Source organism: Rana temporaria, chromosome 8 (assembly GCF_905171775.1).
Source record: "Rana temporaria chromosome 8, aRanTem1.1, whole genome shotgun sequence".
NCBI classification, from domain to species: Eukaryota; Metazoa; Chordata; class Amphibia; order Anura; family Ranidae; genus Rana; species Rana temporaria.
Window position 1 is genome coordinate 127,636,615 of NC_053496.1, and position 72,089 is coordinate 127,708,703.

At 44.7% G+C, this 72,089-nt stretch overlaps 1 protein-coding gene across 2 annotated transcripts; it reads left to right on the forward strand.

Moving 5' to 3' along the window:
- The first annotated feature begins 8,348 nt into the window (after positions 1–8,348).
- LOC120909061 (pulmonary surfactant-associated protein D-like) lies at positions 8,349–45,247 on the forward strand. 2 transcript variants are annotated; one of them, XM_040320686.1, is made up of 7 exons: positions 8,349–8,460; positions 8,557–8,670; positions 10,129–10,167; positions 13,934–14,041; positions 24,014–24,100; positions 37,584–37,664; positions 44,731–45,247. In XM_040320686.1, the coding sequence occupies exons 2-7, from the start codon at positions 8,565–8,567 to the stop codon at positions 45,114–45,116; spliced, it is 807 nt and encodes a 268-aa protein (XP_040176620.1). In that variant the 5' UTR covers positions 8,349–8,460; positions 8,557–8,564; the 3' UTR covers positions 45,117–45,247. The 2 variants fall into 2 exon arrangements, with proteins under 2 accessions (XP_040176620.1, XP_040176619.1); XM_040320685.1 differs by lacking the exon at positions 10,129–10,167 and having other exon boundaries at positions 8,557–8,709.
- The last annotated feature ends 26,842 nt before the right edge of the window (positions 45,248–72,089 follow it).

A 72,089-nucleotide genomic window follows, 5' to 3' on the forward strand; every position in this document is an offset into this window, starting at 1 on the left:
AACCCAGTGCAGAGAAGGTATCAGGTGGGCCTAATTATCACCTCAATCAGCCACAGAAACCTGTACAAACAATACATGCTTGTCTCTAAATGGAAGAGACGGCAAACCCATGGACAGTGAATCTTTATATCCAGTGAAATCTACAGCGAGTGATATCGGACAAAGACCGACCGCGACTCAGAGGATGCGGGACAGGTAGCATAACAAATTGCAAGATCGCACATGATGCGAAAGATTCGGAAAGTACCTGCGACAGTGAGCGGGAACCGCCGACGAAGAGCACAAACGAAGAAGCCGAAATGCAACTGCGATCAAAATGCCAGGACTCAAAAACGTGAGGTGAGCTGGGAAGAGTCAGCCCAGTGATGTGTGGTATCGCTCACAGGAAACCAACAATGACCACAGGTGAGTGGGCTGGTTAAATACCCCCGGGCTCCTCCCATAAATTCAGGCCAGCATACTGGCCTTATTACATATATATAATCTAGTATATACACTGAGAAAAATTATAACGCAACACTTTTGTCTTTGCCCATATTTATCATGAGCTGAACTTAAAGATCTACAACTTTTTCTATGTACACAAAGGGGGCTATTTAAGAAAGGCAAATCCACTTTGCACTACAAGTGCAAACTACAAGTGCAAAGTGCACTTGAAATTGCACTGAAAGTGCACTTGGAAGTGCAGTCGCTGTAGATCCGAGGGGGATATGAAACGAAAATAAAAAACAGCATTTTAGCTTGCACATGATTGGTTGACATAAACAGCAGAGCTTCCCCTCATTTCAGATCCACCCCTCAGATTTACACCAACTGCACTTCCAGGTGCACTTTGCACTTGTAGTCAGGGCCGCTTATAGAAATCACGGGGCCCCGTACAGCCTACCTGACGGGGCCCCCGTGCACAAATTTCCAAACAAAAATCCCCCTCCTAGCACAACCCCTTCTAAATTACCCCTCTGCCCCCCCCAGTCTCTCCTCCCAGCACATATCCCCCCATTCTTCCTCCTCACCCATATCGCCCTCCCAAATCACCATTACATTTGCCAACACAGCCATGAAGAGGTGTGCTGTGTTTTGTTCTCCCATCCTGTCAGAAGAGTGCTGGTCTTTATAGTACATGAGACCGGATCACTCTTACTGTAGATTGCATTGCACTGTACACACACACACACACACACAGCACCCCTATCTCCTCCAAAGGCTGCTCAGTGCTCACCTCCCAGCAGCAACTAATGTTTATAGGGGGCGGTGTGTGTACCAGGGACAGATCCAGAGTCTAGTTTCGGTAGGGGCACTCCCGGAAAATAAGGTGTTGCTTAAAGAACTGTATTTAACATATTTAACGTATCATACAGTCTCCTAACCTTGTTTACAACAGTGACACTGTTTTAAAGTGTTACATGCATCTGATCACAATGCCGGCATCCCATTTATTTCTACTGAGACACACAACCACTTTATCCCAATATGACATGCTGGTGCAGGTCCCTGAATGCACCCTGCATGCATTCTGGGACCCGCACGCATGACATATTGGGATATAGTGGCTGTGTGTCTCAGTAGAAATAAATGGGATGCCGGCATTGGGATGCATGTAACACTTTAAACATCCCCAAGCCTGTAAAAGACAGCTCTGCGTGCTAGACGCATGTCTGCAGCATGCCCTGTGTGAATAAAGCCTAAAGATGAATTTCTCTGTCATTCTACATAATCATTATTATCATGATAATCACACAATACAGGTGCTGTGGCTCAATGCACCTGTACTGTGTGATGATCATAATGATAATGATTGGTAATTGTAATATGGCACATGGAGGGGGTTAATGTACTCTCTAACCAGTGATAAATAATTAACCCCTTTGTGCTGCATTAGTGCCAATGTTTATAAACCCCTTCATGCTGTAGCATAAAAGGGGTTAATTAACACTGATGGTGCCAATGACTGTCATTATTGCAGCACACAAATGGGTTAATTGCCACAGGTCAATAATACCTAGGTGAGTACATTAACCCCCTCCAGGCTCCATGTGCTATATTACAATTTGCATTGTAAATTATTTAACCCCCCCTCCCCCAAAGCATTAACCAGTCCACTTCACATATCTAAGACGGAGGTGTTAAAAACGGCATTGTTATGCAAATGAGCTACGAGATTACTCACTTGCAGACACTGAGACACTGAGCTCTGGCTACAGGTCCTGACTTTTGCCAGCATCTTTTCTTCAATCCCGCGCTCCCCAGCCTCTGAATGATGACGTCAGACCAGCCGGGACTAGGAAGCTCCTGTCGGGTGGAGATCACTCCGCCTGACAGGGAAGTGAAGCATCACTCGCACCGTTCTGCTGCTACTCTGCAGGTGTGCAGCAGCGGTCTTGGTGTCACCGCAATCCCCACCCCTATAGTGACACTACTGGGCCCCTCTAAATAAACTGATGGGGCCCAGGGAATATATCTTAGGCCACCTGGGAGCCGGGGGAAGCAGAAAAATAGTCCCTTCAGATGATGCCTCGTAACGCTGTCATTCTCTGCTCCACCGATCCTCCTGCTGTCCGGGCCCCCTGTGTGCCCGGGCCCCCTACGGGAGGGCTGGTGGTCCCCCCCTATCAGCGGCCCTGCTTGTAGTGCAAAGTGGATTTGCCTTTAGTAAATAACCCCCAAAAGGCCTATTTCTCTAATTTCTCTGAGCTCTGTAGCACTGACTTTCCCTGAAGCGGCACACGGCAACTAAAAGAGGGATTGAGGGCACAAAAAGATACTGGAATATCTGAAGTAATAGTGTATCACAATGGGGAAAAGGAAAGACCATGGAGGACCCAGGAAATTGGGGTCATTTAAGAATCACTATAGTGATTCTGTGAGGAAAAATGGCACAGCTTTACCTCAGAACTCTGGCGCTGGACAGCAGCCATCAAGCCTCAGTGACAGAGACAGTGAGATTGGTAACACTAAAAAACAGCAGATATGTGACTGACATGGGGGAGGAAATTATTGGACCTCAGAAACAAAGAAGGATTTCCTCCTCAGGTGAACATGCCAGTAGTTCACTGCCTGATTATGACCAGCCACCTGGTAATAATCCCTGTGCTGATAAACTGCTTGCCTTCCCCACATCTGGACAGCCTATACGTGATACAGATATCAAAGAAATGCTTTTGTCCCTGAGAGGAGTGAATCATCAAGATGTGCAATCATATATGCACACAACTAATGTGGCAATAGAAGGTCTAGGAGTAAGAATTGATGACATGGAAAATAGAATGGAGGATGTCGCTGACGCACATAATGAATTGATAGACTCCCATTTTGAGGTAATAGAAGAATTAAAGCAACTTAAGCTGGAAGTAGGGTTGCCACCTCATCCCTTTAAAACAGAACACATATGAATTACACAGGTTCTGTGGCTAATTAAGGTGGTAATTAGACTCATTTGGTGCCTTACCTGCATTAAATTAACCTCAGAACCTGTGTAATTCATATGTGTTCCTTTTTAAAGGGATGAGGTGGCAACTCTAGCTGGAAGTGTCAGTTATAGAGGACAGATCCAGACGCAATAATATCAAATCCAGAGGAATCCCAGAAACTGTCAAAAATACTGAATTGCACTCATTTTTGAAAAAAAATATGTCTGATCTACTCCTCAAAATCCGGCATCAGGAGCTGACAATTTACAGGGCTCATTGATTGCCAAAACCTTTGCATATACCAGAAAAACTCCAGAGAGATGTTATTGTGAGGATTCATTTCTATCATATTAAAGATCTCCTGATGCAAAGTGCACAACAACATGTCCCACTACCTGATCCATATGCAGGTATTTTTCTCTACTTATACCTTTCACAAGCAACTTTATTGGCACAGAAAAACCTGAATTCCATTACTAAGATACTCCGTAATCATAATCTCAAGTATAGATGGGGTTTCCCCATCAAATTGATTGTCGATCGTAATAATGTTTCTTACAATATCCATACACTGGATGACGGCCTGAAGTTGTTGGGGAAATAGGGGTTGCTCCCTATGGAAGAAGATAACTCACAGAGCAAATAATCTGCAATATAAATCGCACAAGAAAAGCAACGTGGTCATGCCTCAACTCACTGGATTACTACGGTTCACTGCTTATATTGCTAAACCCTCAAACCTATCTGTTCTCAGGGAAACGTTTACCCCGGAAGGAAATGCTGATCTATAAGTGCACATTGGTGCACCTTACAGTTGCATGGCGACTCAAAGTTTTTCTTCAATGTTCTGAATTTTTATGATTGTTTCTATTTTTGGCTTATCTACAATAGGATGTCACTGCTACTTATCACCAACACCTTAAAAAATGTTGCAACCTAAAAAAAAATCTCTGAACACCAACGGGCTTAAAGAAAAGCTCTCTGGACTGATGCTATCAAACTTCAGAGTGACATCATATGTGTACAAGAGTCGCATTTTGCAAAGGATAAAGCACCTAAATTTTCACATAGTCTTTTCCCACATATCTTCTGCTCTAACAACCTCAAAAAGAAGAAAGGTGTTAAAACTGCAATCAAAGGGGCAGTCTCACCTTTTAGACTCAGTAATAGACGACCATGGTCAGCATATAATTCTAGTTGCTAATATAGACAATTAGCCAGATTCAGATAGACTGGCTTAATTTTGAGGCGGCGTAGCGTATCGCATATACGCTACGCCGTCGTAAGTCAGAGAGGCAAGTGCTGTATTCACAAAGCACTTGCCTCCTAAGATACGGTGGCGTAGCGTAAATGGGCTGGCGTAAGCGCGCCTAATTCAAATGATGAACAGGGGGGCGTGTTTTATGTTAACTAGTGACCCGACGTGATTGACGTTTTTAACGAACGGTGCATGCGCCGTTCGTGGACATATCCCAGTGTGCATTGCTCCAAAGTACGCCACAAGGACGTATTGGTTTCGACGTGAACGTAAATTACGTCCAGCCCCATTTACGGACGACTTACGCAAACAACGTAAAAATTTTAAAATTCAACGCGGAAACGACGTCCATACTTAACATTGGCTAGGCCAGCTTTTTGTTCGACTAACTTTACACCGGAAAAAGCCTTATGTAAACGACGTAAAAAAATGCGCTGGGCGCACATACGTTTCTGAATCGGCGCATCTAGCTCATTTACATATTATACGCCAAAATCAACGGAAGCGCCACCTAGCGGCCAGCGTAAATATGCACCCTAAGAAACGACGGCGTAGGAGACTTACGCCGCTCGTATCTTAGCCTAATTTAAGCGTATCTGGTTTCCAGAATACGCTTAAATTTACGACGGCGTAGATTCAGAGTTACGACGGCATATCTACTGATACGCCGGCGTAAACGTCTCTGAATCTAGCTAAATGTTACTTACACACTTGCCAACATTTACGCTCCTAACAAGCATCAACAAAAAATCATCCATAAGCTGTTGAGAAAGGTACAGAACATACAGAAAGGGCATATTATCATCTGCGGAGACTTTAATGCCCCGATGGATCCTAATTTAGATACTACTAAAAGAGACCGCACAAATAGATTGAGTCTTGGTAATATTTTCGCTGAGGAAGATTTATACGATCCATGGAGGTGTTTGCACACTACTGAAAAAGACTACACGTTTTTCTCTAATGTACATAAAACATATTCCAGAATTGATTTCTTCATTTCAGAAAAAATGCTCTTACAAAAAATTTCAAATCACCAATCACTTTATCTATTACAACAGGCCAACAAGGCCTTATGTCAACTCTTTGGAAGTTTTAAATACATTTCTATTCTCTCAAGAGAGATATGTGTCTTTAATGAAGAACAACTTGACAGAATTCTTTGATTTTAATGAAAATAGCTCTACATCCACTACAAATCTGTGATGTACTCACAAAGCCTTTATTAGGGGTATCCTTATCCAGATGGCATCTAGGGATAAAAGAGAAAGGCTTAAGCCCTGTACACTCGATCAGTTTGTCCAATGAAAACAGACCGATGGACTGTTTTCATCGGACAAACCGATCATGCCTGGGCCCCATCGGTTTGTTTTCCAACGGTGAAAAAAAAATAGAACATTTTTAAAATTTTTCCTATGTGTAGCGCCTGTGTACTTTTCAGTACAGGTGCTATGTCAAATTTAGTTGGGGGATGAGAGAGTTACCTTGCTCTCATCCGTGTTGATCTGTTAAATTGGGTTTCTGTCAGTCCTGGGCTGCGTTGTGTTGTCAGTGTGTTCCAAGGAGACCTTACCATCTTTGGATAGCAGGTGGCGCCAGAGGGGTCCAAGCGGACCGCCTTTCTCCAGCAGCCAATGAGAGGAGTGTTTCCCTCACGGGGCATGCTGGGGGAGGGTATTTCTGTGATGCCATTGCACGGGGTTCTTCACCCGTTCCTGGTTCCAGGTGCGGCACCCACCTTTAGGGTGTGTGCACATCGATATGGCCTACCAGGCCGGGGGGGAAGGTGCCACGTGGAGTTCCTGACTCTGGGCCCTCATGGCCAGGAGCGACTAATGCTGTCAAGGTGCCTCAGTGACTTACTGGGTCCCCCACCTCTTATTAAGAAGATCCCAAGCGAGTTGTGCTGTCCGGTGGGGAGTCGGTCTGAGGTGAACCTGGAGGCAGGTGATCCAATAGGGCTCAGACGATCCATCAGGGATCTGGGTGACCGGATACTGACAGGTTGTATGTTGCAAACTGTCAGTCGGTGACCCCAAGCTAACAAGTCTACCTGAGGAGGATTCAGGCGAAATTGTGTTTACTGGGAGGATTCGCTCTATCGTCCATGTTCATGAGTATTGGGCCTGTGGCAGAGGTCTCACTGCAAACCTAAATCTTATTAGAGCCAAGTCGTGGCAGAGACTTGTTCCTTCCCAGAAGTTCTAGGTGATGCCCTGGTTGCCAGGCCTGTGAGAGGGACATGTCCAGGGGCACTACATCCACTCCGGCTGGAGTGGCGACGAAGCAAAAGCTATTATCCTGAAGCAGGACTGCTTCGCTTATCTAAAGGCCTGAATCTGTGAGTTCTCTCCTTTCACCAATCTATCCTATCTACCTTGAGTTGACTGTTGGTCATGTTGGACCAGTAATAAAGCACAGAAAACGTCATCCTGCTGTCTGGACATTCCGTCATTTACTCTCTTCACCATCCTCTCCTTCATCATCATCCCTAGACACATCACAGAGGTAACATAATCACGCCTACATATGGATAAAAAAAAAGATAGAAAAATGTGATTGTCTGTGTGGACGCATGCTCGGAAGCATTGAACTTCATTTTTCTCAGCACGTCGTACTGTTTTACGTCACTGCGTTTTGGCACGGTCGGATTTTTGACTGATGGTGTGTAGGCAAGACTGATGAAAGTCAGCTTCATCAGATATCCGACGAAAAATCCATCGGATTAGATTCCATCAGATATCCCATCGTGTGTACGAGGCTTAACACATTTCTTAATACCCTTTTAAAGATATATCTAGTCTTGAAAAAGAACATAAACAATCTCCAAATAATTCTAACTTATTACAAAAACTCAACAACAAGAGGAATGAGTTTAGGTGAACTTTAACTAACCATGACAAATACCTCAAACGACTGAAATTGAATTATTACTCCCAAAATAATAGGGCAGGCAAATTGATAGCCTCTGTACACAAACGCTTTCTCTGCTCCTAGGTCTGGATGCAGAGAAGGCATTTGATAGAGTGCATTGGAACTATACAGTAGAAGACTCTGCCAGAAACTTTTCATGCCACAGTTGCATTAGTACACGAAAGTCTGGATCCCAGAGCCCAGATCTCCGCAGAGAGACATTACAGGCAAACCTAATTTCTTCTTTACACGAAGCCCAGGTACCACCCATCTTAGGCTTTTGATATCAACCCGAAGTATGGATCCGGTTATAGCTCCTAGGCCTCCGCAGACAGACCATCAAAAGAGCACTTTCTTCTTAGCACATGTTTAACGTGACCAATCGCCCTAGACACTGGTGAAAAAACTGAGGCACTCTCCATTTGGGAGGGGTTATATAGGGGAGGAACTCAATTCTAATTGGGTTAACCAGTGTCCAATCACCTGTGGTGACTACATAACCCATTAAGTAATTAAGGCTTTGTGTCCCGTGATATATGAGCAAGAAAGGGGGTATTACACAATGACACTTCTAATGCTGTTATAGATGGAGTCTATATGATCAGCAGCACCCTATTTTTTTTCTTTATATTATTTTATCTGCAGTAGTAGTAAACTTTTTGATTTTTACTAAAAGGAGAATGCATGAAACACACGCATGTTCCAAAGATATAGACATTGACCTTGTTTACCAGGTACAAAGTTCCAAACAATCCAAAATAATCAATATTCTCGCAAATAAAATGACCAGAAGTCAAAAAGCTGGTTTGTTGAGATATCAGTTTGGTTGGAAGCAGATTCAGACACTAAACCGAAAAACCGAACGATTACAACAACAATTAGGTAAGTATTATTTTATCACGTTAACTTAGACATCAATTTCATTAGTATAGCATTGAACAATAAATATATGTAACTAATGCCTTTATTTTGTCACAGGCTGAACAATGAATCCTCTTACAAACTGTCTATGCATCCTAGTTGTTGTGGCTGTGGTTTTTAGCCTGAGTTATTCAGAAACACCAGCCATGTGTCCAGGTTTAAATGGTAGAGATGGAAGAGATGGGGCTAATGGCCCAAAGGGTGACCCAGGTAAATTTTATTATTTTTTACTTTAACTTTATTGTCAACATTTGTTTGAAATACCCATAATTTTTTAACATTTAGTTATCCTCACGCAGTGGTGTTACATTATTATTTATCAGGCTGGCATGAAATTAAATGCTTAATACAAATTTCTCAACGCTTATTGGTACAGTGTATAGAAAGAGACCAGAGAAATGTTGCCACTTTTTAAAATATATGAACATGTTTTACCAAGATGATACATAGTTTCCAGCTGACTTAGGACAAGCAATGCCTTCATGGATCTTACAGTAATAATAATGCTCCTTGCTGTGCATTTCAACATTGCTTTTACCCCAATGAATCACTTCAGAGCTGGCTCTAGGCATTTTGAGGCCTTAGGCAAAACTAAGACATGAGGCTCCACTCACGCCCATAGTAGGAAAAATAATAAAAGCGATCAATATAAATGAACTATATTAGTATAGGGGGAGGGTAGGTTTAAAGTACACAGGTCAGTAGGGTACAGTACAGGAGGGTAAGTGGACACAGTACAGTGGGCAGGAGAATACAGTACGGGAAGGGCGGGGGGCAGGAGGGCACAGTACAGGGGATAGGAAGCTGCTCTCACAGATCCCACCTATTCTGGAAGGCTGTCACTGGGCTAAATCTACACTGGAATGATAACTCCCCTCTGCCTTCCCCTCCAGAGTTTTTTGCTCTCTTGCGGCACTTTGCTTGTATGGTTGGGATGTGTACTGCACCATTCACATGGTATGAATAGGAGGGTCAGCAGGGATTGGTGCAGAACACATCTCACCCACGCAGCAATAGTAAGAGGCTCTTCCTCTGGGTTCTTTCTTAGCCCCTGAAAAAATGGCAGTGGGAGATGGGGCTGGGAGCTATGGGGTAAGGGAGTAGGAGGAGGGTTGAAAAAGGAGTGGGTAGGAAATGGGGAGAGGAGAACTGGAGTGGCAAGGGGAGAAAGAAAGAGGAGGATCAAGAGAAAGAAAGAAAAAAGACGAAGGGACAAAAAGGGAAAGAAAGAAAGAAAGAAAGAAAGAAAGAAAGAAAGAAAGAAAGAAAGAAAGAAAGAAAGAAAGAAAGAAAGATAAAGGGACAAAGAGAGGAAGAAAAATGAAGGGACAAAGAGAGGAAGAAAGATGAAGGGACAAAGAGAGGAAGAAAGATGAAGGGATAAAGTAAGAACTAAGGATTAAGGGAGAAAGAAAGAAAGAAAGGATGAAGAGAGAAAGAGAGAGAGAAGGGAAGGAAGGGCACCCCTACATCAGTGTACAGTGTACTCAACCGGTGGCAGGAGGGACTGAATGGATGGACTCCATCCTTCCTTTCCGTTTGCTGGGGTTTAGCTTGAATCTTCCCACCCACATCCCCTTCTCTTAAGTAGCAGAACAGTGTCTGTCAGGGAGAGCGGGTGGGGCAGAGATGGAAGAGATGGGGCTAATGGCCCAAAGGGTGACCCAGGTGAATTTTATTATTTTTTACTTTAACTTTATTGTCAACATTTGTTTGAAATACCCATAATTTTTTAACATTTAGTTCTCTGACATCGGGAGAATCGCTGGGAAAACATTTTCTGACCCCGCCCGCCGCACAAAATTTGAGGCCTGAACTAGGCGGCCACGAGGCCCCTCTGATCATGAGGCCTAAGGCGACCGCCTAATTTGCCTTATTAGAGAGTCGCCTCTGGAATCAAGAGTCTTGTATGTGTTCCTGATTGTATGATATTTCTGACAATATATACTCCTAGCTGAGCATGATGTGGACAAGCTTGTGCTTCAATGCTCGAGCATCCTGGACTGGTGTCCAGCCTGCTTTTATTTGGCACTTACTGTGTGGCATTTGGTGCCACTGCAGACAGTCTGCATTCTTTAGACTGGCTTCTAATAGTTAAATGGTCATTTTAATTTTGTACATACTTTTAAACATTTTTCTATACTGTCCATCCCTTTTCTTTTGTTATGTGCGTCCTTTAATAATGTCACACTCGAGGGCCCCTTAATCAAAAAAGTTGACCACACTCCTGGGCAGAGACCTTACATCAGTGGCATTTACTTAAAGGGTCACTAAAGGATTTTTTTTTTAGCTAAATAGCTTCCTTTACCTTACTGCAGTCCTGTTTTCATGTCCTCATTGTTCGTTTTTGCTATGATGTTGCTGTAATCCTTCTCTGTTCTGAACAGTCTGTTTCCTGATAAAAAAAAGTCATGGGAGCTTTCTTTCTGTGGCACTAATCAAGGAGGTGTGATTACTGGGTGTCTTAAACCCCTCACTTTAGTTTTACAAACCATCACTGCCCTCTATTGGCTCTGTGTCTCTGTACTTCTCAGAAGCATGAAAAAGCATGCATAAACGAAACTGAAACTACAGGTACATTATATGATTGTTTTTTATCTATTTTTAATCATTTTTAAAAAGGAATCAGTTAACTATTATGTCTCTATACCCTGTAAACAGTCATTTCAGCAAAAATGTTTCCTTTACAACTCCTTTAACCACTTCCATAATTTTCTCCCCCTTCCTGCCCAGGCCAATTTTCAGCTTTCAGCGCTGTCACACTTTGAATGGGAATTGTGCGGTCATGCAACGTACCCAAATTAATTTTGATATTTTTTTTTCCACAAATAGAGCTTTCTTTTGGTGGTATTTTATCACCTCTGTGGTTTTTATGTTTTGTGCTATAAACAAAAAAAGAGCAACAATAAAAAACAAAATATATATATATATATTTATCAATTTTTGCTATAATAAATATACCAAGTAAAAAAAAATCCTCAGTTTAGGCCGATATCTATTCTTCTACATATTTTTGGTAAAAAAAAAAAAAAAAACGCAGTAAGCGTATATTGATTGGATTGCGCAAAAGTTATACGCCTGAAAATAGGCTTCATCCGACCGACGTAACTTTCCTACGCCGGCGTAGAGTGGGCGCATATTTACGCTGGATGTATTTGGCGCACCCGTTGATTTTCTATTCACATATGCAAATGAGGGAGATACGCTGATTCACGAACGTACGTCCGTCCGACGCAGTGCGCGTAAAAAGTCCTACGTCCGGCGTAAAGTTATGCCCCATAAAGGAGGTGTAAGTCAGCAGCATCCATGCAAATGGCTGCACCAGGGAACACAAGCCGACGTATTTTACGTAGTTTACGTAGGACGTGAATATGACTAGGCATAGGTTACGTTCACGCCGTAGGCAGTGATCCGGCGTATCTTAGGGAGTAGTTCCCACTTCCAATTACGACGACTTACGCCACAGAATCCCAGCGCAGATTTGGCAGCACTGGCTTTGTGAATCCAGTGCTTGCCTCTCTGCGCTACGTCGGCGTAGCGTAAAGGAGATACGCTACGGCGGCATAAATATGCGCCGATGTATGTGAATCCGGGCCATAGTGGGGCAGATCCTCAAAGAAATTACGCCGGCGTATCTGTTGATACGCCGCATAATTTCAAATTTTGCGCGTCGTATCTTTGTTTTGGTATCCACCAAACAAGATACGACGGCATCTGTGTTAGATCCGACAGGCGTACGCCTTAGTACGCCGTCGGATCTAAGATGCAATTTTCCGGCGGCCGCTGGGTGGCGTTCTCGTCGTAATCCGCGTCGAGTATGCAAATTTGCTTTTTCCGACGATCCACAAACGTACGAGCGGCCGTCACATTCTTTTACGTCGTTTCCGTTCGGCTTTTTCCATCGTATAGTTAAAGCTGCTATCTGGTGGTGTACTCAATGTTAAGTATGCCCGTCGTTCCCGCGTATAATTTTGGAAATTTTACGTTGTTTGCGTAAGTCGTCCGTAAATGGGACTGGACGCCATTTACGTTCATGACGAAAACAATGACGTCCTTGCGACGTCATTTGGAGCAATGCACCCTGGGAGTTTTGACGGACGGGGCATGCGCAGTTCGTTCAGAGCGGGGAACGTGCTTCATTTAAATTAAACACGCCCCCTACTCGCCGCATTTGAATTCCGCGCCCTTACATTGCGAGAGATACACTACGCCGCCGTAAGTTACGGCGCAAATTCTTTCAGGATTCAAAGATTTGCAAAGTAAGTTACAGCGGCGTAGCGTATCTCACATACGCTGCGCCCACGCAAATGTTCTATTACTTTTCTGGGGACAACCCAAAATTTGGGCTTTTCTTTTAGTTTCATTTTCAATGATAATGGTAAAGAGTAGGGTTGTCCCGATACCACTTTTTTAGGACTGAGTACAAGTACCGATACTTTTTTTCAAGTACTCGCCGATACCGAATACCGATACTTTTTTTTAAATGTGTCCCCAAATGCAGCCATGTACCCCCACAAATGCAGCCATGTCCCCCCATATATGCAGCCATGTCCCCCCACATATGCAGCCATGTCCCCCCACATATGCAGCCATGTCCCCCCCATATATGCAGCCATGTCCCCCCCATATCCAGCCATGTCCCCCCCATATCCAGCCATGTCCCCTCCATATCCAGCCATGTCCCCTCCATATCCAGCCATTTCCCCCCCATATCCAGCCATGTCCCCCCCCATATGCAGCCATGTCCCCCCATATCCAGCCATGTCCCCCCCATATCCAGCCATGTCCCCCCCATATCCAGCCATGTCCCCCCCATATGCAGCCATGTCCCCCCCATATATGCAGCCATGTCCCCCTTACCGTACATGCTGCCGCGCCGCCGCTTGGTTAATACGGGCGGGGAACATTACAGCTTTCATTTGAATAGCTGTAGTCTTTTGCGCCGCGCTGCGTATAGACACTCCCCCTTGCGAGGGATTGGACAGTTCACCCGAGCAAGGGGGAGTGTCTATACGCGGCGCGGCGGGAAACACTACAGCTATTCAAATGAAAGCTGTAATGTTCCCCGCTCGTATTAACCAAGCAGGGATGCAGCGGGATGCGGCGTAGCGGCGGGATGCGACGGCGTCAGCGGCGGCGGGGGGAAGTATTCTATTTCGGTATCGGGGGTATTTGCGGGAGTACGAGTACTCCCGCAAATACTCGGAATCGGTCCCGATACCGATACTATCGGTATCGGGACAACCCTAGTAAAGAGCACAAAAAAGGTGAACCCCAATAACGGGCATAGACAACAATAAAAACTGACAGGTATTCTAAATTGTTTCCACTCTATCCAAAGCCTTTAGTTATACTTTAAACAATATATATTGTATCCATTTCTAGAGCATACAGATTGCAGACTACCAATAATATTGTTACATGTTCTCTTGAGGTGTGCATGGAGAGCCTGGAATTCCAGGTGAAAGAGGAAACACAGGTCCTCCAGGGAAAGTAGGACCAAAAGGCAATCCAGGGGAAAAAGGAAATACTGGAGATACAGGTAAGATTATTTGTCTGAATATATCACTGAATTAATCTTCATTTCTGTGTGAGACAGAGCAAGGACGAGTATAATAAGCACCAGGATTTGCTATGGCATCGCCTGTACCTTTACCCAATTTTTTTTTATATGCCTGAAGAACACTGAATATATGCATTCTTCATAGAAATTAGAGGATTTATATTTGCTGCATTTAGATGGCTACAGCCCACCCTATTTTCTTGCTGGCGTTCATCTAGCATCATCTAGCTCTTTCGGACTCACCAGCATCTTTCCCACCCTTCTCATTCATTGTCTTTTAGTCTTTTCTATCATGGAGATATAGCACCACGTGTGAACATTATCCATGGCAGTCTGAATGTAAATACAGCCTGGCTAGGAGTGTCCAAACCTCCAGACTGACTTCTACCCATTAAAGCGGTGGTTCACCTGATTTTTTTTTTAAAGCCAGCAGCTCCAAATACAGCAGCTGCTGACTTTTAAAAAATGGACACTTACCTGTCCAGGTCACCCGCGACATCGGCAGCTGAAGCCGAGCGGTAGCTCGGCTCTCGGCTTCCCCCGCCGCCATCCTCAGTAAGGGAATCGGGAAGTGAAACGCTGCTGCTTCACTGCCCGGTTCCCTACTGCACAAGCGCAAGTCGCACTGTGCAGTTCCCACTGGTCCCCGCTGTGTTCTGGGAGACAAGTGTTTCCCAGAACACAACGGGGGGACGGGGACGCGGAGGGGCCAGACTCCCGCGGGAGTCTATACCCGGAAGTGGTGCAAATACCTGTTTTATACAGGTATCTGCACCCCCTCCCCCCTGAAAGGTGTCAAATGTGTTGGAGATTCAACAAACTATAGCTTAGAATATATCAAATGCAGTTTAGATAAAGGACACAAGATGTCGCTAATGCTCAATGATATGCTATGCTGTGTTCTTTATGATATGTTGTATTTTCTGTCCCACAGTGATGTACTTGTTGTTTTCTTCTTCCTGCTTGTAGTCTGTATGTTCTTCTTACCATGATGCAGAGAGACATCTTTGTCTGTGTGATGATGTTCCAATAAAGAAGCCAGTTCCTGATTACTACACATTGTCTGATCTGAATTAGACTCCGCTGCACCTATCAATCATACTCTGCAACAGGTTATGGGCCCAGAGTCCGGATAAAGTCTTATGACCAGGTGCGGCCTAAGCAGAACAAAGCCTTAAAAGGAAGACAGCGTGGCTGATGCGGAGATCGACATAAAGAAGCTTTCCAGTGACATCTCCTATAGACAAGTAAGACTGTTTATATATAAAGGAGGGATAAAATGGCCGGAAACTCAGAGCTTAAACTCTGTGTCAAAGCTGAATAATGACAATTACCAGCTATGGAAGTTTAAAGTGGAAATGCTGTTATCCAGAGATGACTTGTGGGAGGTTACCACTACAGACAGACCACAGGATAATAATCAGGACTGGGACAAGAAAAACAGACAAGCACGTGCCACAATAAGTTTACTAGTAGAAGATGATCAGCTCATTCATATACGCAATGAGGACACAGCGAAAGGCATGTGGGATGTACTGAAAAGACTGCATGAAAGATCCAGTTTAAACAACAAGCTGTTTATGCTGCGGAAACTTTACAAAATGAGACTTGGCAGAGAACAGGACATGCAGGAGCATATAAACGCAATGCTGGAAGTGATTGCGCAACTCAGATCAATCGGGGAGAATATAACAGACCGTCATTTTGCAGCCATGTTATTATGCAGTCTACCTGAGGCCCCATACACACGGGAGTATTTATCCGCGGATACGGTCCAGCGGACCGTTTCCGCGGATAAATCCTCTCGAGGATTTCAGCAGATTTTAATGCGATGGAGTGTACTCATCATCGCATTGAAATCCGCGCCGAAATCCTCTGGCGATGACGTGTCGGGCCGTCGCCGCGATTATGACGCGGCGACGTGCGCGACGCTGTCATATAAGGAATTCCACGCATGCGTTGAATCATTGCGACGCATGCGGGGGATCCCTTCGGACGGATGGATTCGGTGAGTCTGTACAGACCAGCGGATCCATCCGTTGGGATGGATTCCAGCAGATGGATATGTTCTGCATGTCAGCAAATATCCGATCTGCTGGAATCCATCCCAGGGGAGATATATCCGCGGAAACAGATCCGCTGGCGTGTACACACTATAGGATCTATCCGCTGAAACCCATTTGCTGGGATTTATCTGCGGATGGATTCTATCGTGTGTACGGGACCTGATACATACACTGCATTAATCAATGCACTGGAGACACGAGCCGAAACAGATCTGACGGTAGCATTTGTAAAAATCAGGCTCATAGATGAGTATCAGAGAAGAAAGGAATTAGTGCATGACTCCACAGAAACCAGCACCGCTCTCAAAGCTACAGACGCAAGATTACATAGGAAAGAAACCAGAGTGTGTTTCAGATGCCACAAACAGGGACACATAAAGAAAGACTGTACTATATGGAGAGCAGAGCAAATGAGACAATGTCCCTCTTATGCTAAACAAAAGGTCAAAACAACAATCCATGACCCAAGGGAAGGCAACTGGAATGCCACATTTAAAGCCACAGGCAACAATAAATGCCAAGACTGGTGCATCGATTCAGGGGCAACCAGTCACATGACGAGTGATAGAAGTTTCTTCACAGAACTTGATCCGAACAACAAAGAAACTATTTACCTTGCAGATGGAAGCAAAATACATGCAGAAGGATGTGGGCACGGAACCCTTGTATGCCCTGATGATGCGGGACACAATTTAACCATACCAGTGAAAGATGTGCTTTATGGGCCAGATTCACAAAAGAGATACGACGGCGTATCTACTGATACGCTGTCGTATCTCTGTTTCTAACTATGCGGCTGATTCATAGAATCAGTTACGCATAGCTAGCCCTAAGATCCGACAGGTGTAATGGACTTACACTGTCGGATCTTAGGATGCAGTACCGCGGCCGCCGCTTTGGGGAGTTCTCGTCGTAAACCAGCGTCGGGTATGCAAATTAGCACTTACGGAGATCCACAAAGCTTTTTCCCTTCGTTAAGTCGCCATAATGCCCTGTACACATGATCACTTTTTGTGATGACATTTTTTTTTATTTTTTTATCATGAAAAAAAATGAAATTTTTCCAACTTCATCATTAAAAATGATGTTGCCCACACACCATCGTTTTTGAAAAATGATGAACAAAGTGACGGCACTCTAAAGGGGAAGTTCTATTTGCCTTGAGGCTGCTTTTAGCTGGTTACTTGTTAGTAAAAGACGATTTGCGCTTTTTTGTCTGTTACAGCGTGATGAATGTGCTTACTCCATTATGAATGGTAGTTTTACCTCCCGTCTCAAAACTTGCTTCTGGGCATGTGCGGGTTTAAAACATCATTTTTGCCCACACACGATCATTTTTTATGACACAAAAAATGACATTTTAAAAAATGACATAAAAAATTCAAGCATGTTCGATTTTTTTTTTTGTCATTTTTCAGAAGACATAAAATGACATTTTGCCCACACACGATCATTTTAAATGACATTTTTAAAAATGTCATTTTATTTCATCACAAAAAGTGATCATGTGTACAGGGCATAAGTGTTAGTTTGTAAAAGGTACCCTATCTTTGCGACGGCAAAGTGTAAAGTTAGTACACCATGTAAAAGTGTACCCGTCTTTCCCGCGTCGCTGTCAAATTTTTTTTTTTTTTTTTTCCCGGCGCAACTCTTTTTTTCCCGACGCAACTTTTTTTTACCCGTCGCGATTCACAAAACCTCGGCGCATCGTAACTTCGCGCAAAGCACGTCGGGAAATTTGCATCGGGAGCATGCGCAGTACGCCTAATTTAAATGGGACTCGCCCCATTTGAATTGGCCCGCCTTGCGCCGGCCGGATTTAGGATACACCGCCGCAAATTTCCAGGTAAATGCTTTGTGGATCGGGCACTAACTTGGAAAAATTGCGGGGGTGTAACTTAAATCGGAAAAGTTACGTTGCGCCCGGGCTACGTGAATCTGGCCCTATGTTCCTAATCTAGAAGGAGGACTCTTATCTGTGAAGCCTCTAACAGCCAGAGGACTCACCGTGAAATTCCAAGGTGACAAGTGTTCCATTCTAAACAGCAAACAGACAGTAGCAAGTGCCAAGCTGGATGATCATCTATATCACCTCGACACAGTGAAGGAAAAGGTGAGACTATGTACACACAAGCACAATGACTGTATACATATATGGCACAGACGTCTAGGTCACAGACACCCAGAATGCATACAGGAACTACAGAGGAGGAATCTGACAAGGGATCTCATAATATCCCCTTGTCCAGTCACTGTCAAATGTGAGTGTTGCATCAAATCCAAAGCTACAAGAGCAACACTTCCCAAAGTCAGTCAAAAGAGAGCTTCAAGACCACTTGACTTAGTTCACAGTGACGTATGTGGTCCCCTGAACCAACCAACCAACACCTGGAGGCAACAGGTACATAGTGACTTTCATAGACGACTATTCAAGATATACAGTCACCTACCTAATGCAACACAAGAGTGAAGTTTTCGACAAATTACAAGACTATATAACAAAGACAAGTAACAAGTTTCAGAGGAAGCCTCTCATACTCCGGAGCGATAATGGAGGTGAATTCACAGGAGGTAAGATACAAGAGTACTTAAAAAGGCATGGAATAGAACATCAAAAGACAGTTCCGTGTACACCAGAACAAAATGGAGTAGCTGAAAGAAAGAATAGAACTCTGACCGAAATGATCAGATGTATGCTGACAGATTCTGGACTACCACAAAAATACTGGGGTGAGGCAGCAATGACAGCTACATATTTGCAGAACAGACTTCTTTCTAGAACAGTGGAGAAAACCCCATATGAACTATGGCACAATGAGAAACCAAGTGTAAAACATCTAAGGCCCCATACACACCATAGAATCCATCCGCAGATAAATCCCAGCAAATGGGTTTCAGCGGATAGATCCTATGGTGTGTACACGCCAGCGGATCTTTATCCGCGGATATTTATCCCCTGGGATGGATTCCAGCAGATCGGATATTCGCTGACATGCAGAACAAATCCATCTGCTGGAATCCATCCCAACGGATGGATCCGCTGGTCTGTACAGACTCACCGGATCCATCCGTCCTAAGGGATCCCCCGCATGCGTCGTAATGATTTGACGCATGCGTGGAATTCCTTATATGACAGCGTCGCGCACGTCGCCGCGTCATAATCGCGGCGACGGCGCGACACGTCATCGCCAGAGGATTTCGGCGCCGATTTCAATGCGATGGTGTGTACACGCCATCGCATAGAAATCTGCTGAAATCCTCGAGAGGATTTATCCGCGGAAGCGGTCCGCTGGACCGTATTCGCGGATAAATTCTCCCGTGTGTATGGGGCCTTAGAGTTTTTGGATGCAAAGCATTTGTCTACATACAGTACCTGAAGAAAATCGCACCAAGCTCCAAAACAGAGCATTTGAAGGTATCTTCGTTGGATACAGTGACAATGTCAAGGGTTACAGAATCCTAAATCCCAAAACAGCCAAGGTTACCATTAGCAACAGCGTAACTTTTGTTGAAGATTTAAGAGACAATGTAATGACAACAGTAGAAGCAAGAATACAAGAGAAAACTGACATTGACCAGCCCATCTCTGTAACTTCTGAACAAACAGTTGAAGTGAGTGTAGACTCAACCAGTACTGAATAGCAGACACAAGAAGGCTCAGACACAAAAATGAGACGGTCAACAAGAGAAAACAAAGGTAAACCACCTATACGTCTCTCATACAAAGCAAGTACTGCCAGTATCAACGAACCTGTAAACTGGGAAGACATATCTCAACTTTCAGAACAAGAAGCAACTAAATGGATAAAGGTTCTGAGGAAGAGATAAAATCCATGCATGACACTAAAACATGGACACTTACAGAACTACCACCCGGAAGGAAAGCCATAGGCTGTAAATGGACTTTTAAAGTGAAATACAATGCAGATGGCACAATTGAACGGTACTAAGCAAGACTAGTAGCCAAAGGCTATTCTCAAAAATATGGAGAGGACTACGATGAGACGTTTGCACCAGTAGTCAAGCACACTACAATATGGACTTTACTGACAGTAGCCGTCTCAAGGAAAATGCAAGTAAAACATTTTGATGTGAAAACCGCGTTTCTACATGGCGATTTAACAGAAGAAATCTACATGGAACAGCCGCCAGGATTCAAAGATGAACAAAGGTCAGACCTAGTATGCAAACTTCGCAGGAGTATATATGGCCTAAAGCAAGCAGCCAGAGCGTGGAATATAAAAATAAATGAAGTGCTTACAGATCAAAACTTTCAAAGGAGCAAAGCAGACCCCTGCTTATACACAAAGAGATTGGCAAACAGATGGGTCTATATGCTTATTTATGTGGATGATATCCTGATTTGTTTTGAGCAAGAAGGGGATGAAGCAGAAATACTTGAAAAACTAAATCAGCACTTTGACACCAAAGACCTCGGCAACATAAAGAATTACCTCGGCATCCAGATCGAGAGAGAGGAAGATGGTAGCTTCCTTCTGAATCAAAGACACAAAATACAAGAAATAATTGAAACTTTTGGAATGGAAGATGCCAAACCAGTGAAATCTCCCATGGAAACCAACTACCTGAAGGAGATGAATTGTCAAGATAACCCATTACCTACTAATACTCAATACAGGAAAGCAATAGGGAAATTGCACACAGCTACAAGGACTAACATTTACAGCAACAGTTGGAATCCTATGCAGAAAGGTTTCAATGCCAAATCAAAAGGACTGGAATGCTGTAAAGCGAATCATTCGCTATCTTAAAGGGACTTTGCACTACAAGCTCAAGTTACCAGCAAGTGATGAAAGCACCTTAACAGGATATGTGGATGCTGACTGGGCAGGAGACACCAATGACAGAAAATCTACCAGTGGCTACTTATTTTTCCTGTCAGGAGGCGCCATCAGTTGGACTAGTAAAAAGCAACACAGGCCCCGTACACACGACAGAGTTTCTCGGCAGAATTCACCGAGAAACTCGGTCAAAACCCGGATTCTGCCGAGAAACTCTGTCGTCTGTACAGTTTTGGTTAGATGGAGCCGCCGAGGAGCTCGACGAGAAAATAGAGAACATGTTCTCTATTTTCTCGTTGTTCTATGGGAGAAGGCGTCCCGCCGAGCTCCTCGGCGGCTTCATCCCAGAACTCGACGAGGAACTCGACGTGCCAAGCACGTCGAGTTCCTAGGCCGTGTGTACGGGGCCTCACTGTTTCGCTGTCGTCTACTGAAGCAAAATACATTGCTGCAGCAGAGGCAAGCAAAGAAGTTATATGGCTGAGACAGCTATTAACAGATTTAGGTCAACCACAGTTGGGACCAACAGAAATCTATGAGGACAATCAAGGATGCATTGGACTTGCACATACGGAAGGAGTTAATTCAAGAACCAAGCACATTGATGTGAAGTTTCACTTTCTTATGGATCTTCAAGAGCAAGGTCTTCTTGAGTTACTTTATTGCCCAACCGAGGATATGACAGCAGACATCCTTATAAAGCCTCTGACCGACGAAAGACATTCAAAGCTCACAAAGGAGATAGGTTTAACGGACTAAGCCTTAGTTGCTGAGAAGGGGTGTTGGAGATTCAACAAACTATAGCTTAGAATATATCAAATGCAGTTTAGATAAAGGACACAGGATGTCGCTAATGCTCAATGATATGCTATGCTGTGTTCTTTATGATATGTTGTATTTTCTGTCCCACAGTGATGTACTTGTTGTTTTCTTCTTCCTGCTTGTAGTCTGTATGTTCTTCTTACCATGATGCAGAGAGACATCTTTGTCTGTGTGATGATGTTCCAATAAAGAAGCCAGTTCCTGATTACTACACATTGTCTGATCTGAATTAGACTCCGCTGCACCTATCAATCATACTCTGCAACAAAATGGGACACCGGAGGGGGGAGGATTCCGAAAAGCGGAGGTTCACATGCCATTGGCATGTAACCAATCAATGGCCACCGGTGGCATAGACAATACATGGCAAGGCTCTGCCTAAAAGTGCCAGCTCGTGTGTTGCTTATCTTTCAAACAACATGTCAGTGTTCCTGACTCCAGGGCCATCTTTAATGTTGATTTGACCCTGGGCAACAAAAATTCTTGGGGCCCCCCCATGCAATTTTGCTCTCCACTTGCGCTGAGACATACAATAAATATCAGCTAGACTTAAAATCAGTTTACTGTGTCAGATCAGGCAATCATTGCGATTGGTTGTCAGAGGTTGCAGCATATCATTACCACTTACTCACTGGTTGCTAGAGGTTACAGCACACATTACGGCTCATTGATTAGTTGCTAGAGGTTACAGCACATGGTTTCTTTGATTGGTTGCTAGAGGTTACTGTACAGTAATACTGCTCACTGATCGGTTGTTAGAGGTTACAGCACATCACCTCTTCACTGCAGAGGGGCATGATATACATATGAATGCCACCTTTATTTACATATAAATGCTGCCGGACTCAGCTATTTACATATGAATGATCCTGTTATTTACATATGAATGACGTTATTTACATGTTAACACAGGGTCTGCAGGTGAGTCATCTGTACACAACAATAGGGCAGAGCTGGGCAGCATTAGTAGCAGCACTTTACACTGAGGCCCCGTACACATGACCGAGAATCTCGTTGTAAAAGAAACATTGTTTTCCTCGACGAGTTTCTTGTCAGGCTTGTCAAGAATCTTGTCAAGCTTTCTTTGCGTACACACTGGCAAGACAAAATCCCGTCATTCTCAAACGCGGTGACCTACAACACGTACGATGGCACTATATAGGGGAAGTTCTATTCCACTGGCGCCACCCTTGGGGCTGCTTTTGCTAATCTCATGTTGCCGCGTGTTAGTAAAAGTTTTGGTAAGAGACGATTTGCGCTTTTCAGTCGGTTACAGCGTGACGAATGTGCTATCTCCATTACAAACGCTACTTTTACCGAGGGTGCGCTCCCAACTCATACTTTATTCTGAGCATGCGCGGGTTTCTAAGCATACACACGAACGTGTTTCTCGTCGTAAACCAGCCCGACGAGAAACACAACAAGGAAATTGAGACTCTTCCATGCCTGGCACATGTTCACAATTTGGAGGTGCAGTGTTTCCTAAATAGGTACCCATGGTTGGAAGATCTACTAAAGCAGGCCAGAAGAGTCTGTACTTATTTTAGGCGATCATACACAGCCAGTGCTGGGTTGGCTGAAATTCAACCAGAAATCCACCTGCCCGTAAACTGCCTGATTTGTGACATGCCCACCAGCTGGACTCAACTTTGGCAATGCTACAGCGGCTGCACATGCAGCAGAAGGCCCTTGACGTACCTGTGTGAGTATGGCTGCTCATAAAGGATGCATGCATTGTACTGTCACCATTTGAGGAGGCCACAAGGATGGTGAGCTGTGCATGCAATGCATGCATCAGTGACACAATGGAGGTTATTTACAAAAGGCAAATCCACTTTGCACTACAAGTGCAAAGTGCACTTGGAAGTGCAGTCCCTGTAGATCCGAGGGGGACATGCAAGGAAAATAAAAAACAACATTTTAGCTTGCACATTATTGGATGATAAAATCAGCAGAGCTTCCCCTCATTTCCGATCTACCCCTCAGATTTACAGCAACTACACTTTCAAGTGCACTTTCAGTGCAATTTCAAGTGCACTTTGCACTTGTAGTGCAAAGTGGATTTGCCTTTCGTAAATAACCCCCAATGTACATAAAAAGGCCCAGACAGCTGAGCTGTGGGAAGTGGGCCAAGAGATAACACGTGTTATCTCCTCTTGTTTCACGTGTTTATGTTATAGAAATAATAGTTTAACAATGTAATTATTATTGCTATTTGTTTACCATGACATCTCTAATCTTTTTTATATTTCTTTCCTTAGGCCTGGCTGGAAATAAAGGGGCGAAAGGGGAAATAGGAGTTGGTTTGCCAGGAGGACAAGGCCAAAAAGGAGAGAAAGGAAGCCCAGGTAATTCATGAAAACCAGTAGCAGTAATTAATATAAAGTAGACTTGTAGTGACCGGCTTACGACTGTAAAACAAGCCAAAGATTAAAATAAGGTGCTGTGCTAGACCAACAGTGTTGTGCTTATATACAAACAAAAAACTTTTGTGACTATGTTATACTATTAAAGTGGATGTAAACCTTCCATACACCCAGTGAAGTGAACAGCCTCAGATGATACACAGAGATTAACCAAATCTCCCTACATTCGTTTTATATGTATATCTGCTGTCTTCACATTTATATACTGTTTAGAAAGCTGAGATCGTGTTAGGAGATTTTCTCTTCCTGGTTAACACAGAGTGTGATGTCTGGGCATACAGCCAAGATAGTTAACATTGCTGATTGGAGGAAAGGCACAAACCCCCTCTCATCATAGACAGAGACTCTCAGAGCTGTTTTGTAATAGGAGCTGCTCTCTGCTACTATGTTAGCAACCTCCGTTGACAAAAGATTCAGGCTGCTTTTGTCTAAAAAGTCAAAAAATATGTCATGCTGATAACAGAGGAACCGTTCAGAAGAAAGCTATAAGACTTAGCTTATTGAAAAAAAGATAACAAAATACTGCAGATATATTTGCCCAGCTCAAATTTCATGAATCCGGTTTACATCCACTTTAAAAAAAAAAAAAAAAAAACATGTTTATTTTTATTTTTTTAACATTTGTTTTTTATTGTGAGAGGTTCACCAAAAGAACAAAAGAAAGATATAGTGTAAAACAGGCCATAAGATATCCAATCAAAATAAACTTGTATACAATGGTTAAGTATTAAGTACAATCACAGAATATACAGTAATTAAACAGTTTAACTCCCTTCACGCCTAAGTGTAAAACAAATCTAAATTCCTAAGCACAGTTTTGCAACTTTGACATGTATTAGTAAAACTGTACATATTGTCACAGCTACTTAATGTATCTAGGTGAATTATTCTTTTTTTTTTTTCTAGGACAAATTGGGCTTTCTTTTGGTGGTAAATAGATATCTCGGATATAACGGATAACTGGCCCAAAATACTGTAGTAAAAAAAAAAAAAAATTAAATATTTTTTAATTTGGCTGTATACTTCTTGCTATTTTAATAATTTACCACCATAGAACAGCCCCCCAAAAATTCTCCTGATTCTAACGATTGTAGCGATAACACATATGTGTATGTTAGTTGTTGTTTGTACCCGTAGTACAGCCCAGAAACAATGGTGCACATTTTTATTTTTTTATTCTGCCTAAAATGCACTGACACTGGCACAAACTGACACTGCTGCCAATTAAAACATTTTGTTTTAAATTCTACAGAAAATATCCTGACCGTAGTTTTTGACCCCGACCTTGGCCTTAACACTAACCCTGGCAAACCTTGACCTTGTTATTTTTTTCTTTATTATGTTGTAATAATTTTTTATTATTTATTTTAATTTATTTATTTTTTACACACTTTGGTTTGTTTATATTTCCTCTCCTGCAAGAAGAGGGAGATACTATGGGGCTGATTTATTAAAGGCAAAGAGACTGCAGTTTCCCTCTGCAAGAGCAGTTGCTTTAGAGCAGTGGTTCTCAACCTTCTAGTGCCGTGACCCCTTGATAAAATTTCCCAAGTTGTGGGGACCCACAACAGTAAAATTATTTTCATAGCGTGGGTTCAAAGCACCCAAGGCAAGACGAGTAATTTGCGCCCCCTAACCCACAGACATTTAGCGCTCCCTGAGTCCCTTCCACTCGTAAAATATTAAAACCCCTTATAGTACATTTTAGGGTGTACCACTCTTTCTCTTGGTTCTCCTTTCTTTCCCTTTTCATCTCTCTCTATCCTAATTCCTTGTTTTTTTCCCCCCCATCCCTCTCTCTAACTGTCTTTCTTGCTCTCTTTTTTTCCTTTCTCTCCCTTTTTCTTTGTTCATTTTATCATCTCCCTTCCTGGGAGAACAGTGTGGGCTTCAGGAACAGTCCAGGATTTGGTGACCCCTGGCAATATTATAATTTGACCCCCGAGGGGGTCCCGACCCCCAGGTTGAGAACCACTGCTTTAGAGCTTAGTAAATGAGTAGAAGCTCTGGTGACTTCTGTCATCCACTCATGTGCAAGCAAAAATGCTGTTTTTTATTTTATTTCCCTTGCATGTGATTGGGTATTCTTTTCAAAGTGAATCTTTACCTCATTTACTAAGCTCTGGAGCAACTGCACTTGCAGAGTGCAACTGCACTTTGCAAAGTGCACAGTTTATTTGCATTTAGTAAATCAAACCCTGTGTATCTTTCTCTTCATTCAGAAGAGGAATTAAACACAGGGGCGGACTCACAGTGACTGATCACTGTGATAGCCAATCAGGGTCTATCACAGTGATCAGGTTACCTGGAATTTACATTCTGGGGTCCCTATCATTAGCACGAGACCCAGGGCTCTCAGTGAAAGCCCAGTCTCTGTGTTGGGAGCGCGCTGTGCATTTTACTTAGATAAAGTGCAAAAGTGAACATTCCACAGTCCAACACACAAGTGAAAGGTATTTATTTTCCTTTTTTTTTAAGTTGTATTTATATTGAAGGTATTCAGGAAATTTGCATAGGAGAAAAAAAAAGGGAAACAATACAACGGGGGGGGATATCATTGAACAAAACGAGTTAAAGAACAAGACAGAGAATTTGTTTAAATGTAATAAGTAGATCATAAACATATACAGTATGAGGTGAAGGAAAAAATTGTTTACATGGAATAAGGTAACAGACCATATGTAACAAGGCCAGTATGCTGGCCTGAATTTATGGGAGGAGCCCGGGGGTATTTAACCAGCCCACTCACCTGTGGTCATTGTTTGTTTCCTGTGAGCGATACCACACATCACTGGGCTGACTCTTCCCAGCTCACCTCACGTTTTTGAGTCCTGGCATTTTGATCGCAGTTGCATTTCGGCTTCTTCGTTTGTGCTCTTCGTCGGCGGTTCCCGCTCACTGTCGCAGGTACTTTGCGAATCTTTCACATCATGTGCGATCTTGCAATTTGTTATGCTACCTGTCCGGCATCCTTTCGTAAAGAGAAAAAAAAAAAGCCTGCTTCTGAGTTGTGGTCTGCCAAACATACGTTTAATTTATAATTCCAAACCTCTGAGTCACGGTCGGTCTTTGTCCGATATCACTCGCTGTGGATTTCACTGGATATAAAGATTCACTGTCCATGGGTTTGCTGTCTCTTCCATTTAGAGACAAGCATGTATTGTTTGCACAGGTTTCTGTGGCTGATTGAGGTGATAATTAGGCCCACCTGATACCTTCTCTGCACTGGGTTAGCCTGGGGGGAGGGGTGGTTGGTTGCTGTTCAGTTTCAGAGTCAGGCTGGGTTCACACTACTACACTACTTTCATCCTACTTTGCTCTGCTACATTGGTCCTACATTTATCCTACATTGGTCCTACATCCATCCTACTTTCATGAACAGGATACTACTTTGGTCCGACTTCAATGATATTCAACGGGCCTGAAGTAGGATCAATGTAGGACCAAAAGTAGTACAGGGAGCATTTTCAAAGTCGGACCGACTTGTGTAGGACGCTACAAGACGCTCTCATAGGGAAACATTGAACACAGAGCAAAGTAGGATGAAAGTAGTGTAGTAGTGTGAACCCAGCCTAAGGCTGGGTTCACACAACTACACTACTTTCATCCTACTTTGCTCTGCTACATTGGTCCTACATTTATCCTACATTGGTCCTACATCCATCCTACTTTCATGAACAGGATACTACTTTGGTCCGACTTCAATGATATTCAATGGGTTGAAGTAGGATCAATGTAGGACCAAAAGTAGTACAGGGAGCATTTTCAAAGTCGGACCGACTTGTGTAGGACCAATGTAGGACACTACAAGACGCTCTCATAGGGAAACATTGAACACTGAGCAAAGTAGGATGAAAGTAGTGTAGTAGTGTGAACCCAGCCTAAGGCTGGGTTCACACTACTACACTACTTTCATCCTACTTTGCTTTGTGTTCAATGTTTCCCTATGAGAGCGTCTTGTAGCGTCCTACACAAGTCGGTCCGACTTTGAAAATGCTCCCTGTACTACTTTTGGTCCTACATTGATCCTACTTCAGGCCCATTGAATATCATTGAAGTCGGACCAAAGTAGTATCCTGTTCATGAAAGTAGGATGGATGTAGGACCAATGTAGGATAAATGTAGGACCGATGTAGCAGAGCAAAGTAGGATGAAAGTAGTGTAGTAGTGTGAACCCAGCCTAAGGCTGGGTTCACACTACTACACTACTTTGATCCTACTTTGCTCTGCTACATTGGTCCTACACTGATCCTACATTGGTCCTACATTGGTCCTACATTGATCCTACATTGATCCTACATCCACCCTTCTTTCATGAACAGGATACTACTTTGATCCGACTTTGTGATAGTCTGACTTGTTCTTTGACCAATCAAAACAATCCCAGAGTGAGATAAATTCCTTTTACTGCTGCTGTAATCACAAGTCGGATGTCAAAAGTCGGATGGTTAGAACAAGGCTCCTACTTTGATCCTACTTTAATGATATTCAATGGGCTGATGTAGGATCAAAGTAGGACCAAAGTAGTACAGGGAGTAGTTTCAAAGTCGGACCGACTTGTGTCGGACCAGTTAAGACAGATCTCATAGGGAAACATTGATTTTCACACGTCATGCTACATGAGCTCCCAATGTAGGACCATTGTAGGACAAGTGTGAACCCAGCCTAAGGCTACTACACTACTTTCATCCTACTTTGCTCTGCTACATTGGTCCTACATTTATCCTACATTGGTCCTACATCCATCCTACTTTCATGAACAGGATACTACTTTGGTCCGACTTCAATGATATTCAATGGGCCTGAAGTAGGATCAATGTAGGACCAAAAGTAGTACAGGGAGCATTTTCAAAGTCGGACCGACTTGTGTAGGACGCTACAAGACGCTCTCATAGGGAAACATTGAACACAGAGCAAAGTAGGATGAAAGTAGTGTAGTAGTGTGAACCCAGCCTAAGGGGTGACATACACTCTACAACCAATTCATATCAGATCAATTTAATCCTTCTGATTCGTATGGGATTAATTTAATATATTTACGAACTGATTCGGGTCACACACATTGAATACTTTCTACGGTTGCCATTCGTTGTTTTCCCCCATGCCGTGTGTTTTAGTTCCTACAGTGGAACTTACAAATCGTTTGCAGACGTTTCTCTTTTTGTTTACCAACCAAAGTAATTTTTTTGTGTGTCATCCACGGGGCAACACCATGCTCTTCAGATGTCTTGCACACCCACCATGCTTTTCATAGATCGAGTCTTTTTTTCTTTTTTTTCAAACTGTCGCAGGTCGGATTTGTACAAATTCTTTGTTTAATGCACCGTTTTGCCCAGGGCCGGCCCTACCATGGGACCCGATGGTACCATTGTACCAGGCAGCACTTTCAGGGGGGCAGCAAATTGCCTCCCGCACGCCATCCCATTCTGCCAGCTCCGCTCTCCACTCCACTGTGGGGCTAATTTTCCGCCCGACCGCTCCTCCCGTTCCGCTCTACGCTCCACTGTGGGGTTAATTGCATGAATAGAGCCATAACAGGTCCTTTTTATACTCCTATATACATGTATAGAGCCATGATAGGTCCGCTTTAGTTATCATGATATAAAATAATGGATGTGGGGGCATTTTGGTGGGCGTAATTTTTTTTTGTGGGGGGGGGCAGCATTTCATTCTTGGTACCAGGCAGCACAATGTCTTGGGCCGGCACTGGTTTTGCCAGATAACCCGTGCCATTAAAACCCCACTGTGGAACTTGCGAGTCATTCGTCAAATCTCCATATGCAGACTTATTTGAGCCTTGTGCAAGACCACGGTCTTATCGTGCAATTCATGAGCACATGCCACGTAGTAGGCCCATGTCACTTAGAGACGCACTGTCTATCATTCCAGTTATTTTACTTTATATTACACTCCGATCGAATTTACTCTCATCAACGACTCGCCGGTTCATCCACGCACATTCTCACGTGCTCCAATCGCATCCTCATGCACCAATTTGTCTTGGCGTGCCCCAGTTGCTTTTCAGCCTCATTTCAGTACATGCGCCAGAGTCCGGTTCATTCTCAGACGCAACCACGGCCCGACCAATCCGCGCCTCTGTCATAGCAATAATTTAATTAAACTGTCACATACCGCACTCTGATTTGAATCTAGTCGCATCTGTGATGGACCGATTCGTCCCGGTGTGCCCCAGTTGTTTGGCCTTATTTCAGTACATGCTCCAGATTCCGGTCGTTGTCAGTTGCACGTGCGGCACACACCGATTCATGCCTCTGTCATGGCAAAACATTTCACTGTCATGTATCATGTTCTGATTCTAATCCGGTCGCGTCCTCATGCACCGATTTGTCTCAGTATATCCCAAAAAAAAACCAACCCAAGCACTCACCAACAGCCGATCTGAATCTAGTCGCAACGTCGGCCCTATGATTCGGATCCTCAGTAACCACAAACCCCTTCAACCACTAACACCATCAGCCGATCCGAGTCTAGTCATATCATCGGTGCAATGACTCGGATCCGGCACACAAGCCCCCCCGTCACCTTACATCCACAGCCGATCCGAATCCAATCGCATCATCGGCGCAACGATTCAGATCCTTGGCAATACAAACTTTACCAACCGACCCGAGTACAGTCGCAGCACCGGCCCAACGTTTCAGATCCTTCACAAAACAACCCCACCGATGCTCACACCTCGAACTATTCGCATCCGCGATACGAATACAGTGGTAATTAAGATTCAGATCCTGGGCCTTACTTTTGTTGTCAAGCATAAACATTTGCATCTCACTCCATCTGTATTTACAGTGTTGCGCACGGTCATTCCTACATACTTCAAATTTCCGCTAAACTCTGTTTTCACTTTTCTAATAAAGCTGCTTAATTGCAATTGTGGCTCAAATCTGTCTCTCATCTCCAGTAGCAACTCGGCTGCTCACCTATTTTCTGTTGCGCTCACACGCAAACTAGCTTTCACTACGCCTATTGTTCCTTCAAGTTGACCCGCATCAGGTCAGTGCTCCAAGACTTCACCCACACAAGGGGTGTACTAAGAAGCAGCTTCAATCTCTCCCGGGGATGCTCAATTTGCAGTTAGGATCATTCCCCAGGGTCGATCTTTTGTATCATGCCTCCTGGTCTTCCTCTCCCAGACACAGGACTCCGATCAGATCCTTAACTTAGACACCGCGGCAGTAGCGAAACTGTCAATATGGGAGGAGTTCCTTACTACGTGAAACAGTATCAATGTTGTACCATCAATATCGCCCCCATCGCCGCAGGTAGTGACAGATGCCGCAGCTTCCGCAGGCTTCGCTGCAATTTTTGGCCACTGTTGGTTTGCAGGACCATAGCCTCCAGAGACACTCTTAATCCCAGTGTTTACCCGGACTTCCTCCGTGTTTGAACAATTCCCGATTGTGGCAGCCGCTCAGCTCTGGGGTCATATCTGGACAGGACGAACCGTGGCCTTCACCACCGTCAACCAGGCCACGGCCGACATTATTAATAAAGGCAAGTCTAAGTTATGTCCTTCCTATGCAGGCCCATACAACTATCCCCACAGCACCAGTTAATGTCCACTATCTAGTTGCCCATGTTGCTTTCTCCCCAGCCTGGTCATTCAAGCAACCATCTACTCGGCCTACCACAGGTTCTTGAGGCCTAGCGAGTTCACCCGCAGCTACCCCGCTGGCCAAGTTCTACATAGACCTCACTTGGCTCGCTACCACAACCACTTCATTCTCCACCTGGCACTATCCAAAACCCAGCAATCAGGCACTGGGGTAGACATCCAACTCTAAAGCAAACAATGTCCGGTGTGCAGTAACCATACTCGATCGCCTTCTGTCACTCCTACCTGAACAGTCAAACTCTTATCCCCTAATACCTTTCCCGATCAAACCCTTGAGTGCCTGCCAGTTCGTCAAACACGTCAGAATTCATCGGGGCACAACCAACCATAGGAAGTTCATCCAGGGTTCACCCGATCGCCTCTCGGGGGATCAGGAAGGAATTTTCTCCCCCCTGTAGCAATTGGCCTAGGCTCGGCTGGGGTTTCCGCCTTCCTCTGGATCAACAGGGGGGGGGGGCGGTTGGGTCAATTGGGTCCTGTCACCTTCACACTTGCTCACTCACTCTTCCACGCTACCTACACCTCAACCCCAGTCAGTGCTCCAGTCGCTCTTATCGCATTGGAGCAGCCTCGGCCACATCCCGGTGTGGGATCCCAAATCATGACAATTAAGAGACTTGACGGGTGGAAGTCTGCCTGCTTCGCCCAGCACATCCCCCAATACTCAGGTGGAAATGGCACAAGCGTTCACCAAACTTGCTCAATGAATAAAGCTAAAACCAATAAAACTACACCCCCCTAACTGAATGTTTTTGCCCCCTTATCTTGGCATACCGTCCATCAGATCAGGGAACACTTCAGGTCTCTTTCATGTGGTAAGTCTTATGTTAAGGCTATCTATCTTGTTCATATCCGTATCGGACATAGGGCTTTGACCATAAATTCCATAAGCATACACCAGGTGTTAATTGCAACAAAGTGGGGTTATGGAGAGAAGAGGGTACATCCTCAGGGAATGTCACCCCAGACCCAAACTAAACAAGACATGGGAGGGGAACCATATTCAGATTGGTCCCAGGGATCCCATATTCTGCTGAATTGGGCTATGGCATTACCTACCAAAGCAGTCATATACCTCATTTTATGAATCTCTGAAATGGTGAGTAAAAGTTGGGCTTGAGACTGGGGTGTAGAAGATAGCCAATGTATCCCGATAGTTCTCTTGGCTGCTAATTATATGTAGGAGATTAATTTGTTTGAAGGTTTACCAATGCTATGAAATGGCAGGCCTAGTAGGTAATGTATCGGGTCCAACGGAAGTGATATTTCAAACAGCCGTTGGATGAGAGGCATCACCATTTTCCCAAAGGGGGCTATAAGCTCACATTGCCAAAAAATATGATACTGGGTACCTTTTTCCTTGTCACAATGCCAGCATAGATAGGAAAGTGAAGAATATATGCGATTTACCACCTCAGGTGTACCAGAACAGTAGGATTTTAGAAGCTGTCTCTCTTTCAGGGCCACACATCTGGAAGCCTTGGAATCAATTGCCTTTAGAAGTCACCAAATTAGTAAATAGAGTCCACCTGTGTGTAATTTAATCTCAGTATAAATACAGCTGTTCTGTGAAGCTTTTTTGTTAGAGAACCTTAGTGAACAAACAACATCATGAAGGCCAAGGAACACACCAGACAGGTCAGGGATAAAGTTGTGAAGAAGTTTAAACAGGGTTAGGTTCTAAAAAATAATTACCCAAGCTTTGAACATCTCAAAGAGCACTGTTTCATGATTCGAAAAATGGAAAGTGTATGGAACAACTGCAAACCTACCAAGACATGGTGTTCCACATAAACTGACAGGCCCGGGCAAGGAGATCAAAAATTCAGAGACGTAGCCAAGAGGCCCATGGTAACTCTGGAGGAGCTGCAGAGATCCACAGCTCAGGTGGGAGAATCTGTCCACAGAACAAGGATTAGTCGTGCACTCTGCAAATCTGGCCTTTATGGAAGAGTGGCAAGAAAAAAGTAATAGTTGAAAGAAAGCCATAAGAAGTACCATTTGCAGTTTGAGAGAAGCTATGTGTTGAACACAGAAAACATGTGGAAGAAGGTGCTCTGGTCAGATGAGACCCAAATTGAACTTTTGGCCTAAAAGCAAATGCTATATGGGAAGGAAAACTAACACTAGACATTACCCTAAACACACAATCCCGACCATGAAACACAGTGGTGGCAGAATCATTTTATGGGGATTTTTTTCTTCAGCAGGGACAGGGAAGCTGGTCAAAGTTGATGGGAAGATTAATGGAGGCAAAATACAGTCTGAGGCCTCGTACACACGACAGAGTTTCTCGGCAGAATTCACCGAGAAACTCGGTCAAAACCCGGATTCTGCCGAGAAACTCTGTCGTCTGTACAGTTTTGGCTCGATGGAGCCGCCGAGGAACTCGACGAGAAAATAGAGAACATGTTCTCTATTTTCTCGTTGTCCTCGTTCTTCTATGGGAGAAGCCGGCCCGCCGAGCTCCTCGGCGGCTTCATCCCAAAACTCGACGAGGAACTCGACGTGCCAAGCACGTCGAGTTCCTCTGTCGTGTGTACGGGGCCTTAGAAGAAAACCTGTTAGGTCTGCAAAAGACTTGAGACTGGGCCGGAGGTTCAACTTCTAGCAGGAAAACATACAGCCAGAGCTACAATGGAATGGTTTGGATCTAAGCATATTCATGTGTTAGAATGGCCCAATCAAAGTCCAGATCTAAATCCAATTGAGAATCTGTGGCAAGACTTGAAAATTTCTGTTCACAGATGCTCTCCATCCAATCTGACAGAGCTTGAGCTATTTTTCAAAGAAGAATGGGCAAAAGACTTGCAGCTGTAATTGCAGTGAAAGGTGGTTCTTCAAAATAATGTCTAATGAATACAAATGCATGCCACTCTTTTCACATATTTATTTGTAAAAAAAAAATTGAAAAACATTTATAATTTTCCATCCACTTCACAATTATGTGCCACTTTGTGTTGGTCTACCACATAAAATCCCAATAAAATAAAATTTAAGTTTTTGGTTGTAACATGACAAAATGTGAAAAATGTCAAGGGGTATGAATACTTTTTCAAGGCACTGTACACTGTGTGTAAAGTGCTGAGTAAACTGATGGTGCTATATAAGTACATGAAATAAATGTGCATCTCGTAGAAATAGTATTTGTTTAGACTTTTATGCATTCAGTACTTTAAAATGTATTTCCACTTTTCCAACCAAATTGGTGTATCTGCTTTTTTACATGTCCCTATTCAGTATAAACAAAAAAAAAAAAATTGAAATTGTAGATTGCCTTTTTTAGAACTTCCGACAAGGCTGGCAAGCTGTGTTTACCATAATTAACTCTGGGGTGGATTCAGTAAGCAATTGCGTCTGCGTAACCATAGTTACGCAGCGCAATTGCTTAGTTGCGCCGGCGTAACGACTTTTCTGTATTCAGAAAGCTTGTTACGCCGACTGCAGCCTAAGATATGACTGGCATAAGGCTCTTATGCCGTCGTATCGTAGGCTGCATTCTTACGATGGCCGCTAGGTGGCGTTCCCGTAGTGGTCAGCGTAGAGTATGCAAATTGCATACTCACGCCGATTCACAACCCTACGCGCGCCCTGCGTAGGCATTTTACGTCGTTTACGTTCGTCGGGTTCCGCGTAAGGCTACTCCTGCTATTAGCAGAGGCAGCCAATGCTAAGTATACCTGTCGTTCCCGCGTCGCGATGTTTGAAAATTACGTCGTTTGCGCAAGTGAATCGTGAATGGCGCTGGACGCCATTTACGTTCACGTTGAAGCAAATGACGTCCTTGCGACCTCATTTTCCGCAATGCACGTCGGGAAAGTTTCCCGACGGAGCATGCGCACTACGTTCAGCGCGGGAACGCGCCTAATTTAAATGATCCACGCCCCCTACGGGATCATTTAAATTACGCGCCCTCACGCCGGGCATTTTTAAGGAGCACCCGCGCAAATTACGTAGCTACTGCTTCATGAATGAAGTGTAGCGCAGGTAATTTACGGAGGCGCAGCGTTAAAACGGTACGCTGTGGCTCCGTAAGAGGGCGCAAGTCGTACCTGAATCCACCCCTCTGTTTTTACTGTGCAGACAGGTATCATTTCCTCATCTGTACTAAATCTAAACACTGTCTGCCTTAACAAAGGTTAAAACTGGCCATAGATAGATAACATTTCGATCCATCTATGGCCATTCCCACTCGACAGACGTTGATCCAGTGAATGGGATTGTTGGAAAACTTTTGATGATCAGAGGCTATAGCCATTGATTATTGTATTCTGACAGCAGATGAGTCCTGCTGTCGAAATACAATGGCACAGCAGGGAGGATTCCTCCATCGACTTCGCTAGTGTGAATGGGGGAACCTGTTTATTTTTATGTTCTGCTGACTGTTTTAAAAAAAACAATATCGGCAATACAATGGGGATTATTTACGAAAGGCAAAGTGCACTTGAAATTGCACTGAAAGTGCACTTGGAAGTACAGTCACTGTACATCTGAGGGGTAGATCTGAAATGAGGGGAAGCTCTGCTGATTTTATTGTGCAAGCTAAAATGCTGTTTTTTTTTTCTTTGAATGTCCCCCTCAGATCTACAGCGACTGCACTTCCAAGTGCACTTTGCACTTGTAGTTTGCACTTGTAGTGCAAAGTGGATTTGCCTTTAATACATAACTCCCAATGAAACACATTTTCCATTGTGGTTTTTAGAAAGATAGACATTCATTCTCTTCATGTGAGCCGCTACTTGGAGATTCATTATGCAGATCGGGCGATGATGACAACTTATCCCAGCGTGTTGTTTTTTTAAATTTAAGTGGTCCTTTGAAAGGTTTTAGCAAATTTTTGGTCCTTACTGCACTTAGAGATGCTTTTTTTTTTGCTTTATTAGGGAAAGGTAAGAACCCCTGTCAGGTTTTACAATGACCCAAAGCCCAGCTAGAGAGATTTCCTCTCTTTCGCTGTCTCGTGGCAACCATTTAATCAGACAAGATTTAAAGGAATTTGTCCAACAGGGCCTCCAACAACAGTAAATCCTTACAGGAGTTCTGATCTGATCTTTATACAAAACGTACTATAGATGAACTTTTACTCAAAACATAAATATCTTTAACTGTATGCAGAGATGAATAGAACTATTTTCTACATATATGTGACATAATTTTTTAATAGTTATGCCGCGTACACACGGTCGTTTTTCGGCATGAAAAAAAACAACGTTTTTCAGCATGTCCAAAAAAACAAAGTTTTTCCAACTTCATCATTAAAAACGATGTTGCCCACACACCATCGTTTTTGAAAAATGATGAACAAAGCGCGGTGACGTACAACGGCACTCTGAAGGGGAAGTTCTATTCGCCTTTGGGCTGCTTTTAGCTGATTCCTTGTTAGTAAAAGACGATTTGCGCTTTTTTGTCTGTTACAGCGTGATGAATGTGCTTACTCCATTATAAATGGTAGTTTTACCAGAACGAGCGCTCCCGTCTCATAACTCGCTTCTGGGCATGCGCGGGTTTAAAACGTCGTTTTAGCCCACACACGATCATTTTTTACAACCCGAAAAACTACATTTTAACAAACGACGTTAAAAAATGCAGCATGTTCGATTTTTTTTTTTTGTAGTTTTTCAGAAGCCGAAAAACGATGTAAAGCCCACACACAATGATTTTAAATTACGTTTTTAAAAATGTCGTTTTTTTTCATGCCGAAAAACGACCATGTGTACGTGGCATTAGACTTTGTATTTCAGATAAAACTATTAAACATTTTCTTCATAGATGTGGAGAGCATCAAGAAAACGGTGGATTTGGAAAGTCGAATCGTTTCCTTAGAGAAAAAAGTGTTCTGGCTAAAAAATGGTAATGCTGAATATTGAAATTGACATGATGATGTGCCTTTCAAATCAGTCCCTATAGTAAACCAGCCATTAGATAGAATGAATGAAATGTTTGAAGCTTGAGGTAGGTCCCTAATTAGAAATGAGCATTATAGAGCACCCAGTGTTTCAGTTTACTCATAAAGACTGGTAAAGGTGAAGAATGTGATAATATTATATATTCTATCTATTGTAATCTATAATATATATAGTAATTGAATCAATGTATTAATGTGTGGTTGTCCCTTGTTTACTAGTCTAACCTATCAGAGAATATGTTAGGCCTAATGTTATAATGCTAGTTATAAAGACAGACGCATTTGAGTAAAACAGTTGCATTTATTTCCTATAAAAAATCGGAAACATATCCTAACAACAGATATCAGATACAGTCTATATCAACAATAATAATAATGAGATCAGGGGTCAAGTCCTGGGGAAATAAGTGTGGGAACTCCCACCCAAGATCCGATATGAAGGCGGGGGATGAAACATAGTGGGCAGTATATATATGTATATCTGTGTGTATGACTGTGTGTCCCAAGCGTGTCACGATCCTACGGGGTAAAATGACCGCACCAGCCAAGCAGACACTGGCTGGAAAAAGCGCCCAGAGGCGATTCAGTTCGCATGAGTAGCGCTATACAAGTCATTCATTAGGGTTGGTGTCCCCCCCTCCACCTCCCTCAGTACAGACCCCACCCGAGCCCCCTCCATTAGTACAGACCCCCCAGGACAAGCCACCCCCCTCCATTAAGACAGACCCCCCCACAACCCCCCCCCATTAGTACAGACACCCCCCTCCATTGGTACAGACACCCCCCTCCATTGGTACAGACCATCCCCCACAAATCAGTGTACTATCCTCCTCTGGCTTCACCCCCAGTAATGTCCTCCTGTGGCCTGTGCCTCCTACAGATAACATGGCTGAAATTGCAATCACATTCGGACTAAACTCACACAGGACTTTTTTTTTTGGTCCGCACCAGAATCAGGATTGCATGAGTTTTCACACCTATGCGATCCGATTCATGTCCGAACTGCCAGTTCGCAGTGCGATATGCGATCTGAAATGGGGGTGTCATTAACATTGTATTGACACTCCCCAGCAGCTCATATATGGCAGTGTGAACTGCCATGCGAGTTGGGTGTGATGTGGGAACCCGCAGTGGATTCGCAGGGTTCCCGCATCGCACCTGTGTGAACCCGGACAGTAAGTGAAAGTGGTGATCTGTGAGTGCAGGGCTACACAAGGCTGAAAAAAAACCTGGGGAGGGGAACATTTAACTGATCCTGACTCTTTATATCTTTGTCCCAGCCAGCAATGCATGTCAACTTCTGGCTGAATAGGACCTGCAGCAGTGTGAACATCCAGCCTGCTGGTTGAATAAGAAAAAATGAATAGTGTGTACCCAATTCAGTTAAATGTCAGCTTTAATGTCTCCCCACACCAGGAAAGGTGGGCGGGGCCTTGGCACAGAGCAAAGCATTCACCAAGTGCCTTACAAACAGACAGACGGCAGCAGAGTGCAGGGATGGTGTCTCAACAATGGAGGCGCTGAGCTGTAGTACTTAACTTTTTACTTTCATCTGGACAATGACAGGTTCTCTTTACCGACATATCCCTAGGTGCCTGATCCCCTCAGATCTCCTGTAGGGGGCCCTGGAGCCCACACACTGGACAGATCTTCAGAGAGATAGAATATCTGCAATGAGAGTTCCCACTAATGCATACAGAGAGCTGAGGGGGAAACCAGCCTGACACATCATTACCCCCCACCAGCACAGCATGTAGTACACAGGAAGTGATCTCCTCAGCACTGTACATTGTTATTGTGCCATCACTAACATCAGGGCTGCAGACACACAAACCTTGTCAGAAAGCAGCTGACATGCTGGGACCTGTAGTCCCTCCTCTGAGGGAGCCTCCTCTCACCTCACAATCACCTGATGCCTATGCCAGAAAGAACGTAGGGGGAGGGCGGGGCTTAGATACAACTTGCTAGAGGGGAGGGGTCGCTGTGCTCTGTGTAAGGGAGGACTGGGGAAGTGTTATGGGATGTGATAAGGAGTGCACGTGAGTCGGCTCTTTCATTACACTGGTTGTTTTACAGAGGGGGTGGGTCTGAGTAGCAGTCCCGCCCATACCCGACATCACAACTTGGATCTGACAGGTGAAGTCTTTAATTGGAGCTGCACAGTGCACTGCACATCCAGCCGGCTTGCTCTCCAATCCCTGGATGTGCTGGATGTTCACACTGCTGCAGGTCCTATTCAGCCACAATTATGCAGGAAAAGCCTTGCTGCACAGCTACTCAGGAGTGCCCCCTTTATATGGCACCTGCCATAGGTGCCATACCCTGGATACGCCACTGCCCACAAACCCCCCCCCCCCCCCCCTCCATTAGCACAGAAGAACCCCCACAAACCACCCCCCCATCCATTAGCACAGACCCCCCCCCCCCCCCCACAGTGCAGACAAAGATGCAGAGAGAAAACCAGAATAATCATATCTCCAAACACATACAGAGAGAGGGCTCTTCTATTGGGAAATCACACAAATAATAGATAAATAGTGGAGTGCCAGAAATTACATCTGATGTAATTATACAGTATAGTAGGTACACTCAGAGTGCTAGCTTGGTGTAAGGGTTGTCAGCTAACTGCTTTAGAAGAGCAATTATACTCACTTCTCAGATGGCACATGTCTCCTACCTTCCATCAGCTTCAGCACTGCAGCCTCCATCAGAGGTATTCAACAGCATTGCATTCGTTCCCCATCATGTGCTGTGGCTTGGTCCTCTAAACTTGGGCAGGAAACTGACATAGAGAGGAGGAGGGAGGGAGGGGAGTACTCTGGCGCTTGAGCGCCCCCTGTGGCGCCTGGGTGAACTGCACCCATACAGGAACGGGCTCGGGAGGATCAGCTGCTCGAGTCCTGCAAAGGGAACGACGTTCCCACTGTAAAATAAGTGGAGGGACGTCGTTCCCATGCGTTCCCGCAGGACTCGAGCCCTGAATGAGATACTTAACACTCCTCTCGGTAACCCTCACTGGCTGTGCTCAGATGTAAAAGAGTGAAGGCATGGGCCGCATGGCGTTTAGACCCAAGCCAGTCTTGGCCTCATAGTTTAGGCACAAGCTTCTAGGAGGCCCTCACCAGCAGAGGTCTTCAACGAAACAGAGACTTAGTTTCCTCCAACAGCCCTTTTTACAAAAAAAGACACCATTCAGACTTCCCCCATTGCCAACCCCTTTGCCTTCTGGTCCAATCATTTCACAGGCCAATTTTCCTCAGTAGGTTACATTACTGACTGTCCTGCCATACTTTGTCACTGGGGGCAGTTTTGCCCATATAATCTTCAATAGTTCGCTGGTCTTTTGATCATTGCAACTATGTTGACAGTTGCACTTCCCTTTTGTCTGCAGAGGGGCTAATCAAAGGATCTTGCAGACATTGCAGAGTCGGGTCTAACAGATTACATTCCTGAGGGGAGGGCATCGTGTCCAATATGTTCAAAACTCAGAAATGATATTCCTTGCAACAAAAGGGTACATATGGCACATTTAAGTTTCTGCATTTTATTCATATTTTACGTACGGTATAGCATATATAACCAAGTAACAGGAGTACAGGAAATTCTGAGTACTTATGCCCTGTGGTCCAACTTTTAAATCTCTAGGGTGTTGATGTACTAGTGGAAGATACTAGTGGATAAGTAGAGGCTGTTTGCTTAAAGTGGGAGTAAACACTGATGTATTAAAGTGGTTGGTACGACACTTTCACATCTTCATACCACCCCTCCGTGTTCTAATGCTGTGTGCCCCTGTGTGAGTGATTTAAAAATAAAAAGCCTGCTATACCTAATTTCAGAGCTCTTCTCAGTGATCACATGATCGGTTGGCTCTCTCTTCTCCCCATCTGATAAATGCAGTGGGCAGGGCCAAGATTCCCCCACTGACATCACTCAGGAGAGGAGAGAGCCAACAGATCATGTGATCGCTGAGAAATGCTGTGAAATTAGGTATAGCAGGTTTTTTTTTTAATCACTCATCAATAGAATCTTGATCGATCAAAAAAATTAACTTTTAACCAAGGAATTAGTCTTTAATTTCCACAGCCCTAATATATATATATATATATATATATATATATATATATATATATATTAGGGCTGTGGAAATTAAAGACTAATTCCTTGGTTAATAGTTAATTTTTTTGATCGATCAAGATTCTTTTGATCGGTACTAGCGGTGCAACAGATCCGTGATCCGAACGGGTCACCATATCCGGATCGGCACACCACGTGATCCGCGGAGCTCTGCTGCTGCTATTTTGGCCAAAGAAAAGACTGCAGCTTAGGCCTAGCTCCCGGAGCGGGGGCCATCTTGGTCCACATGGCGGCGGCCTAGGTGAGCCTAGAGCGGCGCGCTGACGTCATCACCTGGCCTCAACTGCTCTTGTTCGGCCGGCTTCTCTGGTAAGACTAAGCAAGCACTAATCTTCCTATACAGTAGGGGGATGTGGACCATATTACAGTGGGGAGATGTCTGTGGATTACAGTGGGGAGATGTCTGTGGATTACAGTGGGGAGATGTCTGTGGATTACAGTTGGGAGATGTCTGTGGATTACAGTGGGGAGATGTCTGTGGATTACAGTGGGGAGATGTCTGTGGATATTACAGTAGGGAGATGTCTGTGGATATTACAGTGGGGAGATGTTTGTGGATATTACAGTGGGGAGATGTCTGTGGATATTACAGTGGGGAGATGTCTGTGGATATTACAGTGGGGAGATGTCTGTGGATATTACAGTGGGGAGATGTCCGTGGAAATTACAGTGGGGAGATGTCTGTGGAAATTACAGTGGGGAGATGTCTGTGGATATTACGGTGGGGAGATGTCTGTGGATATTACGGTTCGGAGATGTCTGTGGACATTACGGTGGGGAGATGTCTGTGGATATTACGGTGGGGAGATGTCTGTGGATATTACAGTGGGGGAGATGTCTGTGGATATTACAGTGGGGGAGATGTCTGTGGATATTACAGTGGGGACTATATATGATGGTGATCCAAAAAATGTATGTGTGTTATAATTAATTGAAATTAGTTGATTAATCAATTTAAAAAAAATGATTAATCGAACACGAAAATTTTAATTAGTAACAGCCCTAATATATATATCTCTATATATATATATATATATATATATATATATATATATATATATATATATATATATATATATATATATATATACATACATACATACATACATACATACATACATACACAGGGGGGTTCATTTACTAAAGGCAAATCCACTTTGCACTAGAAGTGCACTTGGAAGTGCAGTCATTGTAGATCTGAGGAGGGCAAGCAAGGAAAATAAAAAACAGCATTTTTGTTTGTACATGATTGAATGATAGAAACCAGCAAAGCTTCCCCTCATTTCAGATCTTCCCCTCAGATCTACAGCGACTGCACTTCCAAGTGCACTTGTAGTGGAAAGTGGATTTGCCTTTAGTAAAATAACCCCAGTATCTCACAAAAGTGAGTACACCCCTCGCTTTTTTGTAACTATTTTATTATATCTTTTCATACGACAACACTGAAGAAATGACACTTTTGCTACAATGTAAAGTAGGGAGTGTACAGCTTGTATAACAGGGTACATTTTCTGTCCCCTTAAAATAACTCAACACACAGCCATTAATGTCTAAACCAAACTTCCATTTGAGGATGCCCCACAGGGTTTAGGTCTGGAGACATGCTTGGTCAGTCCATCACCTTTACCCTCAGCTTCTTTAGCAAGGCATTGGTAATCTTGAAGGTGTGTTTGTGGTCGTTATAATGTTAGAATACTGCCCTGCGGTCCAGTCTCATCTGGGAGGGGATTATGCTCTGCTTCAGTATGTCACAGTACATGTTGGCATTCATGATCCCCTTAATGAACTGTAGCTCCCCAGTGGTGGTGTTCTAACAATATGGGTCCCCTATCAGGTAGTGCCTGGCCTGGACTGGACATGCGCAATCGGAGATCATGGAAATCTCAGAGAATAAACATCTGTTCCATCTCTTGTTGTTGAAGCATGCAGAGTTAACACGCCGCTCGCTCTATCAGATGGGGGACCCATCAAGATAGAACAGCGCTGGCCTGCACTCAAATACAGCAAGGGGCAGATGTTTTTTTCTAAGGGGCGAGTGTATTATAATTATCTACGCCGCTCGCTGATAGAACAGCGCGGCCACGCTCGCTCAATACAGCAAGGGGCGGATGGTTTTATCAAAGGGGCGGATATGATTATAAGAGGCCGCGCTTACTGAATGCAAGAAATTTATGATGGCCAGCCTTGTAGAAAAGTGTAATTTATTCAGTGTCGACACATGGAAAGATATAATAAAATATTTACAAAAATTGTGAGGGGTGTACTCACTTTTTTTTTCAACAAAGTTCCCAGAAGCTCAACAGTAATTCCACAAACTGTCACCTGATTGTGGTTTTCTCAATCACAGTGAAATTCCTTTTTTCTGAGATTGGTAGTGGCAACCAAGCGAGTCATCTTCCTCCAGATGGTGGGCGGGGCTATTATTACTGTGATTGACTTTGGCAGTGGCCAATCACAGTCCTCCTCCTCCTGGAAACAGGGACAGCCCCCCCCCCCCCAGCAGAACTGCACCCAATCTCTTCCCCATCACAAGAGCTTACGACCAGTGCCGTGGGTTGCCTACCCCTGGTCTAGGTATTTTTAACTTTTAAAATATTTTTAAATTGGTCACGCCTGAATCAGGAGTCAGTATAAGAATGTAGCAAACAATTGTCTTTGCCATCTGCAATTATATGTGTCTCCAGCTAAGAAAGGGGAAACATATCTTGGTCAAGCTATTGGAAGGCTTTTATAGTCACAATTTCATATACTTCTTTATTCATGGGTGCATTACATTTTCGGAGTCCTAGAGCAATCAGACATACTGTATCTAGAAAAATATAGGAATTTCTCATATTTGTCATGCATTTAATTCAGTTTAACTCTTAAATATTTTAGTTTTGCTCTTCCATGGTGGTAAACAAGTTGGTGATAAAGTGTTTGTGACTACTGGTGGGGAAGAAAACTTTGACAATGCCCAGAAGACTTGTAGAGAAGCTGGAGGAAGATTGACCGCTCCACGAAATGCAGCAGAAAATAGTGCGATAGAAGAGATAATCCGCACTAAGGGAAATGGAAAGAAAGCTTTCCTGGGTATAACAGATTCAGAAGTTGAAGGGACTTTCAAGTACTCTACAGGTCAAACGATTACTTTCCAGAATTGGAACCCAGGAGAGCCAAATAACAACAAGAACATTGAAGATTGTGCGGAGATGATATCCAATGGTAAATGGAATGACATGCCTTGCAATGAGCAGCGCCTAGTTATCTGTGAATTCGAGTAAACCAGATTAAAACTGTGAGAGAAAAAGTAAATTTTAGCCTTGCTGTATATCCATTAAAGATCTTTAATGCTACATGTTCAACTTCTAAAAGAAGAAAATGTAAAAAATAAAGGAAAATAACAAAACACTCATGTTCGGAGTTTGCGCACACAAGTTTTTTAAAAATCAAAGTGTTTATATTGGAAACGTTACGTGCAATATGACAATGCTTGAACAAAAATTAGCTGCATAGTCGAGTAGCCAGAAAGAAGTAGACATGTGCAGAAAGGAAACATTTGTTTAGTTTCGGATTGATTCATTTTGTTACTAATTTTGTTTCACGATTCGTTTCGGTATTCGTTTAGTTTTTTTAAAATTTATTTTGTTTGTTTATTAATTTTCTAACAAATTCAAAATTTTTGGGAATTTTTCTAATTTGGATTGGTCGAAAAATGATCTTGGATGTTAAAGAGCCAGGAAGCTGGCTGCCACGTCCTTGATGACCGATGACTTATAAGCTTTCAGCGGGCTTTCCCACTGACAGCTAAAATGTAAACAAAAGGATGGCAGGAATAGAAAATACAGAAAAAAAGTGTGGAGTCCCAAATTCAATAAAAAACATCATGAAACCCCCCATAATCCATACCAGAACCTTATCCAAGCATGTAGCCCAGGAGGTTATTGAAAAGGAATTATAAAAAAAGTTGTGTACTGTCTTTATTGACTTTTTTGGTGAATGGATATGGGGTACTATGTACTCCATACTCATTCACATGGAGGGGATCTGGGGGACCATTTCTTTAAAGGGGATTCCAGATTGCGATAAGCCCCCCATCTGAAGACCCCCACAACCACCGCCCAGGGTTGTGGGAAAGAGGCCCTTTATAGCCATCAACATGGGGACAAGGTGCCCCAAAGCACCCCCCATATTAAGGGAATGTGGCCTGGTATGGCTCAGGTGCTCGCTCATTTATTTTGGCTTTGGGTGGACCACATCCTGATTTATTTAATTTATTTTTGCATAGGGTTCCCCTTAAAATCCATACCATACAAAACCCAAAGGGACTGGTATGGATTTGGGGGGGGGGCAATAAACAATTTTCTCTTATCGTCCATGGACGGACACAGCTCCTTAAATTTTGACAAGTGGGTTATGTTCCCTGTTTACAGGAGAGGACTAGGCAGAAACATGTTAAATAGTTAAATACATGTTACATTAACAGAGTTGAACAGCCCCGCCCAGGGGGCGGTCCCTCCAGACATAACCCTCCTCACTGCAGCTTGCAGCCTCAGTTTCGTTCTGCCTAGCAAAGGAGAAGGACGTATGGCTCCCTTTGGGCCCAGCGCCCTGAGGAGAAATTTTATTTTATTTTACTTTACTTTTTCTTGAAGAATCTTCTTTCAACTGTTGGCTGAGAGACAGGCTGGATATTATAGATCCTTGTAGTCTACTCAGTCCGACCAGCAAGCGTGGGCACACCTTTGCAAAGAGGCTTGGTCTGCCACGCCATACCTCATGACTCCTGAGGTGGCCGGTGAGCTTTGCTCCGAGGTCCACATATGACTGGGCTGTGGTGTTGCCTCAATCACAGTGGACCGGGCCGACAGCTACCTCCATTGCGGTTGTAGGTCTGTCAGGAATGCGTCAGCGAGTCCTCGCTCGGACGGGTAAGTACAGTCCCTCCTGCTTCGGTGGGTTGGTACAGCTGGGCATTCCTGGGGTTCGGGGGTCCCTTCCCCTTACTTCCCTGCTCCTTTCCCTTGCTGCATTGCTAACATTGCCGCTGTCAGGGGGGAGGGGGCCTTCCTGAGGGGACTGTGTTATCTGGCCTGTGTTTTTTTTTTTTTTTTGTATTGGGCTTTCCTGTGAGGTAAAAAGCCCTGTGATGAGCACAGATGTTTATGATTATACTTCAGACCCCTGGTCAGCGCAGCAAGTGAGTGAGAGGCCCTGAATAGGGCTCTAGGAGCTTTTGTCTATTTGTATGGACAGGTGTGCATATTATAATACACACTATATGTAAATATTGGAGTCAGTATCTGGGTCCTTCCCCACATGCTGGTGGTGGCAGCAGGTGTTAGCACCTGTGATTCCCACAGAGTTTTTATTGTTAGTCCTGGACACAGTTTGTGCCAGGGTGGGGGTGGACTGCGGGCGGGCGGTAAAAGAGTGCCCCCTTCCCCCGTTATCCCCTGGGGAATGCTCTGTTATGGAGCCATGGACTAGGTACCTAGTTAAAAAAAAAAAAAAAAAAAAGGCAGAATAAGGCATTTATGGGTGCGCTTTTTACTGCTGCAAGGGACTCTCCTAAGCTGCATAGTGCAGCTGGGTTTCCGCTGAGGGCTCGGTCTTTTTTGGATCACACAAATCAGACCGCTGTGTAGGTTTTTTCCTTCTGTGCCCTTCTTTGATATTTTCTGAGATGCAGAATGAGAAAAGCCACTGAGGGCTTTTGTAGTCCCTCACCGCCGGGCGGGAACCCCTACTTGTATGGATCTGACTGATAGAAGATCCGAAGTACTGACCCGTTCCATGTTTACCATGCTGGGGTCTGGCTTGCGGCCTATTGTGGCCACTACACTGGGGTCTCAGTGGTCGCTGGCGCTATTTTTTGGGAGATTTTTCAATTACATTGAAAACTCCCATTGGCGCCCATTTTGTCGTAGCCACGCTATGGCGCAGCTTACATTGTGCTGGCCTTTTTCCTGTGGCCGCGTTCTGAACGCTCGGCGGCCATCTTGGAGTAGTCCTGACCCCTAGTGCTGTATACAACTCACAGAGTGAGCATTTGGCACCAGACAGTGGAGGAGCACCGACTCTCTCCTGAGGTTATTAGCCTAGCGGACCAGCTGGTCCAGGGCCTCATATAGGTCTGTGATGCTTCATTGAATGCTGCGCCCTTGTTATCCAGGGCGTCTGTTTCAGAATGGTTTTATGCACACGGTGGTGTAGTGCTTAACTCCATTACTTGGCAGCAAAAGAGTCATTGGTTCGAATCACTGATGCCAATCTGCACACTGACGCCAATCTGCCTGGAGCTTGCATTGTCGCTCCCTGTGTCTGTGTGGGTTTCCTCCGGGTACTCCGGTTTCCTCCAAAGACATGTGTGCATACACCTACATAATATACATACACACTATGTGTGTGTATTATTTAGGGGCAACCCTCCCAGGCCGTCAAAGGCCCAGCTGGGGGACTAATCTGTCCCTGGGTGCATAAGCTGATCACGCCGGCACCCAAATCCTGCCAATGTATATAGCCTTCCCTCCCTGTCTCTAGGTGGGAGGGGCGGCTTGCAGGTTCACAATTCAGTGAAACCTCCCTGCTCTCCGACTAGTGGGTCTGCGAGGTGGTCTCTTCGGAGTACTAGATAGGGTTTCCTCCTATCCACAGAACAAAGTTCTGTCCTTGTGTCTTCCCCTCCCGGCACGTCGGTCTGCCTTGGGCAGTGTGGGATTTGCTAAGCTGCAAGGTAATTTTACCTTTCCTGCAGGACGAGAGTTTTGGGGTTTTCTATGGGCCTCAGGCCCTAAATACCTTTGTGAACGTCGGGTAGTTCCGCATGGAATCCATTTGTTCGGTGGTAGCTGCGCTTCATCCGGGGGATGTCCTGACGTCCTCGGACATCAGGGACGCATACATGCATGTCCCGTTTTGCACATGTCACAGTGTTTTTTTCTGTGCTTCGTGATGAGAGAAGGGTCTCTGTCAGCCTGTGGCCCTCCCTTTTGATCTGGCGTCAGCACCATGGGTTTTCAGCTAGGAGCTCGCACTTATTTGAATTTTGTTGGGACAGCGAGGCTTTGCCTCATTGGCTACTTTGACGACTTTCTTCTGAGAGCAGCTTCTGTCTCCGACCTAGTGGATGGGTTATTCCCATTCAGACCCTCCGAAGATTCGGGTGGATGTTAAACGTTTAGGCCAGAAAGTGTAGCTCAGTGGCAGCAAGCCTGCCCTACATGTGTGCGACCCAGGGTTCAAATTATGGGCATGCTAGGTTCCGACTCAGCGTTGGAGTATCTAGTGTTGATCCAGACTCCTCAGTGGCAAAGGTCCTTCTTCCCCTGGAGAAATTGCAGACTCTTCAGTCTGCGGAGAAGGTATTGGCATCACGCAATCGGTCTTCTCTCCGGGCACCTGCTGGTTCAGGGTCTGTGGGTAGCCTCCTTCAAGGTGGTACTGTATGCCCAGTTCCACACCCTGGTTTTCCAGTGGAACTACTGTCCAGGTGGTAAAAATCTCTTGTCTCTGAAATCATTAGATTCCTGTGCGCCACCTAGTCAGAGTCTCTCTGAGTTGGTGACAGAGATTCCCGACTCTTCGGTCCGGGAAGTTGTTCCTTCCTTCCAGTGGTCGGTGTTTACGACGAATGCCAGCTCACGGGTTGTGAACCTGGAGGTTCACAAAACTGGGGGGTCCAGTCGGCCCTGAGTCGCTGGACTTGCGTGGACCTATGACCACACCTCCTTGAATGTGTCTGGTCTCGGTAGCTACCCAGGGTCGGGCCTGGCTAGTGCCTGGTGGAAGACCGCCTGGGAATACCAGGTGCTGTCTACTGTTCATTGTCCTACTATTTTAGGCGATCAGGCTATGCTTCTCCTTGTGGTCGACCAATCTGGTTTCAGCCGGACAACGCCACGGCCGTGGCTTCAGTCTACCATCAGGTATGCCGGCAGGCAGACTACTGGAGTCGCCAGATGCTGGACCAGGGCGACTGGTCTTTGTGCTTGGGGTGTTTCGGCTCCCTTGCAGGAGGTGAGCCTCACATGGCATGGATCTCCTGGCAGCTTGTCTCCGCCGCAAGGGTGTCAGTTAGTGGCCAGGTCTAGTGATCTTGTACAGACGCGTCAGTCGCGCTGGTGGCCCTGTGTTGTCTGTATCGGTGATTTTTTGCCATTCCTCCATGGTAGTTGCTTCCTCGGCCGCTCCACAGAGTGGATGCTGAGGAGATCCCGATGATTCTAATCGCTCCAGATTAATCTCGGCGTCCTTGGTACGCTGATATCGGGCGCCTGGTAGCGGAGGCACCCTGGCGATTGCCAGGGCAGGAGGTTCCTGTCTCAAGGTCCCATACTTCCTCCTGTTGTACAGTCACTGACTTGCTTAACATGGTTATTGGAAGCCAGACTTTAGGTGACCAGGGTCTGTCTGACTCGGTCATCTCAACAGGGCACCGTAGTCTTCTTCCGGAGGATCTACCGTCGCACCTCTCTTGGTGCGAAGGGATGGAGTGACGTCCACGGGCGTACTTTCAATGTCCAGGGTCCTGCTGTTTTTAAAGCTTGGATTGGATCTAAAAATTGCTTAAAGCACCGTTTGGGGGCAGATTTCAGCCTTGGCTGTGTTCTTTTAGTGGCCTTTTTGCGGCCCGTTCCCTGGTGGGTCCCCTTTTTTTGTGTGCAAGGGGTTTGTCATATACTTTCCCCTCTTGGCCCATCTCTTCCCCCATGAGTTTTGACTCTGGTGCTCTCGGTTCTTCAGGAACCTTCCTTTTGGAAACATCAGAGAGATTTTCTCTTGACACTATCTCAGAAGGTGGCCCCTTTAGTGGCCTTTACCTCTGTTAGAGGGGTTTCTGAGTTGGCGGTCTTGTCTTGCAAGCCGCCATGCTTGATCCCCCATAAGGATTAGGTGATGGTGCGCCCGCGACCTTCCCTTCTTCCGAAGGAGGTTTCGGCCTTTCATACTTTAGGCGTGGTACGCGCTTTGCGGGTATACCAGCCTACTACGGCTCCATTTCGGAGCTTCTGACTCTCTTTTGTGTCGGTGTATGGTCCACAAAAGGGCCTGGCGGTCTCGTCGACCACCATTTCTCGGTGGATCGGGCAGGCCGTCATACAGGCCTATGCTCCTAAGGGCGGGCCCCCCTTTCCGGTCACGGCACTTTCGACCAGGGCAATTGGTGCTTCCTGGGTTTTTTTTTTTTTTTCCCGACATCATGCGTCGGTCTCACAGGTGTGCGAGGCGGCGATTTGCTCGTCCGTTCACGCTTTTTCCAGAATTTACATGGTTGCTGTGAGTGCATCTTATGATGTTTTTTTTTTCAGCCGCTAGTTTTTGCCGGCGGCTGTTTAAAGTTGCACCTCCTCCGTTGAGGAGCTCTGCTTGTTTTGGGGTGAAGTTAAAATTGTTTTTACTGATATATTTCCCACCCCTCGTTTTTTGACACTGCTTGGGGACGTCCCACTTGTCAAAATTTAAGGAGCTGTGTCCGTCCATGGACGATAAGAGAAAATAGGATTTTTTGTACTCACCGTAAAATCCTTTTCTCTGAAGTCCATGGACGGACACAGCTCCCACCCCTCCTTTTTAGGTTTGTACTGCTTGTTACGAACTGAGGCTGCAAGCTGCAGTGAGGAGGGTTATGTCTGGAGGGACCGCCCCCTGGGCGGGGCTGTTCAACTCTGTTAATGTAACATGTATTTAACTATTTAACATGTTTCTGCCTAGTCCTCTCCTGTAAACAGGGAACATAACCCACTTGTCAAAATTTAAGGAGCTGTGTCCGTCCATGGACTTCAGAGAAAAGGATTTTACGGTGAGTACAAAAAATCCTATTTTTTTCTGTATTTTCTATTGCTGGCATTCTTTTGTTTACATTTCAGCTCTCAGTAGGGAAGCACGCTGGCAGCTAATGAGTCATCAGTTGTTAAAGACACGGCAGCCAGCTTCCCGGACTGCTCCTAACTATCAGCTTTTCTTCACACAGAATTCGTATCGTTCTGAAAATTTCAACTAAATGTGTTACTATTTCATTCGCAGATTTGGATAAATCCGAATAACCAAAATGTCGGAATTTACATTCAGATGGAAACAAATTGCATGTCTAGAAAGAGTTCTTTACTGTGTCAATGCCACAAAAAAGTCTGGTTACAATATAGCCAACAATACTTTGACGCGCCTCACTGGGCTTTTTTGTGACATTGGCACAGTAAAGGCTTCTTTCTGGCAACTCGACAATGCAGCTAATTTTCTACAAATTTCGTCTTATTGTGCTCCATAAAAACAACCACACCATCTTTTTCCAGAGAAACCTGTATTTCTCCTGAGGTTATCTGTGGGATATTCTTTGTATCCCAAACAATTCTTCTGGCAGTTGTGACTTCAATCTTTCTTGGTTTACCTGACCTCGGCTTGGTATCAAGAGATTCCAGAATTTTCCTCTTCCTAATTAGTGATTGAACAGTACCAAATGCATAGTCAAAGCTTTGGCTATCGTTTTATATGCTTTTTCATCTTTATAAAGTTCTATTACCCTGTTACACAGGTATTTTAACAATTATTTTCTGCTCCCAATGGCTCAGTATCTAACCTGCTCAGTGCATCCACATGAGAGCTAAAAAAAACTCATTCGCTATCTCACTATAGTCACAGATGTGGGAAATTTCAGGGTATGTAAACTTTTAATCAGGGCCATTTGGGCAATTTCTGTTATCAATGTGATTTAAAAAGGAGCATAAATAACTATGTGCTAATAAATGGCTTCATATTAACACTATCCTTGAATAAAAGACAGTCTTTTGTTACAATCAATCATATTTTCAATATCAATGTCACAATTTCTACCAGGGTATGCAAACTTTTGAGCACAAAGGTAGGCTGCTCCAGCCACACAAAAATACAAAAAACAGTGATCCACACTGTAAAGGGCTACAGCACACATGTTAATGAACCCCAAGACCGCATTTACTCACAGACCGCATTTACTCACAGAACTTTATGTATTAACTCAATACAGTTTTAGCTTTTAGATTCAGCAGGTATTTTGCAAGTTATGTTATGTGTGGGTCCCCTAATAACGATTTTAGTGTATTTTTTGTGAAAATATAATTTTTATTTTTTCTTGGAGGGGCCCTGTACTTTCTGTATTTTCTGGGAGGTAGGCTGTATGGGGCCCCATGATTACTAACAGCAGCCCTTGTAATAAGAATAGTGTGTGACAGGTCCTCTTTATGGAGAAATGCGGGGGGGGGGGGTCAATAAGACCCCACATCTCTCCTCCAGGCTGGAGAGCATGAGATTGTGAAAAAAATTCACAGATCTCATGCTTACTAGCCGCAATCGCGGCTTTGTTTACTTCCGGGTACCCGGGCGTGATGTCATCACATCGCGCCCAGGCCTCCAACGGTCCCATCCAGCGCTATGATCGTTCTTATGGGGGCGAAGAATCGCCGCCGGCAAACAATGATATCTGAATGATTGCCTCTAGCTGCAGGCATCATTCAGATAAACTCTCACAAAGCCCAGGACGTCATATGACGTCCACCCGGGATGGGAGATCCCCTCTGTGGACATCATATGACTATGGGCCGGTACGGAAGTGGTTAAAGCTGAAGCAGCAATCCTTGCTGGTAGCAAACCGTGGACTTGGCTTTGTAGTGGAAACAGTTAAATGTAGAGGCATATAAAAACAGAGGGCTAGATTCACATAGATCAGCGGATCTTTAGATCCGTGTGATCTATGTGATTTAAGATCCGCTGCCGCAAGTTTGAGAGGCAAGTGGCTAATTCACTAAACACTTACCTCCAAACTTGCGGCAGCGGATCGTAAATCCCCCGGCGGAATTCAAATTCCACGGCTAGGGGGAGTGTACTATTTAAATCAGGCGTGTCCCCGCGCAGATTTAAATGAGCATGCGCCGTCCGCGAAATTTCCCGGCGTGCATTGCTCCCACTGACGTCGCTAGGACGTCAGTGGTTTTGGCGTGAGCGTAACTTGCGGCACGCAGGTTTCTGAATCGGTGTACGCAAACGACGTAAAAAAAACAAAAATCGACGCGGGAACAATGGCTATACTTAACATTGGCTGCGCCTCATAGAAGCAGGGGTAAGTATACACCGGGAAAACCGCTACGGAAATGTCGTAACAACACTGCGTCGGGTATGCGTACGTTCGTGAATTGCCGTATCTCGCTGATTTACATATTTCTCAGTGTAAATCAGCGAGAACGCCCCCCGCGGCCATTTTTTAATTGCAGTTAAGATCCGAAGGTGTAACATAGTTACACCTGTCGGATCTTAGGCATATCTATGCGTAACTGATTCTATTCTAACTGAATCAGGCGCATAGATACGACCAGTGTAAGTCAGAGATATGACGGCATATCAGGAGATACACCATCGTATTTCTCTGTGAATCTAGCCAAAAGTGTGACCTGACACAACCACCTAGACAAACCTCCACCCCTATTATACATGTATATGCAAGGAACAGTGGTCATGGGACTTTATCTGAGGCTTTTCACTTCAAAATATAAAAATAATAATAATACATAAAGTAGAAATTTATTTTACAAACAAAATTGACAAATTCCACAATCTCAAAATACATAAGGCGTTTTTTTTAGTTTTTTTTTTAAATAAAGCCAAAAATGGCCATTTAAAAACTGACATATAACACATTTAAAATAAACATATAAAATAAATTCATGAAAGATACATGATACTGTACATGAGCAATTGCATGATAGATATTGTTGTAAAAGTCAGACTGTTTTGACATTCAAGAAAGCATTTTGTGGATTTATCCTCTCGTCGGGAGTATAATACCAAAAATATCTATAGATGTGGGTGGTAAACAAAAATGTTTTGTAGCGCCTGGCTACTTTCATAGCAGGTGCTGCTGTAAATTTAGAGGGAGTCAGAGAGTTAGTTGCCTAAATGTTTATTTGGCTAAATTTAGAGCCTCTGCTCCAGCTCTGGCTGTACTGTTTGCCCATGGTTTGTGGCAGCAGTGGGGTCAGGGTCGTGTGGATGCTTTTCTCAATAATTCCTTTTCTTCCTGTATTCACGGCGCTGCTCTGTGATGGAGGAGGTGGGTAGAACCAACACTAACTGGCACTCTGACTGTGGACCCTGCTGGACATGTAGATCACTGTGCAGAAACAAAACTCAGTCTCTCTAGTACTCTAAACCAGTGGAGTACTCTAAACCAGTGGTCCCCAACCTTTGTGGCACCGGGGACCGCTTTTGGTGTAGCCACTTTTTTCAGGGCCCGGTCCGGGGGGGGGGGGGGGTGACGGCATATAAGGAAGGGGGTGGTTTGCGGAGTGTTACAACCCACCCTGCACTGTAATGGAGCACTGTAATATAAAGGGGCCTACACTGTAAGGATTACACTCCTCTTTATATCACAGTGCCCTTTTGCAGTCATGGCCCCCCCATCACAGTCCTCGCTTCAGTCATGGCCCCCATCACAGTCCTCCCTGCAGTCATGGCCCCCCCCATCACAGTCCTCCCTTCGGTCATGTCCGCCCCATCACAGTCCTCCCTTCGGTCATGGCCCCCCATCACAGCCGTCCCTTAGGTCATGGCCCCCCATCACAGCCGTCCCTGCGGTCATGGTCCCCCATCACAGCCGTCCCTGCGGTCATGGTCCCCCATCACAGCCGTCCCTGCGATCATGGTCCCCCATCACAGCCGTCCCTGCGGTCATGGCCCTCCATCACAGCCGTCCCTGCGGTCATGGCCCCCCATTACAGCCGTCCCTTCGGTCATGGCCCCCCATCACAGCTGTCCCTGCGGTCATGGCCCCCCATCACAGCCGTCCCTGCGGTCATGGCCCCCCATCACAGCCATCCCTGCGATCATGGTCCCCCATCACAGCCGTCCCTGCGGTCATGGCCCCCCATTACAGCCGTCCCTTCGGTCATGGCCCCCCATCACAGCCGTCCCTGCGGTCATGGCCCCCCATCACAGCCGTCCCTGCGGTCATGGCCCCCCATCACAGCCGTCCCTGCGATCATGGCCCCCCATTACAGTTCTCCCTTCGGTCATGGCCCCCCATCACAGTCCTTCCTTCGGTCATGGTCCCCCATCACAGTCGTCCCTGCGGTCATGGCCCCCCCATCACAGCCGTCCATGCGGTCATGGCCCCCCCATCACAGCCGTCCCTGCGGTCATGGCCCCCCATCACAGCCTTCCCTGCGGTCATGACCCCCCATCACAGCCGTCCCTGCGGTCATGGTCCCCCATCACAGCCGTCCCTGCTGTCATGGCCCCCCATCACAGCCATCCCTGCAGTCATGGCCCCCCCATCACAGCTGTCCCTGCGGTCATGGCCCCCCATCACAGCCGTCCCTGCGGTCATGGCCCCCCATCACAACCGTCCCTGCGATCATGGCCCCCATCACAGCCGTCCCTGCGATCATGGTCCCCCATCACAGCCGTCCCTGCTGTCATGGCCCCCCATCACAGCCGTCCCTGCGGTCATGGCCCCCCATCACAGCCGTCCCTGCGGTCATGGCCCCCATCACAGCCGTCCCTGCAATCATGGTCCCCCATCACAGACCTCCCTGCTGTCATGGCCCCCCATCACAGCCGTCCCTGCGTTAATGGCCCCCCATCAAAGCCGTCCCTGTGATCATGGTCACCCGTCACAGCCGTCCCTGCTGTCATGGCCCCCCATCACAGCCGTCCCTGCACCCCCCTCCAATCACAGTACTCCCTGCATCGCTGCCTCCCCTGCAGCCTATGTCTATTTCCTCATGCTTCATTGTGTGTATTCTGCCATTTCTCCCGAGCGGCCGACAATGTTAGCCTATTAGCAAGGCAGGGTGTGGGACAGCTGCAGATCGTGACAGAGAGCGAGAGCTGCCAAACTTATATTAACAAGCGGGCGATTGCCCACTTGTTATTATGAAGAGTCTCTCGCTCTCTGTCACGATCTGCAGCCGTCCCGCCCCCTGCCTTGCTAATAGGCTAACATTGTCAGCCGCTCGGGAGAAATGGCAGAATACATACAGGCCGATAACTATACTGTGGTCCGTGACAGAGCTCACCTCTTGCTCTGATAGCGGCCCGCTCAACAACAGGTACTGGTCAGCAGCCCGGAGGTTGATGACCCCTGCTCTAAACAGAGTAAACTGCCCCCCCCCCCCAATTTGAGGCTCCAGTCCGAGTCCAGCTGCTGTCAACATCATGTCGGCTCTGACTGAGACTCACTCGGGTCCGACATGACTCACTGACGTCACTCGTTGCTAGACGCTAGGCGGCCCCGGCGTTAGCAACAAGTGCAGGATAGAGGCTCCACCCACCACCTCCTTCTGGTATCCTGGTGTGTCAGTGCGGCGTAAATACATTAGATGAGTCTCTCTCTCTGTGCCGCTGATCGGGTCCTGAAGTAGTTCTGGCTGAAAAAAAAGCCCAACGCCACCACACAGAGCGATATGCGTGCATGGTGATTAATGTGTGCCTGGGCACACCCGGCACACCCCGTGCGCACGCCTATGATTGTAGGCCAGGTGGGTAGACTGGGTCTGCGGTTTACAAGTGGTTTTGTGCTGTCCGTCCCAAGGGAGGAAGCTTACAGATGAAGAGCCTGTCTGGGGGAATACCAAGCATCAGGCTGGTATCTCAGGAGAGGCCTGTTGTTTCATCGAAGGACACATCGTTACTGAGAGGCTGAATGATGTCGCCTATCAGTCCCGAACTCACTAAAGCTGCTTGAAGGAGATCCGGGTGCTAAATCCAGTTTGAGAAGGATTTCGGACCGAGAATATGTCCACTCTTTGGGAAAGTCTGTGGCAGGGACTTTACTATAGCTCCGAGTGACACCCTGGCTGCTAGGCTGGTGAGAGAGGCCTATCCAGGTGCACTGTACCCACTCTGGCTAGAGTGGCGACGAAAGTTGTCGTTGGAAGCAGGACTGTTTCCGGAAATCAATTAGGAAATCAGTTATACCTGAATCCGTCATCTTCCATTTCTTCTATCCCTTCACCTATTACTATTTTACCCCATTGGATAATAAAGCACAGAAAATACACTGACAGTGTGGACATTAACTTTATTACAGCTCTCATCCAGTACCCTAGACGGTGGAGGAATAGAGGTACAGTAACACGCCACCCAAATCAAACCAGCAGCTCCTTCGGGGGTAGTGCTACAGGTATATTAGTAAAAATTTGCAATATAAAACAAGAAAGGGAAAGTCTTAAAACATAAGAGGTCTGATACTTACGTGTCAGCTCAGAAAATTGGCCCAGCTAGTGAGAGTGGAAACAGAGGCTGCCAGATACAGTGTCTGACCCGGGGCTGAGGCAGGAGCACCCTGTCCCGACCAGGAAAACAGCAAAGGAACAGGCCAGATTTGGTAATGTGGAACAAATAAAATGGAAAGTGGGGGGACACATCTGATCTGCACTACCCTGGAAATATAAAGGTACAAATATATAAAGTTAAGTGTTTGTAGAAGGAAGGTGTGCTGGTGTCTGGAAAGTGTGTCCAAAACTATCTACAATAGGAAACAACAAAATGTGACCATAGAGTAGAAGGGTAAAAGAAAAGTAAAGAAAATAAAAAAATAAAAAATGAAACCACCACCACTGCACATCCATGGAAAGAATGGTATAGTAAACCAAAATAGGTGTCAGTGGAATCAAATACCACCAACATGTCGGTGAAAAAAGGGGTGAAGGAGTGATTAATAGAATGTAACAAATGTGAGCAGAGTCACAAAGGATCCTGCAAGGAGAACTTACATGTGTGGTTCCATAAGTGAACTAAAGTGGACGTGCCTCGTTGGTGAAAGGAACATGAAGAGTGATAATCTGACCTGCCTGGGCTAATAATGCCCAAGACCCAGTCAGATGGAAAGCAAACTTACCTGCTTTGTGGTGCCAAATGACGTCCTGAGTGGGGCGTGTGGGTATGACGCCAATGCAGGGGAGGACACTCCCTACCCACACCCCAGAGCAGAAATGAGGAGGGAAGGTATCTACGATATCCACTTTGATCTCCTCCAACTTACCAGTCAGGGGTGTGTCGCAGGTCATGATGGCAGCTAGGAAATTAGCATTTGCCTGTTCCAGAGTCAGCTTTGCTGGCTCCTCTGAGGAGGCGTCTGGTTTAGAGGCATCTGAAGGTGAATTGCTGCCACTTCTTGTCAGTGGAGGGCTGTAGGAACCATCTTGTCGCTCAGTGTGAGCAAATTCTTTCAAGCGCTCGGTCACGGTAGAATGCCGATTCTTGCTCATATCTGTAACAGGGTAGATGGGCTCTCAGATGAGCCATTTAGGGTAGCGGGAGCTGCTGGGAAGATGCAGGATTAAGACAGAGTCCTGTGATCACTTATGTCTGGCCATTTGGTGGTAGCCACGCCCTAATATTAATTGTTTAACCAAAGATTCTCTGGGGTCATTGTTCTGTCCACCAGACTTATATTCTGATTACCTGTATCTGAGTTGGTGAAATAACTAGGGCCAGGGCCAGATTAAGAACATCATGGGCCTGGTGCTGAGGATTTTGGTGGGCCTTTGATAAATAATAAATAAATATGCAAACAACTTTTGAGAGGATCAGAGAGGGGTTAGGGGTAAGGGAGGGAGGATGAGAGAGAAAGGGAGGATGAGAGAGAGAGAGGATGCGCATTAGCATGTGTGGGAATTACATCAACACAGCCCGGCCAAGGCAAGTGACCGAAGGCATAGAGCCCAAAAGGAAAACCGGGTGAAGATGGAAGCGCCTCGGACCCCTTGGATTGATCACAGCGCAACATTGGAGGGCTCAGTCTGACAATTTAAGTGTACCCTAATGTGCTAATATGCTGTGCATACTTGTATGTTGTGGCATAACCTACCTCAGGGCCTCTAAAAAGTAGTAATGTTAGCAAAGTTTACTACCACTTTAATATTACAGGATCCCAGGAGACTCTCATGGGCCCCCCTACTGACCTGGTGGCCCTTGGTCAGTGCCTAAGTGCATAGTTGCCAACATTTCAAAAATATTTTAAAGGGACAAGTGCTATATTTAGAGTAGCTGAGATCCCCTATGTTCCTCTGTACATCACAGTCATAATCACAAAATTAAATGAGTACTAATAATGGGCAGAACAAATATGAGGACTGAGAAGATTTCCGTTAGTTGAACTAACAAAAGTGTGTCCATTCTAGAGCTGGTAACATTGAGGATATTCAATATAATTTTAAAGAACTGTTTTTGTGGGTAAGAGGCATGGGGGGGGGGGAGTATGGACGGTATAAAAGTGGGTAGTATGTGCAGGTGAGGGAGAGGCATGTGAAGGGTCTAACAGTGGGCACCATATACAGGAGAGGAGTGCAGAGGGTATGGCAGAAGGCACTATGTACAGGAGAGGTGTTTGAAGGGTATGACACTGGGCAGTAAGCACAGCAGAGGAGTGTGGAGGGTATGACAGAGGGTGGTATGTACCGGAGAGGAGTGTGGAGGGTATGAAAGTGGGCAGTATGTAAAGGTGAGGAGTGTGGAGAGTATGACAGTGGGCAGTATGTACAGGAGAGGAGTGTGGAGGGTATGACAGTGAGCAGTATGTACAGGAGAGGGAGTGTGGAGGGTATCACAGTGGGTGGTATGTACAGGAGAGGAGTGCGGAGGGTATGATAGTGGGCAGTATGCACAAGAGAGGAGTGTGGAGGGTATGATAGTGGGCAGTATGTACAGGAGAGGAGTGTGGAGGGTATGACAGTGAGCAGTATGTACAGGAGAGGAGTGTAGATGGTATGATACAGAGCAGGATGTACATTAAATGAGTGTGGAGGGTAAGACAGTGAGCCATATGTACAGGAGAAGAGTGTGGAGGGCATGACAGTGAGCAGTATGTAGAGGAGAGGAGTGTGGAGGGTATGACAATAGGCAGTATGTACAGGAGAGAGGAATGTGGAGGGTATGAGAGTGAGCAGTATGTACAGGAGAGAGGAATGTGGAGTGTATGAGAGCGAGCAGTTGTAGTGATTTCATAGATGTCCAATAAATGTAGTGATATAGATGTATAGTATGATGACTATAAATTACGTTGTTTCGCAGCAACACAGGTTCTCCAGAGAACACAATTTTAATTAACTTCCAATACAAACAAAGTCCAACAAAGTAATGTAGTTTCAAAGTCTCATCTTAGAGAATATATCTATATTCTCTCCACTTCTAGATCTGTGCCTTCATGTTCGTACAGGGAATATACCGGGAATATATTCTGAGTGACAAAACTGAACTCCATGGATATATTCCCTAGCCAGTGAATTACTGAGCAATTTGATTGGCCATGTTTGATCTGAAAGACAGGAACTACATCCTGACTTTTAGAGTGGCAGGTAAATGACTCCAGCCGGAGTCACTAATTAGTATGCATTCTTGCATACTAATAAGCCCCCTCTAATAAGTAATTAGATTACATGTGATCTGAGTAATTTGATTGGTTTGATGTGTAAAAACTGACCCATCCTGTCTTTTTTTTGCATATTGACAATAGACAAACTTCTTTTGATGTGTAACATGTAATTACAGGTCTGATGTGTAAACTAGACTTATGTTGTCTCCTAATCGACAAGCGTCTTTTGAAGTGTAACATGTAATTACAGGTTTGAAACCGGGCCTGGTCAATTTTGGACATATATAATATATATATATATATATATATATATATATAACACCCAACATATTACTACATATACTACAACAGCAGTATGTACAGGAGAGGAGTGTGAAGGGTATGACAGCCGGCACTATGTACAATAGAGGAGTTTATGAAAGTGGGACGTGTGGAGGATATGACAGTGAGAATTATGTACAGAAGAGGAGTGTGGAGGGTATGATGGTGGGCACTATGTAAACGAGAGAAGTGTGGAGGGTATGACAGTGGGCACTATGTACAGATGAGGATTGTGGAGGGTATGACAGTGAGCAGTATGCACAGGAGAGGAGTGTGGATGGTATATCGGTGGTCACTATGTACAGGAGAGGAATGTGGAGGGTATGACAGTGACCAGTATTCACAGGAGAGGAGTGTGGAGGGTATGACGGAGGGCACTATGTACAGGAGAAAAGTGTTTTTTTTTTATGAATGAAACAGTTTCTTTCCAAAAACAAAAACACATTTGAAAAATTGCTGCACAAAAACAGATGATTTTTACATGTAGTAGAGAAGGGTCAGAATTGGCCTGGGTGGCAAGGGGTTAATTACTATAAGTAATATCCAAATAATTATTATAAGGCCTGTGAGCTCTTCCTCTCAGTCTGCTGCAGAGTGTGTCAGCTTGTATTTAAACTGGCCGCTCTGTATGCAGCTTCTGACAGGCTGTGCAAGGAGCCCAGTACTGTATCTCCGGAACCATAAATGATTGCAGCCCCATATTTTGACCAGTGGTGGGGTGGGTCTTTGGCTAAATACCCCCCACGTGGGGTCTTTATGAGCCGAGCTACAACCCTCAAAGTCGATCTTTTTTTTTTGTTGGGAACAAAAATTGTACCTTTACAACCCCTTTAACTTCACAGTTCACACAAATACGTTTTAAATTCAAACTGCAGCACTGACGTAAGTAATTTTTTCTTATTAAACTTTAAGAAAAACATAAACGTATCTAGTATATTGACTGTCAGTCACTTTATAGTAGGCAAGTAGGCATCACTATAGCCAGTCATGCAGACATACCTGAGTGTTTACATTTTCTGGAAGCAGACATGATCGCATTTTATTGACAATATACCCTGAAGAACTGAACAGTCTTTCGCACGGAGCAGATGTTGTCTATACACAAAGAATTGTCTGCACAAAACTGCTTAGGACAGGAAAACAATGGTTATTTTTGCCCCCTTCCCCTGTTGGAGCCTGATGCATCCTCCTACAAATGCAAAGGTACCTCAATCCAATGGGTGCAGTTTGCTCACATCTAGCAGGGTAAGTCTCATTGTCTCAGGCTGTCCGGTGACATCAAGAATTTTATTTTAATTTCCCCAGCCCTAGAAATAACATTTAAGATTTGTAATTTACATAAGACAATCATATGTGGAGTGCAGGCTCCATCAAGTGTTCATTTTTGGTATTGCTTCAGTTCTGTTTATCTGATTTACTGTATGTCCAGGAAGTTGTTAGCAAGCAGGGAATTCTGGGTAGAATCTTCTCAGGAAAGGAAGCAGGCACCATTTCTTTGAGAAGACACTGCAGGAAGCAAGACATGTCTTGCTTAATCTATCACCATGACCCCTTAGGCCCTGTACACACGATCGGACCAAGCCGATGAAAACGGACTGAAGTTCAGTTTCATTGGTCCAAACCGACCATGTGTGGACCCCATCGGTCAGTTATGCTTCGGTCCAAAAATTTAGAACTTGCTTTAAAATTTAACCGATGGACGCCTAACCGATAGGTCAAAACCAATGGTTAGTACGCAAAAGCATCGGTTCCAAACCCACGCATGCTCAGAATCAAGTCGACGCATGCTTGGAAGCATTGAACTTAATTTTTCTCTGCACGTCGTTGTGTTTTATGTTACCGCGTTGGACTTGATCGGTTTTTGAACTGATGGTGTGTAGGCACATCAGACCATCAGTCTGCTTCATTGGTTAATCGATGAAAACGGTCCTTTGGATGGATGGACCGACCATGTGTACGCGGCCTTAGAGAACTTAAAAAGTATGTTTTTATTATCTTATCTTGTTTTGTAGATTGTTGTTTCTGTAATGTATGCTGTAATTTATGCAACATTGTACTGATTGAGGTCTATTTCTGTTATTTTGTAGTTTCACCTGGCTTGTTCTAATAAACCTGAGATTAAAGAAATATGGTATCTGAAGTTTATAGGATAAGATGGTTTAGCTGAATATCCTTGAGACAGAACAGTGACATTTTAAGCTGACCTCTGAAAGGAAGATAAGCTGACTTCGGAAGTCTGTACAGCCCGGGGCTACGCAGTATCCATACAGTCAGAAGCCTTAAAGAAACAGGCCTACAGCAGGTGAAGCAAGCAGCCACACTACACAGAGATGCGCTCTGTCAAGCAGCATCGACACTAGAACGGTCTCTATACAGCAAGACAGCTTCTTCCCCGCAGCCATGTCTCACAGTGGGACATCTTACAAAACACGTTCACGAACAAGCTCATCTAAGTCACATGTCGCAAATGCAGCAGCTATCGCCCATTCAAAATCTGAAGCAGCGAGGGCCAGGGCTGCATTTGCAGACCAAGAGCTACAGATGAAAAAAGAAAAGGCCCACCTTAAAGCAGAAAAGGTGATACAGGAACAAGAGAGTGAAAAGGAAAGAGTACGCATGGAGGCCGAGCTAGCTCAGCAAGAGGCATCTCTGAAATTGCAGAAAGCTATTCTAGAAGCTAACATGGAAAGGCTGGCAGTGGACCGAGACACTGCCGCTGCCATTGCAGGAGAAACTTTAGAAACAGCCGTATATGATGAGCCAAGAGTAGTCAGCAGCATACCAGGCCTAGAGGAGGACCAACAAGTTTCCTTGCAACGCATGTCAGATTATGTCTACCAGCACTGTAACCCAAGCAGCACCCCACAACAAGGAATTAAACATGACGTCAGTGAGTCACAACAAATAAAGCAGCAACAAGATGACCTTGGACCCCAGTGCTACAGGCAAGAAAAATCTGACAGAGTTCCAGACTTGACTATAGTATAACAGATGTCCCAAATTAAACCAACCAAAATTACCTTTAAACCACCCAACCTTCTTCCCATTAATTGGAGACCACACCATTCTTGTTGGGTAAAAATTAGGCCGTAGCAGCCTGCTTTTATTAAAGGTAAATAATTATTTAACATTTTCTTAAAATAAACAACCTGTCACACTAACTAAGCTGCTGTTGGTCTCCGCAGACAAAAGGCCTCTAAATATAACCACTCTGTATATATATATAAACATATATATACCTCTATATACATATAAATAACTTCTCTATAGCACTGCGGTCTCTCGTGCCCTTCTGACTAGCCTCAAGCCAATGCTGGCTCAAAGACCCTCCCGACCGCAGTGCTCCATATTCATTCCCCCCAGTTAACCTCCGTTAGCTGGGCCCATCATATCCACTGTCACCGACAGGTCTAAAACACATCTTTAAACCGGCTCTTCCTTCACCCGCAGAGACCAAAACCACGCTGCCACGACAACTGTTTTCACCTATGGATGACAAAAGCACACACAAACAACACACAACGCCACAAGACAAACATACCTTGGCAAAGCATAAACGAAAAGAAAAAAACAAAAATTAGGGGAGGGTGGGTGGGAACTTTCCTCCGCGTTGTGCTTGCCGGGTGGGGCGGGGACTACCTTTTATCAACTCCTCTCTCCGCCCCCCTCTGCCCCTGGAGAGCCAATCATTAATTTTCTTGTTCCCCTGTTCCCTTAGTCATGTGGGCCCTGCACAGATTCCCTGCGGTCCTAGCTCCGGGCTGTCTTTCCAGTCCCAACCAAAACCTTCTACTCCACAAGGTGCCCAGCCTTCATACAAACATCAAACACCTGTCTTCACTCCAAAGGGGTATGCAATGAGCAGGTACGAACTGCCAACCTTATGCAAGTATGAGCCCAGCGCACCTAAAGAAGAGACTTCTACCAGGTACGCCTATACACCGCACCACAATACTTTAGCAGCCTACCCCAATGCCAATCAGGCTACTGTAGACTTTGCCAAACGTGAGTTAGTTACCCAAGGACTTGTCAAATTTAGTTAACCCCCCTTACACTACAGGGCCAAGGCGATCCTCTTTCCAGAGTGTCATTTAAAGTCTAGATCTATCCTGAAGGGAACAAATAGAACTCCTCGTAAAGTGGCTTAGAATGATTCTGCTGAACATGCCAAAAGGATCAGAGACATTAATCTAAACCACCCTGAGATAGGCCTTACAAACATCTGGAACAGACTGGATAGATGTTATGGCTCACCAGAGGCTATAGAGAGTGCACTGTATAAAAGGATAGAGGACTTCCCAAAAATACCTAGCAGAGGTTACCAAAGACTCAGAGAATTTAGTGACCTGTGTATGGAGTTACAAGTTGCTAAAGCAGAAGGGGACTTACCTGGCCTTTCTTATCTTGACTCTGCTAGAGGTATTAACTCTTTAGCATAAAAACTTCCTTATGAGTTACACAAAAGATGGATTGCTCATGGCTGTAACTACAAACGAAAACACAATGTGCCTTTTCCACCCTTTAGTGAGTTTGTGGACTTTGTAGACAGACAAGCAGGAATGAAAGATGACCCCAGCTTAATTTTTCCAGTGTCTTATAACACTTCTTCTGGTCCTAAACAACACAGAGCTCCAGTAGCAGTGCACAAAACTAACATTTCTTCCCACAGATTTGCAGAGTCTCAACCAGAGGATTAAGACAACGACCCTATTAAGTTCAGTGGAAACGGCGGGGAGAAAAGCTGACAGCAGTGGCAGCCCGTCCATAGGGGCGCCCGAGCCGTCCCCCTCCTGTAGTCACAAAAAAATAAAAAATAAATATATATATTTTTTAAATGGCCCCTTTAACCACTTCAGCCCCGGACCATATGGCTGGTCAAAGACCAGGCCACTTTTTGTGATTCGGCACTGCGTCGCTTTAACTGACAATTGCGCGGTCATGCGACGTGGCTCCCAAACAAAATTGGCGTCCTTTTTTTTCCCATAAATAGAGCTTTCTTTTGGTGGTATTTGATCACCTCTGCAGTTTTTAGTTTAAAATAGAGCGACAATTTTGAAAAAAATAATATTTTTTACTATAATAAATATCCCCCAAAAATATATATAAAAAAAAAGATTTCCCTCAGTTTAGGCCGATACGTATTCTTATACATATTTTTCGTAAAAAAAAAATCGCAATAAGTGTTTATTGATTGGTTTGCACAAAAGTTATAGCGTTTACAAAATAGGGCATAGTTTTATGGCATTTTTATTAATATATATTTTTTACTAGTAATGGCGGCGATCAGCGATTTTTATCAGTACTGTGACATTATGGCGGACACTTCGGACACTTTAGACACATTTTTGTGACCATTGGCATTTTTATAGCGATCAGTGCTATAAAAATGCATTGATTACTATAAAAATGCCACTGGCAGGGAAGGGGTTAACACTAGGGGGCGAGGAAGGGGTTAAGTATGTTCCCTGGGTGTGTTCCAACTGAAGGGGGGGTGGACTGACTATGGGAAATGACTGATCGCTGTTCATACATTGTATGAACAGACGGTCAGGCATTTCTCCCCCTGACAGGACCGGGAGCTGTGTGTTTACACACACAGCTCCTGGTTCTTGCTCTGTAACGAGTGATCGCGGGTGCCCGGCGTTGATCGCGACCGCTGGGCATGCACGTCGGCGTCAGGGGCGAGTGGGGGGTTTGCGTGCGCGATTCTGGCGGCGCGCGCCCCTATTGGCTGCTCGTATGGCTATGTGATCTCGCCCAGCAGAGACGACCTGCCGCTGTATAACTGCGGCGGCTGGTCGGCAAGCAGTTAAGAAAAAAAATTTCCTTTAATTAAGTGCACTTAGGCGCCCGACACCAGTGCCCTATAGGAAGCGCCATGTCAATGCAATCACGAGATTGCAGGTTTTTAACCCGCCTTGCGGCGCAATGCAAAATGCCGATTAGCTTCCGTCCCTTGGATTCACTATGGGCGCCAGGTGGGAGCATTGTTTTAGCTGTTACTTCCGTGTTTCGTAGTATAGACGAAAACTGGAAGTGACGTCACGTCGGCAGCTCCATTCTTTGCATGGCCCGAGCGGAGCTGCAAGCACGGTAAGAAGAGCTGGCCAGGCCTGGTGTAGATGTCCTTGCTAAATCCCACATCCCACCCTGATCCCCAATTACTTAGTCAGCAGTGCATTAACCTGATCTTCACCCATCCACCTCAGAGCCTTGTAGTTCTCCATCTTCTCCTGGGGCTCAGGTGCATGCAATCCACACCCAATCACCTCGGAGCCTTATATTATAGCCTGCTGGGACTTGTAGTTCTCCATCTTCTCCTGGGGCTCAGGTGCATGCAATCCACCATCTATGGGACTACAAGTCCCAGCAGTGAGAGAAAAACTGGACAAAGATGGTTGATTACATGCACCTGAGCCCCAGGAGAAGATGGAGAACTACAAGGAGGATGAGTGGTCATGCCTTTTTTTTTTTAATGCTGGTACTAGTAGTAGTGTTGTACTTGTAAGAAGAAGAGGCTGGAGCCTGAAGAAGTGTGTCTGTCTGCCCTGCCACCCTGTGTTAGTCTAGGGGGGGGGGGGGTGATTGATGTGTCCACCACCCCCCTGCCATGTGTATAGTGTAGCACTGTAGCTGACCTGATTTACAGGGTGCAGAATGCAAATACATGCGATTTACAGGGTGCAGAATGCAGATACGTGCGATTTACAGGGTGCAGAATGCAGATACGTGCGATTTACAGGGTGCAGAATGCAGATATACGTGCGATATACAGGGTGCAGAATGCAGATACAAGTGATTTACAGGGGGCAGAATGCAGATATGTTCTATTTACAGGGTGCAGAAAACAGATATGTGAGATTTACAGGTTGGAGAATGCAGATACGTGCGATTTACATGGTGCAGAATGCAGATATGTGCTATTTACAGGGTGCACAATGCAAATATGTGCAATTTACAGGGTGCAAAATGCAGATACGTGCGATTAACAGGTGAGAACCCCTCATTATGGGCACAGTGAGGTTGCATTTTAAGAAATAGAAACTTGCATTTGGCAGCCGTACCTATCTCTCTTTTAAACTTACCCAGATTCTCATTTGACTCATAGGTACTGATCATTGTGGATTTTTTTTTTTCAAAATGACTGGAAATTCGGTTACATCTTTGAAACTATTTACAAGGCGTTCAGATGATGAAAAAAAGAGGATAAAGGAGCTTGGACCACATAAACCCAAATTGCAAATTCAGCAGAGGTCAAGTGATCGTGGTCGAGTATACACTTGAAGCTTTTCCGACACTTCTTTTTTTTTTTTTTTTTTTTTTTTTGTTTCAATATGTTTTTATTGAGAATTTTAGAAAACATAGCACTAACAATTAATGTTGTAATAATACAGATATACAGATATTAATAATTATTGCTTATTAATCATGAAAAGAAAAATGAGAGACAAAAACAAAAAAACAAACATATTTTTAAACATTAAGTGAGTACGAATGAGGATATATGTATTATAAAGTATTTTGGCCATATAGATCTTTGTAAATCTTTTGATAAACAATCTGGCCATATATCCTCAATATATAACGTATTGTCCTTGAATTCTAACAAGTTATTTTATATGAAACAATGGGAACAAGATATTGGTTCTTCTATGGAATTTATTGAATGGAACAAATTAGCCTTGAATGCTTCTAAATCTCTTATTAATACTTCAATGATTGAAGCAAATTATAAAGTGTTATTAAGATGGTACATGGTTCCAGCTCGTTTAGCTGCATTTGTCCAAGATGCTTCACCTAAATGTTATAGAGGTTGTGACGCAGAAGGGACTATGTACCACATATGGTGGACCTGTCAAAAAGTAAGGAGATTTTGGATTCGTACATATAACTTTATTTTTTCCTTAACTAATGTGAATCTCAGGAAATCACCATGGAACGCATTATTGGGATTACAAGTACGAGGTGCATCAAAGCAAATGGTAAAATTTATAACATTCATATTTATTGCTGCTAGAATTTCTATAGCTAAATCCTGGAAGACATCTACGATACCGTTTAGTTTATTAAAAAGTAAACTATCGTGGATTATGATTAATGAAAGGATATCTGCTCTAAAGGAGGATAAAATTGATTGGTTTGAAACTGTATGGGAACCCTGGATTAATTATAATATAAATATATAAATATATAAATACTTAAATTCATCTGTGATCTTTTGGAGTTTATGATATATACTAAACTGGAGAGCACTCTTACCTTTTTTCTGACCCACCCTCCCTTCCCTTTCTTGCTTCCCTTTTTCCTTTCCTTCTCCTTCTTTTTCTCTGTTCTATGCTAATAATATATGTTGTTTCTTTCTTAAAGTTTATTAGGAATGTTCTATTTTCCGACACTTCTTATAGCAAATGGAGTTGGCTAGCTGGATGTGATGTGACTAATGCCTATTATTGTTTTCCCTGTTTGCTTTTTCAAAGTCATGGCACCGACAAATTGTGGATATCAACAGGGGTTTGCGACCTAAAGCATCTCACTGACAAGTGCAAGCGGCATGAAATTACCCAAAGCCATCTTGACAACCTTGTGAGGCTTGAGTTTTTTGGGAATTGTAACATTGGTGAACTAGCTACAGAATTGCCATTAGAAGACACAATGAAGAGGTCACAAAAAATCGACACATCCTGTCTAGAATAATAGACTGCGTGAAATTTTGTGGTGCATTTGAGCTGGCTTTGCGTGGCCATGACGAGAGCGAGAGATCAGAAAATCCTGGGATATTCAGTGGCTTTGTCAATTTTGTTGCTTCTCTTGATGGAGTTTTGAAAGAGCACCTTGAAAATGCCACTGGCCCGGTTTCCAGTAGCAATTGCGCCTGTGTAACCATAGGTTACACAGTGCAATTGCTTACTTGCCCCGGCGTTACGAATGCTCCTGATTCAGGAACATCGTAACGCCGACTACAGCCTAAAATCTGCGTGGCATAAGGCTCTTATGCCACGCATATCTTAGGCTGCATTCTAGCGATGACCGCTAGGGGGCGCTCCCATTGTGCTCAGTGTAAAGTATGCAAATTGCATACTAACACCGATTCACAATGTTGCGCGAGCCCTGCGTACGCAATTTACGTCGTTTCCGTACGGCGTGTTTAGCGTAAGGCTGCCCCTTCTAATAGCAGGGGCAGCCAATGCTAAAGTATACCCGTCGTTCCCGCGTCGCGACGTTCGAATTTTACGTAATTTGCGTAAGTGATTCGTGAATGGCGCTGGACGCCATTCACGTTCACTTTGAAGCAAATGACGTCCTTGCGACGTCATTTGCCGCAATGCACGTCGGGAAAGTTTCCCGACGGAGCATGCGCTCTACGCTCGGCGCGGGAGCGCGCCTAATTTAAATGATTCCCGCCACCTACGGGATCATTTACATTAGGCGCCCTTACGCAGGGCAAGTTTACACAGCGCACACGCAATTTACGGAGCTACTGCTCCGTGAATCGTGGGTAGCGCAGTAGATTTGCGGGGGCGCAGGGCAAAAACGCTGCCCTGCGCCTCCGCAAATAAGGGGCAAATCTACCTGAATCCGGGCCACTGTTTTTAAGGGAACTTCAAAAACTGTGCAGAACAAACTTTTGGACTGTATGTTGTCTGTTGTGAAGAAGCACATTATTCAAGAAGCACGGAGCAGCAATTTCATCTCAATCCAGGCCGACAAGACCATCGATATTGCCAAACAGTGCCAACTTGTGATTGTACTGCGCTACATTGATTCCAAAAACAACGTACAGGAAAGTTTTTTTGAGTTTATTCCTCTGCATTCCTATACAAGGGGATACCATCGCTACATTGCTACAAGAGTGCCTTGCTGTCATCCTTACAGAGGATCAGAAGCATAAACTAACCTCACAAGCATATGATGGAGCCAGCGTGATGAGGGGTGCCACTGCAGGTGTTCAAAAGAAAATTCAAGATGTGTACCCAAATGCCCATTATATCCACTGCTATGCACATCAGCTCAATCTGACAATGCAACAGGCCACTTCTCAAATGCCCAAAGTGAGACTATTTTTTGCTAACCTTGGAGGATTTGCCAGCTTTTTTGCCAGATCACCCAAGCGCACAGATGTTCTTGATAAAATAGTTGCCCATAGACATCAAGCAGTGTCAAATGGAACTTTCACAGCCGTGCCGTCAATACGGTGTTTGAGCACAGAGAGGGCCTCATCCGCTGTTTTGAAACAATGTCAGACTCAGGTGACTTTGACCTTGTTACCATGAGAGAGGCAGCAGGCTTTGCCGTGCTACTGGATGATCAGGATTTTAAATATTTTCTGACGCTTTTCCACACCATCATGCCCCATGTGGACCTCCTCTATGCCAAACTCCAGAAGAAGGACATAGATTCAGTCCACATTAAGGGGAGCATCCAGCAGTTCCAGAAGGACATACAGAAGATCAGGTAGCAGCTGTATCCCTCCTTTTCCATGTGTTGTTGTTATTATTTTTATTATTATTGTTCATACATTTTTCAGAGATTCTATCCCATCCCTGGTTGACCAAAGCAGTCAAGGTGGTTCTCAACCGAGGAGGCGGTGCTCGCT

Excerpts from the sequence above, each read along its gene's own strand:
- LOC120909061 (XM_040320685.1), top strand. The coding sequence starts at position 8,565 with ATGAATCCTCTTACAAACTGTCTATGCATCCTAGTTGTTGTGGCTGTG. Across the intron at positions 24,101-37,583 it reads AGGAGAGAAAGGAAGCCCAG|ATGTGGAGAGCATCAAGAAA; the intron begins GTAATTCATGAA and ends TTTTCTTCATAG. Across the intron at positions 37,665-44,730 it reads AGTGTTCTGGCTAAAAAATG|TTTTGCTCTTCCATGGTGGT; the intron begins GTAATGCTGAAT and ends TAAATATTTTAG.